At 38.7% G+C, this 72089-nt stretch overlaps 3 protein-coding genes and 1 long non-coding RNA gene across 5 annotated transcripts; 3 read left to right on the plus strand and 1 right to left on the minus strand.

Moving 5' to 3' along the window:
- The first annotated feature begins 3513 nt into the window (after positions 1 to 3513).
- On the plus strand, positions 3514 to 22790 carry LOC140103699 (calcium-activated chloride channel regulator 1-like). The gene is made up of 14 exons (XM_072126892.1): positions 3514 to 3714; positions 5571 to 5708; positions 7264 to 7414; positions 8165 to 8273; positions 10249 to 10426; positions 10510 to 10734; positions 11387 to 11611; positions 14453 to 14633; positions 14854 to 14960; positions 16564 to 16785; positions 17920 to 18190; positions 20015 to 20182; positions 21117 to 21347; positions 21477 to 22790. Exons 1-14 carry the CDS (start codon positions 3532 to 3534, stop codon positions 21962 to 21964), a joined length of 2877 nt encoding a protein of 958 aa, XP_071982993.1. The 5' UTR covers positions 3514 to 3531; the 3' UTR covers positions 21965 to 22790.
- Positions 7288 to 10571, minus strand: LOC140103700 (uncharacterized). Its single transcript, XR_011850163.1, has 3 exons — positions 10474 to 10571; positions 8068 to 8110; positions 7288 to 7458 (listed from the first exon to the last, which is right to left on the minus strand). It is a non-coding gene; the product is annotated as an uncharacterized lncRNA (long non-coding RNA).
- A 1183-nt stretch (positions 22791 to 23973) lies between the features above and the next one.
- On the plus strand, positions 23974 to 35145 carry LOC140105259 (calcium-activated chloride channel regulator 1-like). Its single transcript, XM_072129204.1, has 14 exons — positions 23974 to 24229; positions 25159 to 25296; positions 25411 to 25561; positions 27192 to 27300; positions 27672 to 27849; positions 27938 to 28162; positions 28440 to 28664; positions 29736 to 29916; positions 30292 to 30398; positions 31337 to 31558; positions 32671 to 32941; positions 33614 to 33781; positions 34180 to 34416; positions 34693 to 35145. The coding sequence occupies exons 1-14, from the start codon at positions 24071 to 24073 to the stop codon at positions 34965 to 34967; spliced, it is 2646 nt and encodes an 881-aa protein (XP_071985305.1). The 5' UTR covers positions 23974 to 24070; the 3' UTR covers positions 34968 to 35145.
- A 1858-nt stretch (positions 35146 to 37003) lies between these two features.
- Positions 37004 to 57969, plus strand: LOC140104241 (calcium-activated chloride channel regulator 1-like). Of its 2 annotated transcripts, XM_072127676.1 has the most exons (14): positions 37007 to 37426; positions 42166 to 42306; positions 42802 to 42952; positions 44775 to 44883; positions 45343 to 45520; positions 45792 to 46016; positions 46672 to 46896; positions 47856 to 48036; positions 48255 to 48361; positions 48795 to 49016; positions 53009 to 53279; positions 55478 to 55642; positions 56091 to 56327; positions 57491 to 57969. In XM_072127676.1, exons 1-14 carry the CDS (start codon positions 37268 to 37270, stop codon positions 57961 to 57963), a joined length of 2844 nt encoding a protein of 947 aa, XP_071983777.1. In that variant the 5' UTR covers positions 37007 to 37267; the 3' UTR covers positions 57964 to 57969. The 2 variants fall into 2 exon arrangements, with proteins under 2 accessions (XP_071983778.1, XP_071983777.1); XM_072127677.1 differs by lacking the exon at positions 42166 to 42306 and having other exon boundaries at positions 37004 to 37426.
- The last annotated feature ends 14120 nt before the right edge of the window (positions 57970 to 72089 follow it).

Below are 72089 nucleotides of genomic sequence, written 5' to 3' on the forward strand. Positions count from 1 at the left end.
TTAGATAGATTATTTCTAAATCTATGTTTGGATACCTTATATTTTATTATGTCTCTTATAATGAATTGCATTAAATGCTTCAGAATACTCATTAACAGGTGCATTTTTTACAGGCTCATGTGCACAAATTCTGATTTATCCATCTCTGTTGAGATAAGGTAACAGATACGCAATCTTGGATAATTTAGAAGATACAGGGGAGCAAACAAATGTAGACATTCATAAAGAGGGTAACTTGAGGGAGAAAACAGTTTACCAGTACTAATCAGGAAAAAAGAGAGGAAAGGGGGAAATTAGAGAATTTTTTAGCAAAATTAATAACAGTTATTTTTATCTGAATTTTACAACTACATATAGAAATAAAGAGATACATTTTTTAGACCTAACAATTTATATTGAGAATAATAAGCAAAGTCATTTAATAAGCCAACATATAGCAATTACTACATTCGGTTAACCAGTTGTCACTACCCAATCTGGTTAAATAATATTTCAAAGGGGCAATTCATAATAATAAGGGGGGGCACTGTATAATAAAATTATTCTCTCTATATTTGAGTGTAATGACATATGCAAATGATTACAATATCAGAGAGAATATTGTACTGTGCAACTGAAAACAAGTTCTAGTGCAGACAAAAATCTTAATGATTATGACAACCGTATGAACATGAACAATTAATATTGTTTCCTCATTTACAACATTTCCATAGACTTATGCCTTTTAAAATATGTATGGACTTAATACCTGACATATTCACATTCCTGTCCTGAGTATTTTGATATGTGTCAGTTATTTAGCTGATAACAGGGACAAAGGTTTCCTTATTTGTCTTCTTGAGTAAATATAGTTTTTTTACATTGTGTATTAGTAACATACTTTCTGGAAAAAAAATAAACTACCCATCCAACTAGGGCTCTTTGCAAAAATAATAATAATAATAATAATAATAATAATAATGTAGTGATTCCACTGGATTAATATTTCAGGATAATAGTCTGGGCAGGATTGGTAGATTCCTATTGTCAGACTCACTATGTTAATATCAGTAAGTGCTGTAAAATACTGAACTTTCAATTTCTCAAGACGGCAAAATAAGGAAACAATTTATGATTGTTCAAGAGATTATTAATTAAGAATGTCAAAAAATTATCATATGCAAATTCATATTAAAAGAAGAATGGGAGCATAAAATTGTGGTAAAAGAGGAAGTATTGTCAGGTCAGATGTAAGGTAACCAGGGCGTGCCAGCTATTAGGTGAGTCGAGATTTTCTCCTTGGGCTGCACCTTTTGCTGGTTGACAGGAGGTTGGCATTTTCAGGGAGTTCCTACTGAAGGTAAAACAGCGAGGACATGTCTCTGTAAAGTCATGGCAGGTCCTGGGACTTCAGGAGTCAGGTTCAGGTTCCATTAGAGGTCTCCACCATCCTGCCTCACTCCTCCTATACCCTCCTAGTATACTTTCACAGCTGGGACATAATGCTAGAGAGAGGGGGAGAAGTATCTCTGTCTTATCCCCACTCTGCTAACAATCAGAGCGAGAAACCCCTGGAAGAAATGTGCTGGAACTTGACGAGAAGCAGGGGCACTGGCCTACAGTAATAGAAGAAGATATTGTGCTCCACCTCTTATTGTTTCTCCTTTCTCTGCTCCCCTTCCTTATTATGTGCATCTCTCTGCTCTCCTTTTTATTGTGCTCCGCCTCTTTGTGCCACCCTTCCTGCTCCCCTTCTTATTGTGCCCCCCTTTCTGTTCCCATTCCTTATTATGCCACCCTTTCAGCTCTCCTTTTATTGTGGCCACCTCTCTGCTTCCCTTACTTATAATGCCCCCTCTCTACACCCCTTCTTATTCTGCTTCCCCTTTCTGCCCGCCTTTCTTATTATGCCCCCTCTCAGCTCCCCTTCTAATTGAGCTCCCCTCTTATTGTACCCCTTCTCTGCTCCCCTTCCTTATTGCCCCCCCTCTCTGGACCCCTTTTTATTGTGCTCCACCTTTCTGTTCTCCTTACTTGTTATGCCTCTCCTTCTGCTCCCCCTCTTATGGCCCCTCTTTTGATGAATAAAAATAAATTATCTGTATAAATAATCTGTCACCCACTAGATAAATAATTTATAAAACGAAAAACATACTGTATATATACTATACGTTACAAATAAATCTTTTTCTCCATTTATTAGCAGTGATAACAGCTCGAATTAAACTGGCACAACTGGGTTTTTGTTGTTAGTTGTACTACACAAAGACCTTATTTCCACCTTCCAAGTACATAGCTTGGAATATTAAATGCTGCCACTAAGGAGTACAATTTCTCCTGAAAATATGGCTGGGTTCACACAGCGGGTTACCCTTATGCTGTGAAGGGGATTCTAGATGTATCCTTACAAGGAAGGGCTAGGTTTTATACATTCACCCATTTCTCCCCCTCCCCATGAAACCTGGAGGAAAGCTACTCCTATTGATTATCTTCAATCAACATAATAATTAACTATGATACCATGGGGGGATGTCATATTTTAATAGTTCAACTTAGGGTGCAGATAGGTACCTTGAGTGTAAGAGTAGCTGATCCCTGCCTACTCAATTATTGTCCTAAATAATGACACACAACTCCCTACAAATAATAAATTGATGGATAGGGAAGACAAAACAGTAGTCAAAAAACTAAGCCAAAAAGGGGAAAGGGTGTAGGGTTAAAATCACCATCCAGAGAATAATCAAAGTATGCACTGAAGTCACAGCAAAATGCAGAGCAGTACAAAATCAGAATGCAAAGTAGAGTCACAGTTAAGCAGATGTCAGTAAACTAGAATCCAGATCAGGGAGAAATCCCACAAAGAAAGGTCAATCAATTACTGGCAGTGGACTCTAGTTTCAAGGAGACTTTATAGTTAGTTAAAGCGCTGATAGGTTAGGGTGGACCCCCTCTATTGTACATATATACATGAGCAATTTTGAGCATACATAACACAGTAACTTAACCAACAACAACAACAAATGGGCACATTAGGTAGTACTTAATCTCACTTCTCTCACAAGCAAGAAAGATATTACAGAATGAAATAGCACAAGTTTATACAATTCTTAATCAATGGCAATGACGGCCAACAGAATAATAAAGTTTCTTTTCGTTTTTACAGTTTTCCCCAACTTATGCTTTCACTATATATAAACTTTTATTCGATTTGAACAATTCTTTCTTGGTTCTCTATCCTTTTTTGTCAATGCAGTAATATATATATGAAGTGCCACATCATCATTGCAGTTGGACGGTAGATGTATTTTTTTAGACTCTCCGACTATGTTATTATTAGTATAGGCAGTAAAGCTGCACTTTTAATCTGTCAGCAGGTGTAATAAGGAAACACATTTTTCTTCTCTTTGTTAAACAAATGACTCATGTAATCAAATTACAAATTGACTTAAATTGTAAAGGGATTATGAGTTTCTGAAGAATTTCTCGTGAATCACATCCATCAGGTATAAGTGTATATAAATGTCGTAAGTGAGGAAGTAAAATTCATTTAGCATGTTCATACAGATGTCATTGACAATGACGGCAAGAAATATTCTAGCATTGGTTTTGGTTTTTCACTTCTTGGCCAAAAGTGAAAGTTCCATGGTTAAACTCAATAATGGAGGATATGAAGATATAGTTATTGCTATCAATCCTAATCTTAGAGAAGATCTTAAGATCATTGACAAAATTAAGGTAAGATTTATTTATTATCCTGTTAATTTTGTAAAAATCCATTGGCGTTCATTATGTAAGAACACAAAAATGTTATATTTTTAAAAAATTATTATTAAAACAGATTTATGTTTTTCAAGTTGTTTTTAATGATTTTTTTTGTAATTATACTGTAGTTTGCCTGGACAAATAAAATTAACATATACAAGACTGGGAGCAATTACTATCAATTATAAAAGGAAATCTACCATCAAAATAAAGCATGATAAACCAGGGAAAGTTACTCAAAGATCCAGGCACCATGACAATGGTAATCTTCTTATATATGTTATCCATGGCCTCCTTTTTTAATCATCTTTCCATCTTTTAAAATTATACAAATGAAACCGTGGGCTACCCTGGACCCTCTATGATCTGACTTTCCAGGCTGTTACATTATATCATCCTCCCTGCTCCCACAGCACTTGTGCTCACAGCAGGAACTGAGGGAGCAAGGGGAGGGTGAGACAGTGGAACAGTCTGTAAGGGCAGATCACAGATTGGCTATGGTAGCCCCTCAGGATAATCTTTTTTAAAAGTTGATTTTAGAAGGAAGGAGGCAATGGATAACAAATATAAGAAGATACCAGTCACAGTCCATGGATCTAGGAGTAAGTTCCCCTGATTTATTGTGCTTGATTTTGATGGCAAATCTCCATTAAACAAAATGACCTCAGGTGATAATATTACCAAATGTATGTAAAGTACATTAATGCAAAAATAAAAATGTCAGATAGATTACAAAATATACTAGATTTGGTAAATGTAGACATGCAAGATAAATGCAACAAAATATATGTGTATGAGGCTTCACAAGTATATGGATTGTAGCCTAAAGTTCATAAGGAACTATAGATACCTTTCTGGGAACCCCTAGTGACTAGTACCATCCCAAGCAATAGCCATCACAGTCAACATAGCAGGAGTGAGTACAGCATGAGCTATAACTTTGCACCAGAAGAAGATGACATTGTTGAGTAGAGGGATGCATTAGGAATATGATTAGGAATATCAAGGAATGAGATGAGACTGTATGATGGAGCTACCCGACCCGCTGACACCAATACACTATATAAAAACATTAAAGAAGAATTACAAAGTGTGTTGTTAGGTACTGTTTGGAGTTTATGGAGACTGTATGTGGTGACAGGTTCCCTCACCGGTGCTAAGAAGTTCCGGCACAACAATGGAAGAAAATCTATGCCAGATTCATCCTAGTGTAGTTTTCATCTATAACTTGTAAAAGTATTCTGATACAGGCTATGTGAAAGATAGGTTCTGTAGGTTTGTTCTTAAGTTGAATCTGTATTTAAGTCGGAACAGTATATTTTATCATTGTGACTCAAGAAAGATTTTTTGTCCCAGTGATGATTGGGTTTTCAACAATTTCTTTGATGGGAAGAAAGATTATCAATAAACCTTCATTACAGGCACTTTACAGCTGATCATTGCAGCCTGGGACTAAAGTAACCAGAGGTCACAGTGGGCAGAGTGGTCCATGTGTAACTAGGATTCTTCTGTAAGTCAGATGTCCTTAAGTCAGGGACTGCCTGTAGTAAATTTCATGGGCCAGGGCATCTAAGAAAAGGTTATTACCTAAACAATAACATAACACAATATACAATGTACAGCATTACCTTAGTTTTAGATTTCCAATTCTGAGAGCTGTATAAATGTGGTAGATACGTAGCTTATATTTATTATAAATCCAGGTTACTTTCACTTAAAAACTTTAGTCATGTCAGTGAAGTGTTAAAAGCAAAATAAAAATAAAGTGTTCAATGGTGAACTTTAAACAAAATTAGTAATCCTGTTTTATTGCATTATTTTTTCCAAAGGAAATGGTCAAAGAAGCTACAAGTTTTTTATTTGACGCCACAGACAAGAGGCTTTTCATACGAAGTGTGAAGATTTTGGTTCCTAATTCCTGGTCTGCAAATAACTATTTAAAACCAAAAACAGAAACATATGATAAGGTACAGAAAATGTAAGATGTGTGGAAGGGAATTACTCAGATATTTCATATTAGTTTAGTTAACTAAGGTGTCTTCAGAAATGATTGTTACATTGAATTTTATATCAATAATTTTATACTTAGAAAAGAAACGTGAAGGTAATCTACATTTTATTTTTATGCATTGTGAACTAAACATACCTTGAGAATGCTGTAGCTACACTGATGCGGAAACATATTTTGTTTAATCCCTGGAATAAGTGGTTTTGCTCAAAGAACAATGATAAAATTCAGGACCTTGGTAAAGCTGGGTGCAGGCTGGCTGCCATACATAAATACATTACTTCCACATACTCAGGAACTGCCTGAACTGTCCAGACAGGACTATTTAACCTGTGCTACACAGCAGCTTAGGTATAGTGCAGCAATTGATTGCTTTTGCCTGTCAGGGACAACACAGTGATTACTACTCTTGGCATATTCTGGGCAGGACAAAGCTGAATCAGTGTCTAATTAGGGTAGCAGCAAAGGTTAACCTGCATTCTTTTATTTATTCCCTTCTCTTTCCTTTTAGCTGGGCTTAATGAGGTATGTGACATGGAATATTAAACATTTGATGACAATATTATTTTGTGGTATTATAATACAATGTAATTCTATAATATATTCCACATTATGGTATATGTGTCTGAGAGGGGTTGCCCATAGTTTTTTTTACATTGTGGCCTTTCAGGAGTTTTATTAGCTTCATTAGATCCAGAGATTAACAGATCGGGTTGGTTAAACATAATAACAATAAGACTGACTTAAATACTTGAGAATTCAAAAGTAAAAGACTAACTTGTGCTCTAACTAATGGGTAATAATTATTAAGCTCCATGATACTTATATAGTTGTCCTATCTTGGGTTTCTTTCTTTTCTCCTTTTCTCCATTTTGCAATTTAGAGGTTGATTTCACAATCCTCCACTTAATGTGCATGTATGTATAATTACAAAAATAAATTAAAGAGTTTTATTAGAAGGTTATAAAATTGTGTAAAAGTGATTTAATAAGAAATTGTTGTCCTTAACGAAATTTTAGCTGGGTTTGGGGAGGACAAATCTGTAATGCAAAGTTATTTAAAAAAAATAATAAGTAAATGTTCCATAGGGCCGACAGGTTACATAAGTAATGAATAATCTGAGGATACAAAGGTTCCAAACCTCAGAGGTCTCGATGTGCTGCTAGTAATGAGACACGTTCATGTAGCATTTTAAGAGTAAAAACCATTTGGATAAAAAGCACATTAATAAAAATAATAAGCCATATTTGGCATTGGGTGATTTCATATACATAGTATTCCTTATCAGTAAGGAAGATTCCTTGTTCCTTTAATTGGACATGCAATTCACAACATGCTCAATACAAGATTTAGCAGGGTCTGAGTAAAGTATTCAATTATAATTGTTATGCTAAGTAATAGGAATTAGTATATGTGGGTTTGTATATATTGTAAAATAAGCAAACTGTATAATAATTTTTCTAACAATAGTTTCATTTTATAATGATAATTTCTTTCTGTTTTTATCATATTAGGCAGATATTATCATTGCCAACCCTACTGTGCAGCATGCAAATGACCCATACACACAACAATATGGACGATGTGGAGATCCAGGCCAATTCATTCACCTTACCCCAAAGTTCATAACTGATGATGGAGTCATCCAAACATATGGACCTCGAGGTAAGAATTTGGGATGTGTAAAGCCAAATGTGCAAATAAGTCATCTACAATAAAAGGCAAGAATATTAAAAACTCAAAATGACAAGTTTTCACCACTGATTCAATTAGTTTCAGTTAGTTATTTTAAAGCACTGGTAGGTCTCTGTAAGTCTCTGAAACATGCAGATGCTAGTCCTGGTGGTAAAACAGTCACACAGCCCAAAGCAGGTAAAAGTCCCTTAGACTCTAGAAGCCATTAGTCACATTGCCCTCAGTAGCCAACAGTCACAGTGCACCCAGTGGCCAATAGCCCTAACAAGAAATAGTCACAGTGCCCCCTACCATTACTATTGGCTTACAGCAGCCGTGTGATAGGGGCAACTTCACTATTGTATACCAAGGGATGGGTTACTATTGGCTACTGGGAGCAACATGACTATTTGCTACTGGGGGCCTGGAGGAGACAAATTAGCAATTCAAATACAATTCAAACGCAGCACTTAAAAGCAGCCTAAGGGAACAGTAAGGATTCATGGCAACTGTGTGTACTATCTTCCCAGCTACTGGTATTAGTCACTCATTACATTACATTGATACTCATGCTATCATTGATTTTGCTGACTTGCTGCTGTTACCCCATTACAAAAAGCTTTATCTTAGTTTTATAATCTAACCTTTGCTGATTTTAATTTTTGCCTTCTGATTCACATTTTCCTGCTGTAATGAAAGATAAAAGATTTATAGTGTAAAATAATTGCTTTGTAATTTTAGGTCGAGTATTTGTTCATGAATGGGCTCATCTCCGATGGGGTGTATTTGATGAGTACAACTCAGATACACCTTATTACATTTCAGGGAATCGTAAAGTGGAGGCCACAAGGTGAGACATTTTAATTACCGTAATACCTGGCACACACAACACATACTTAGGGATTGATGTATAACTCATCAATATCCTCTCAGTCCGCAGCTGGGTAGTTTTCCCTTTATTACAAACATTTTTTAATCATACTACCTAGCCTTACTGCTAGAAGTTGTCACGATGGGGCTTATTTACTAAGGGTCGCTGATCGCACTTTCGTCTGACTTTGCACCGTTTTCGGGACTTGCACGGCTTGGGCAGGTATTTAACAAGTTTATCTTCTGAGATTGTGTTGGACGCAATCGGATTTTAGCACGGCTGCGCTGGTCTCCATGTGACACAAATTGGGGGCGTGCCGTTGGATGATCTGACTGATTAATTGGACTGAGTGCAGGATTTAACTTTAAAATTGTGTCGCAAGACCAAGCACTTACATGCACCAAGAAGAAGAAGGTAAACTTTGGCGGACCTGAGCGGGGAAGCGACACATGCAGGACATCGGGCGCACGATCGCAGTGAATTGCGGCACAGTGCTTTATCATCGGACAATGCACTTTCGGTGAACTCCATGGGACTGGGTAAGTATTGTGTTCAGCCCTAGTTTGATGAAACCTATTAGGCTTATTCCTTGCATCTTTTAGAAAGAGGTGCAAAACTTGCCAACAATTTGTCTGCAAAAAATTATTCTCCTTTCACATAGCAATAATGGCATTTATCTGAGGACTTATTATGATTGGAGCATTCAGTTCAGGAAAATCCTACAATTCCCCATTGCCCTGCAATGACTCCACAGTAGACTAGTAGTAATATGACTAGTATTTGTATGCTGTTCTGATTTTTATTGCACCTAATAAAAGTTATATTGTTTAATCTTCTGGTGTTTTATAAGGTTATATATCTTGCTGTGGTTGGATAAACAATCGTACAATCTGTCCTCACCTCTGCTGCACTTAAACCCACTCCTTATGGTCTACATTCATCTCCTTCCAGTTAATCTGTAGATTGCCACTTGTTGCAAAATAAACTCAGTTAAGAACTGCTTTGCTTGATATTCAATACTCTTAAGCCTTAAATACACTACTGTGTGTGCATTGTGAGCCATTAGTAATGGGTCAGGTGCCTCGTCTTGCAGCCCTTCTGACACTGCCGATATCCATACAAAGTTACTACCGGTGCTTCAAAGACAGGGAGTAATGGGACCTGCTGTATTTTTTTTTGGCACATTCCCAGTGAAGTGAGGCACAGTCATGACACGGTGCATGATCCGTAGTCCATTTAAAAAAAATTAATGACAGTCCTATTTTTTTTCATGCTTGCGGTTCACAAAAGGCAATAGAAATAGAAATCTATAGGTCCCAAAAAAACAGATGACCATCCATTGTTTTTACAGATGAAGGTGCGGAACTAGTTGTTATACTTCTAACCAATGTTGAATCTTTAGTCTTTTTTTGCGCATGGGAAAAAAAAATCTCTGCTGACATAAGACGGTAGTAAAATGGAAACAAATAGTCCATTGATCTGATCTGCAACACCCCTGGCAATGCATAGGCAGGCTGCTAGTTGTGAATATCGCCCTTTCCAGGTCAGGAATTCTTAAGGGGAGAACTACGGTATATCTTTTTAGCCTTACTTTTTTGAGATCCTGCCAATAAACTTGGTTACCAGCCGTACATGAATGGGTCATGTGAGCGGCTGAAATGTACTCTTGAGCACATGAAAGAGCTGACTGCGGACCCTGTGAGTCTTTAGTTAGACTTAGTTAGACTCTAGATAAGCAGTATTCACTATTGACAGAGCCCAATAAGTCTATAGTTGTTACAATACTGTCATTGTTATTTAGGCACATGCTGTATGGTTATAATGAGCCAATATAAAGGAAGGGGGGCAGCACCAACAGCAGGTACCATACAAAATAAGCAGCTATGCTAATATCTACAAGGAATAATAAGTATGAATACTGTTCCTTTATTATTTTATTATCATTATTTTTTAGGTGCTCTGCAGATATTGTGGGCGAGTACAAGATTCAAAGATGTCAAGGAATTAACTGTAAGGTTGATAATTGTAGTATTGACCCTACAACTAATCTGTATGAAAAAGGCTGTGTTTTTGTGCCTGACCAATGGACGCCTGCCACAACATCCTTAATGTACATGCAGGCTCTGCCCCCTGTAAGTATAAGTCTGATATTATCTCATAATAAAGTAGAAGCTCTTACTTTTGGAAGAAATTAACTCTGTGATGACTCTTGTAGGTCACCAAGTTCTGTGATGCAAGTAACCACAACACCGAAGCTCCAAACCTGCAAAATAAAATGTGTAACTATCGTAGTACCTGGGATGTGATCCAGAGCACTGCTGATATCCAGTCCACTCCTCCAAACCCAGCACTCACTATTCCTGACCCTACCTTCACACTGTTACAGTATTCAGAGCGAGTGGTGACTTTAGTGCTTGATACCTCAGGAAGCATGGGGACTGTAAGTGATCTTTATGGCATTTAAAGGGAACCTGTCATCAGAAGCCCTTTTTTGCTTTCCCATGTCCCTATAGATAATAATATTGTACACATTGCTGAAACATTTTTATAGTAAAACTGTCTTTTTAAAAAAAAAGATCAGTTAAATCAAAGTTTACCTTTTTTCTATGCAGAGCTGTGACCCTAGTCATATGGGAGTGGCCCCAAGACGTCATATATGTCTGCCCTACTCCTTACTGGCCACTCCCATAATAATTATAATAGTCTTAATTATTAAGACACAAGAGGTATTAGAGCTTATATAATGGTCCACCCATTCAATGGACCTCGGGACACTGCTCTACATACAGAAAGGTAAACTTTGCTCTAACTTAACTTTTTTTTTTTTTTTGGAAAAAGCCAATTTTACAATAAAAACTTTGGCAATGTTTACAGTATTTTCTATGGGACATGGGGGTGTCAGAAAAGAGGCTCCTGATGACAGGTCCCCTTTAATGTTTTAGTGATTATAAAATAAAGTAAAATAAAGTTCTGATGTTAAACTGTATGTTACTTTCTATCATTCCATGAGCTCTGCTTGATCATAGCCAACATCTAACTACTAAATTCAAAGAGGGAATGTTCTGGCATTTGTTTTTGTTTTTTTTTTTCAGTCTAATCGTATTGGACGTTTGTACCAGGCTGCAGAAGTTTTCCTTATGCAAGTTGTCGAGATTGAGTCTTATGTTGGAATGGTGACATTTTCAAGCTCTGCATCTACAAAATCCCAGTTAGTCCTAATAAATGCTGATGCACAACGGGAGCAACTGAAACGACTTCTGCCGACAGTAGCAAGTGGAGGAACAAATATATGTTCTGGACTTCTGGCTGGCATTGAGGTACTGTACAGTTATTTTCTCCAAAGAGACTCTGTTACCAGATTTTACCCCTCATGCAGGATATAAAATATCCTTTCTACAATTCTTTCTTTTATGTGAAATCTTGTTTATCCATATCAAAATAATCTCTGAAATCATGGGATAATGAGCAGAGAAGAGTCACTTTTAGAGACTGCAGGGGTAGTGTCATTTCAGATCCCCCTATCTTTGGTTCTGTAGATCATAAAAACAGGGTGTGATGTTAAAGATATGAATCTCATCTTATAGATCACATCCTGTTTGTGTTTCTCTGAGCCTACAAAACCTGAGATAGGCCCGAACTGGATCTTTTCCAACTGTAGCTATCTTTTATAGAGATGAGCAGTTTGGTTGAAGTTCAGGTATAACGGGTTTGTCCAAATCTTTGGGGAATATTCAGTTTGGGACTTTAGCACAAATTTTCCCTTAAACACAAACCCAATTGAAATCAAAGCGGGCGCAAATTTTACACAAAAAAACCCCAGTAAAATCTGGGTAGATGGCTGAAAGATTGGGGAAAATAACAGGGCAGTTGCCTGCACAAAGTGGGCTATGGAAAGTATGTAAATTATTAACATAACATAAAAAAAGAAAGAAATTATTTAAAAAAGGGAATTATCAAAAAGTAAAATGCTGTTTATGTCACTGTGCTAAAAGATGTTATAACTAGTGATCCAGTGAACATGGACATGGCGATTAATCCCTTAACGACATGTGACCTAATGGTATGCCACATGTCGGCTGGCAATGTTTGGAAAGGGCTCGAGGCTGAGCTCTCTCTCTATACCCAAAGGGTGTTTGCTGCATATTGCAGCAAAGACCCACTGTTAACATCTGTGATTGGTGCTAGCTATCTGAATTTAAGTATTTCACATTTGCACATTGTAATGAATGATGAGGAAATTCCCCATATACTGCCATACATTAGGTATGGATTTTTATGGTAATATCATAAAAAAAGACAACCTAGGGTTAAAGTACCCTAGGGAGCCTGAAAAATAGTAAAATAAAAAAGGTTTTTTTTAAAATTCTAAATACCTAAAAATTTGGGGCACAAAGTGAAGCCGTAAAATCCAAGACCTCCCAAAAAATAGCACAAACGCATTTCTTGTGGCATTAATAACTTTTTCATACTTCAGTGTACGGAGCTGTGTGTGGTGTCATTTTATGCAACCTTTGATGATGTTTTCAATGATAGCATTTTAAGGACTGTACGACCTTTTGATCACTTTTTGTTGAACATTTTCTCAACACCCAAAACAGTGCAATTTCCGACTTTGGTCGCTATTTTCTGCTACGGGGTTAAACACCAGGAAAAAATCTAAAAAATTTTTTGATAGATCAGACATTTTGGGACGTGGCAATACCTAATATGTTTATGATTTTTACAATTTATTTATATTTATATCGGTTCTAGGGAGAGGGGGGATTAGAATTTTTAGGTGTTTTAATTTAATTTTTTTTACTATTTTTCAGAATCACTAGGTTGTCTGATTGATCCTACCATATACTACAATATGGCACAAGATGGGGATGTTACACATCATCTATTACAATGTGCAAAATCAGACAGGCTTGGTTCTTCGTAAGACCCGAGGCTGTTATAATAACTGATCACCGCCGATCGATAACTTCACGGGTGGAGGGGGGGGGAGTTCAGGGCGATGAGGTAAGGGTGTGTAACTATAATAAATGCAATAGAACTGGTCAGTTTTTTTTTTTTAAAGTACATATAGTGACTGGAGGTAAGGGAAGTACTACACACTATTCACTGACAGGGCCTTTGAGATAAGGAAAGTACTACACACTATTCACTGACAGGGCATTTGAGATAAGGGAAGTACTACACACTATTCACTGACAGGGTCTTTGATATGTAGGTATTACGTTTACATTATTCACTGACAACTTTTAGAGGTTTTTATACATGTTCCACTGATGTCTCTATCCATGGGATTAGAGGCAGCGTTCTTCTAAAAAAGATATTTATAGACGTCCTCTGTTCCAGCCATAGTGGCGGGGAGCTGCAGGATTCACTTACTATGACTGGACTCACATAAGGTGAGTTGTATATTAGTATAAAAACTTATTTTATTACATTGCAGTCATTGAAAGGAACCATTTTAGACAATGATTTTTTAATAATAATCATTTACAAAGTATTTATTTTTCGCGGTCTAATTTAATTTGCAGGTTCCCTTTAAAATCACACAATGTTTGCTGTTTTAGGTGCCACAGGCAGGGAGCCAATAACTCTCTTTGTGGCACCGAGATACACAATCCATGTGTGAAATTAAAAGGCAGATTCTCCTCCATGTGTCACATTGCAAAAGCTATAGAAAATACAGGTTATTATGTCTGGAGTAGAGATTATATTTCAGAGCTACTCGAAAAAATCTGAGAAATCATGCTGAGACTTATTTTTAGGTAACCATGTAAAAGAAAGACGTTGTCCACGGCACTTCAATAAGATCACAAATCCTTTATTTCATCTTAGATAATAAAAGCATAACTTGTGTAGTAAAGTCTACGCGTTTGGAGTGTCTCCGCTCTTAGTCATAGCATGCATAGCCTTTTGTACACCGGTTATGCTTTTATTATCTAAGATGAAATAAAGGATTCGTGATCTTATTGAGGTGCCGTGGACAACGTGACTGCTGGTCCGCAGTAAATCGTATGCACCTGGGGCTTGCGCTGATTTTGGTTGCCGTCGTGAAGTTATTTCGCGTGGTGATAGAGGTATCGTCTGATTGGTGAGCGGCTACCTTGCAACTATACATGTTTCGTGTAATATTTATATCTATATGTTGTGTTACTGCACAGGTAAATAAGGGCAAGTCTGGCTCATCTGATGGGACTGAAGTCATATTACTGTCTGATGGTGAAGACAATTTAGATACCAATCTTTGTGTCCCCCAAATTATGGCAAGTGGTGCAATAATCCATGTCATATTCCTTGGAGCTGCTGAAGAACCAAAACTTAAGGAAATAGCAAAAAATACAGGTCAGCACAATTTTGAATACTGGATTGGTGGCCAAACAGCCAATCCAGCAAATCGGGGCGTCAATTTGCCAGATTGACTGTTTGCTGCCCCTAGCAATGAGCCTTGGTTATGATTGGGCAGGGGTATGCAATGGAAAATTGATCCTGTGTGTTCCCGGCCTTAAACAGAACCCTTATTGATAAATAGTTTGCCCATAGTGAAATGTTTTTTATTTTTCAGGTGGAAAGACAATTTTATCAACAGATAAAGTGGATGCACAAGGATTAATTGATGCCTTCAGTTCAATTTCATCTAGTAATGGAGACATCACTAAACAATCTATACAGGTAAAAGTTGGTTGAATTTTATGTTTTTATGCTTTTTCTTTCAGTAAAAGGTCAGATTTAATTTAAGTTATATTCACATGAACAAACCAATTCTCTTCCATGAAAACTGGATGGAACAGTCATCCCTATGTTGTATCTGTTTCCCCTTATATTTTTATAATATAGTCAGTGAGTGATCATTTAAAAAATTACTAAGGCAAGTTCTACTTTTAACAGGTGGGACACAGGCATGTAAGTTGATTTATTAAAAATATAATGTGTTTCATGTAGCTCTGTGCTGTCCATTTTGTGGGCTTGTGACCTGGGTGCAATGTGTGAAAGAGAGAAAAATGGACCTCTCAATGGACAATGCAATCAAAACAGCATAAACAATGATTACAAAAATATATTAAAGAGTTTTCCCATGAAAGAAAGTTCTCAAACTGTATTCTCCTAGTGATGTTTACACAATTAAGATAATTTTTTAACACCTTACTTTACAATTTTACTCTCTAAGCACACACTTCATGATCCATCTATGCTATGAGATGCTGTGTGCTGATAATGTGCTTAGATTATCAGGGTACAGGGTATATCTACACTTTTATTTAGCTTCTGAGCATTCTTCAAGAAAAAAGAGACATAGAAAAAGAGAGATGAAACAGATCAGAGATGATGAGATCCATGAGATGCATATAACACACAATGACACACTTCAGCTATGCTACATTTGAGTTATAACAAACATTGTCATCTTTGCTACATGTGACATATGACACACTCAGAGTTCCCCCCTCCCCTGGATAAAGACCTTATCTTATCTTCAGCTTGTAGAGTAAGTCTGTGCATACTGCTGCTTGCAAGCAGGAAGTGTATATGTGTGAGTTGGTCTTGTAATGGAGGGGAGGGGGCAGAGAGAACACTGCATCCTGCAGACAGGAGAAGATATTCATGACAAAAATTTGCCCTGTCTGACCATAAAATTCAGAAGATTTACGTTCCAATCCGGGGCAACAGAAATTGTATACACCCAGGAGACAGGTTGGAATTCTGTATTTTTGTTAATAACAGTTTAGAGAATGTGTTATTTTGTTATCCTGAGTATATTTAAGAATCTTGTCTTTGTAGGAATACCCCTTTAAGGCTACAAAAAAGACACCTTAAAAAACTGGGGCTCACCATGCAGGAGATGATTGCCGAATAATGGCATGGAGGCATGGAGTGTTATCAGGCACACAATATCTAGTTTCAGCATGTTATTTGCATGCTTGAGATGTTGGGAGAATAAAGTGTTTTTCGAAACTCCCCATGACCTAAACAGAATGGAGTACAGGGGCGTGTGTTTAGCCTGTGCTCTGTTCACTTCTATGGGATAGTTTACAGTACAACATCCAAGGGAATAGGGTTGTTCAGTTTTTGGCAACAATAGTTAGTAACCTATCCCTTATCCTGTGTCTTTCATGGAAAGTGCAAACTCACATGACCATATTCAAGCTAAGAAACATGAAACTGTTGGTTGGTCACATGCTGTAGCTCATTTGAAATTATGAGAATTCCTTTAAACTACATTACATATACAGATAGTATTAGAACTCAGTTACATTGAATCTCCTTATTTTTACAGCTGGAGAGCACTGCAGCGAGTCTTCCACCATCTCAGTGTTTGACTGGCACAGTTTACATTGACAGCACCGTGGGGAATGAAACATTCTTTCTAGTCACTTGGCAAACTGCAGTACCGAGTATTAATTTGCAAAATCCAAAGGGGATCGTGTATACCTCAGCACAATTCATCACTGACAACACTGCTAAATCATCAAGGCTTGCTATCCCAGGAACCGCAGAGGTAACATTTCCCATTGTTCAAAATCATTAATTCCAGTGAATGGAAGCAGAGCTGCAGTTCTCGGTGGCAGCAGTTACGCAGAGAACAGAGTTGTATTTTTTGTGGGAAACAGCTGACTGGCAAATAGGTCATTGAAGGGGTCTAACTCCTTCCGTAGATACTCGAGTATAAGCCGACCGAGTATAAGTCGAAGTACTTAATTTTAACACAAAAAAACTGGCAAACCTATTGACTCGAGTCTAAGCCGAGGGTGGGAAATGCATTGGTCACAGCCTCCCAGTATATAGCCAGCCAGCCCCCTGTAGTATATAGCCAGCCAGCCCGCCTATAGTATATAGCCAGCCAGCCTCTATGTAGTATATATTGCCAGCCAGTCTGCCGGCCCCCTAGTATTACATAGCCTGCCACTCCCCCTGTATTATATAGCCTGCCACTCCCCCTGTATTATATAGGCTGCTAGCCCCCCTGTAGTATATAGCCTGCCAGCCCCTGTAGTATATAGCCTGCCAGCCCCTGTAGTATATAGCTTGCCACACCACAGTAGTATACAGCCAGCCAGCCCCCTGTAGTATATAGCCTGCCAGCCACTAGTATACAGCCAGCCCTGTAGTTTACAGACTGCTACCCCCTGTAGCATATAGCCTGCCAGCACCCAGTAGTATACAGCCAGCCAGCCCCCTGTAGTATACAGCCTGCCAGCGCCTGCAGTAAAAATGAAAAACAAAACACTGGACTCACCTTTCCGATGGCCTCCGTAGGCCTTCTGCTTCCAATGCGCCAGTGCCAAATCGGGTCCTTTGGATCCTCTTCGGGTTCTTCCGCTCCTCTTCGACTTCTCTTCGGGACGTTCCGCTCCTCTACGGGTCTTCGTGCTCGGCCGGCACACAGAATGACGTCAGTCGCTTACCGATGTTATTGTTTGTGAGCCGCCGGCATCACATGGGGACCCGTAGAGGAGCGGAAACAACCTGAAGAGGATCTGAAAGACCCGAGGTGACACCAGAGCATCGCAAGCAGAAGAGGACCTACGGGGGAGTTCGGAAAGGTGAGTACAGTGATAATTTTTTTGTGCTGAAAAACTCGGCTTATACTATTATAGGGTAATAATAATTAGGATTTCTCTTTTTGTTTCAGAGAGGACCCTGGCGTTACAGCATATGCAATTCACACAGTTCAGTTGAAGCTTTAGGTTTAGTTGTGAACTCTAAGGCTTCAGATGCAAACATTTCTCCAATTACTGTTAATGGCCACATGAACCAAGACGCAAACCAATATCCCAACCCCATGGTTATCTATGCCACAGTAAGTCAAGGACTGACGCCGGTCATTGGAGCAAAGGTCACTGCAATAATTGAATCTGTCAATGGACCAACAGTAACCCTAGAACTTCTGGACAATGGAGCAGGTAGTTATTACACAGTTTTTTACCTGTGCTGTTAGGATGGGGCTTGTAGGGATTCCCAGAGCAAAAGACTTTAAGGGCCCAACTTGCTATCTTTTACACATGTAAAGGGAGGCTTACTGCAGGGCTGCCTTCCATAAGGTTACAAATAAAGCACAAATTCACGAGCACCCCAGGTAAGCCTTCACCTATCAGTGTGGGTTATGGGTATTATCCCCACCAGAGCTACCTTAGGGAAATTCTATGCCATCCATTTTTGTCTTCTACCTGATGGATGCTTATAGACTTTCATTATTATTGCAAACATAAAAGAGTATTAAAGGGGTATTCCGGGAATACAAAAACCCATAATGCTATAAATAAATGAATGAAACAGAACTTAATGTCATTAGTCACAAAATGGAGCTTAAACAGTTTGATTTTATGATTCATAACATTTTATGGCCTCTCTAAAGTTATCACCAAGATGGCTGCCACTGGAAACTACAAGTCCCAAGATCCTTTAGTTCTCAGTAACTCTTCCTCCCTCTTATGCTCTGCTCCCAGTGATGATGTAACAGACTTTCTTGCTCTGTTACCATTGTAATGAAGTGTAACTGCCATCACCAAAACACTGGCCATACTGGCTGCAATACAACCAACCGACTACAGCCAAACATAGTGGTGATCACATGATCTGCCCAGGGTGCAGGACATGTGATGTGGACATGTGACCAGCGGCCATCTTCTGTCCTGTGTATTCTCTGCAACGGACCGCGCGGAGGAAATTAACGGACTGATTAAAGGGCCAGAAGCATTTTAATCCTTCATTACTGTGTATGTCACCAGCATTTTCTGCTAACGGGAGCAAAATTTTAAATAACAACTAATTACACATTAGCTTATATTTTACTGACTCATTTGTATATGAATTATGCTGATTCCTGGAATACCCCTTTAATTCAGCCTATAAGGTTATTTGCCTAGGAGACAGGAGTGTCCACCTGAGGTTGAAATATTAGCCAAAAAATGGATAAAGATACATAACGTCCCTGCAGTTTGTCCTAAACGGGAGACGTGGGGACAAGGTAATCACTTGGGTACTGCCAGTGCACCTCCATAATCGCTGGCAGGAAGCGGATGTATCACATAGCCTTGCTCCTGCTAAAATGGTGACTGTGGTGTCTTAGGAGATAGACAAAGGGAACAAAGTTCTGTTAAATACCCCCCTCCCCCCATATTGTGATCATGTGGTACCATGGGGATGCCATGACAGTCAGAGCCGGATAATGCTCTCTGGGTATCCGTACAGAAACCTATTAGGCCCAGGCAGAGACATATTGTCAAACATAGCAATTCTAAAGTATTGCTGTGTATTGTATAAGCAATTATTGTATTGTCCCTAAGTGGTAAATTTAAAAAATGTTAGTGTATAATAAAATAAAATAATATATGAAAATCTAAAATAAAAAAGTTAAATAAAACTGAGCTATTTATTGCATAAAAATTAAAAAAAAAATTAAAAAAGAAGCAAAAGACTGGATTAAAATCAAATCAGCTTTTCCCTCTGAAAAGATTTTTTTATGAAAATGTAGGGAAAATATTGTCACATTTGGTATCTTTGTAATTCTAATAACCTACAGAAAAGTGTTAGCATGTTAATAATATGGTTCACTCATTGGCACAATTATTTGTACGGTAAGTTTCATTCTCTGTCCATAATGGTCAGAACCGCTGTAGATATTATTTGTCTTTTACATTAAGATTTAATGATATTACTGGATATAGAAAGGTAAAGTTCAACTTATAAACAAATGTAAGTACTTATCTTGATGAAAATGTTTACAGGCCCTGATAATGTGAAGAATGATGGAACATATTCCAGATACTTCACCCAGTTCTCAGCAAATGGAAGATACGGTTTAAATGTACGAGTAGAAAACAATAATAGCACTGCAAGTCGCTTGGTCCTTCCCAAGAACCGCGCCCTCTACGTTCCAGGATATATTGTAAATGGTAAGAGATGTTTAAGGCAACTAACTAAGTAGAGATCAACTTCTAAATGTTCAGTGCACAGCACATAGTAAGGAAATATACCACGGGTAAGGGTGCATGCAGACAAACTTATGCTCGAAATAGGAGAGACAGGGCCTGAATGGTTTCTGAATGGCCCCCTGACACAACAGGGCCCATAGCAGCTGCTATAGCTGCTACCACTGTAGTTCCGCCCCTGCTTTAACATCTGGTGGTCCTTGCAGCGCTTTGGTCATTTCAGATGATTTTTATATATTTCATGGGGGGGGGGGGGAATGTAGTGAACATTTTTTTATATACTTTAGTAAGAAATTTTGCTTAGTTTGTAAAGAAACTGAATGCAAAGTGTCCCTTAGTTGCCCCAATGCTGTTTTTATGTGCTATGGTAAATCTGTCTACCATATTGAAAATGAGTCTCTCTCTCCCCTCTGGTCTGTTACACAGCTGTGAGTGTTAACCCTTCCTGCTCTTCTCCTGGTTGTAGTATGCTATGATCACTACATTCAAACATCAAGCTGAAAGTGGAGGGGTTAATCATCCCATCTCAAAGCTGTTTAAACACACATGCAGGACATGCAGCTTCCATAGACACACACTGTAGAGGCTGGAAGACACATCTCTGTGGGAGCGAGTAGCTTGATTTATTTTTACAAATGAAGCAGAATTTAATTATATTAGAAAAATGTTCTCTACACTCCCCCCCCCCCACAAACACACAATATTAAAAATTATTTCCAGTAATGGTTACGCTTTAATGTCACATATATGTCACAATTCTATAATTGTCTATAGTTTTATCAAAGCACATATTAGTATCTAAATGATATAAACTATTAGCACATCACACGGGACAGGTAGGAGGTCAAACTGCACATCCATCAAACTTTTTGTATTATTTAAGATAATCTCTTTGTAGGTTCTGTAATCATGAATCCTCCACGCCCCGAAATTCCAGATGAAGATCTTAATGTCGGAGAATTTAGCAGGACAGCATCAGGAGGTTCTTTTGTGGTATCTAATGTGCCTTCAGGTCCTCAACCAGATATCTATAAACCCGAGAAAATAACCGATATACAGGCAGAGATTGTGGATGATATGATAACATTGTCATGGACGGCCACTGGGGATGACCTGGACCAGGGGAATGGTGAGAAATATATTGCATTTTTATTTCTGACTTAGAGTGTAGAATAAAAGAAAATAAAATAATTAAAGTTGTGTATAAAACAGATATGTTTGTAGGTTCCTCTGTGATATTCAACTTTTATTTCTCCAGCTTCAAGCTACGACCTAAGAATGAACATCAATCCCACTGACCTTAGGAACAATTTTAATGGATCAACACCAATCAACGTTTCTGCTCTTACTCCCCTGCCAGCTGGATCCAGCGAAACATTCTCATTCAAGCCGGAAAATATTGTTATACAAAATGGCACCATCCTTTACTTTGCCTTGGTTGCTATTGATAAAGTCTCTCAACGTTCAGATGTGTCAAATATAGCTCAGGCCGCTCTCCTCATTGCACCAACACCAGCGCCCACAACTGAACCCATAACGACTACAACTGAACCCATAACGACTACAACTGAACCGACTACAACTGAACCCATAACGACTACAACTGCATCCTCTACAACTGCATCTACTACAAATACAACTAACACATCTGCATCTACTACAACTGCATCCATTGCTTCTAAATCCAATTCTGCTGTAACTGTAATGATAGTGTGTGCAGTATTGTGGATATTTGTATCATTATAAGTATTACTATCTGTATTATCAGCTGTCAAAAGAGGAGAAGTAATTCACAAATCAGAGTGTGAAATGTTAAATTATTGTTTCTTTGTATAAAAGTAACCATGTCATAATGTATAAGTATATATTTCTTAAATAAATATTGTATGTGGTTACATTTACGGAGCAGAGTATTGGCATGTCTCCACTATCTGTGGCCTAGAGCAAGGGGGCGGGGGCATTTAATTTTGCCATGGAGTCACATGAGACCTTGGAATTGTATTAGAAGGCTTGACTAATATACTTACCTCAGTTCTACCCAATGCCTATATACAGTATTCAGTATATAGCCTATCCCTACATTAAAAAAAACAGTAAATAAAATATTACAATGGTTCAATTAAAGTATGGAGGACGTAATAGCATAATTTTTTAATGATAGGGAGGGGAGCTAAAATTTTTATAGATATCAGGTGGGCAGGTCAGAGATAGTTAGAGAGTCTACGGGCTGTGCAATTCCCAGTCTGGGACAGCACCTGCTGGTGCTTCATAAAGTGAAAGTGAACTCTATTCACTTCTATGTGGCTTTAGAATTTCAATGTCCTGCAGCCTCATATAAGCATCTCTAATGGTGCAACCTGAAAAAAGAAAAAAACTAATACATCTCATTAGAGGAAGTATCATTACTCCCAGCATTATCTCTGCATTTGCTCATTAAGTGATAACATTTTTGTATGTTGTAAATTTCTCAATAAAAATATTGTTGCATTACGTAAATGGCATGACTAGACATTATGTCAGATGGAAGAAGCTACTAAAGTCTTAATATCACAAATAAAAATATCTGCTAGAATTGTCTCTCTGGTAAGTTGTTGGCAGGAGAATTCTGGGAGCAGAAAATATAAGTCTACGAAATGGAAATCTTGAAGTACAGACCTGAACATATAAGGAGCCATCACAAATTAATACAAGACAAAACCAAAAGGAGACATTCTTAGGAAGAAAACAATAGGGCAAATGCAAATGGAGATGGAGCTCAGAGGAATTAGAATTAGCAAAATGGAGCAGTAAGTGTTCCAGTGATTTGTATCACTAAAACTTAGCATTGATTAGGACATAAACTCCTATGACATTTATTGTGGAAGCTTAGACATGTACCTTTAAAAACTCAGGGGTCACCAATAATAATGTAGCCCCAAAATATACAAAAACAGGCAAATAGGGTAAAGTGTGTGAATATAACCAGTATTAATATTGGGTATTTTGCCATAGTGATGGTGTTTCATGCTGTGTTAATCCCCTACATATTTGTCTTCCAATGGCAAGGACTGAGAGCATACTGTTTTCTCTTGCATTGGGAACACTGACCAAACAGTCACACAGAAGGGCCCGGCTTTAGCGCTGGGCATACCTGGGCAAGTCTTGGGGCCCAGAGCTTCTGGGGGCCCACATAAGGCTGTACATAAGGAATCCATGGGGTTGGGGGGACTGTATCTAATGAATCCATAACGGGTGAGGAGAGCTTATATAAAATACCCATTAGGGTGACCCTATTTGGGTACTGTATTAACCCTGGTAAAGTTTAGTGGCCAAACCTCTATAATGGAATTTGTATTGTTATGTATGTGAACTATATAAAATTGTGTAATGTACTGTAGAACATTGTAATGAATAATGAAGCTTGTTAGAATAATAAAAATTGGTACTAAATTTTAAGCAAGTTACAAAACAAAACAAAAAAAACTGTACAACTTCACGATAGAAAATGTCACAGCATAGAACTGAGAAAAATAAGAAGTAACATTTATCCACCAGGTGTCAGTATAAGCATTTATCTGTAGGGTATCTCTCCGGGATACAGGGATATGTCCTGGATAGTGCCATAGTTTCTGATGGAATGTTTCACAGGGTCTTTTTTCTACCAAAAAGCTACTATTGCATGTAATATCAAATAGTTAACAAAGTTTATATCAGAAGAATTTGCATTACTTTGCTTTTTATCAGTAATGACTCATCTTGATTTTCAGAAAGTCATAAACAAAGTCTTGGCAAGAATATTAATAAGGTACGGGAGAATATAAATGCTGTACATAAGGAAGCATTGTTCTTTCAGAGCATTCAGAATCGTGGGCAATGACACCAAGAAATATTCTTGCACTAGTTTTAGTTTCTTACATCTTCGCCAAAAGTCAGAGTTCCCTGGTTAAACTCAATAATGGAGGATATGAAGATATAGTTATTGCTATCAATCCTAATGTCAAGGAAGATCTCAGGATCATCGAAAATATTAAGGTAAGAATTCAAAATATTTCATCTTTAGTGTTAGGTAATTATGATATTTAATAACTTGAAGATGTGACTCCTCCTCCCCCTGCTCTTTCAGTACTTACTGTAATATCAGCAGCAGTGGGCACCCCGAGGGTGGGGGAACTGATCTTTCAGATTAGAGCAGCCTGTGCAGCTACAACATGGAAGGCTTCTCATAACATATTTATAGCCTGTATGTCTCATTAGCATAATTATAAAAGTTGATTTTAGAAGGAAGGAAGCGATGAATAACAAATATAAGAAGATTACCAGAGTCATGGTGTCTGGATCTATGAGTAGGGGCCCCTGGTTTATCATGATCGATTTTGATGGTAGATTCCCTTTAACTTGGTGACTCTTATTGTAGTTGGCTCAGGCTTATGGGCTGTGATCACTGAATATCATTGCTTTAAGACAAAGAAAAATAACAACATGTACCAGTACCTCAGCTACCTAGCCGGCACAACTGACTATGCAGCTCTGTAATAAAGACATTTAATACACCATTACACCAATACATGGGGGCACATTTACTTACGCGGTCCTGTTGCAATCCCCGATCCGAACTGTCCAACGAGGATGTAGTCCGGCGTGATTCACCAAGATTGTGCGTCCGATATCCTGCATGTGTTGCTTCCCCGCTGAGGTCCACTGGAGTTTACCTTCTTCTTCCCGGAGTATGTGAGTGCTTGTCTTGTGAGACAATTTGACATGTTAAGTCCCGCACGTTGTCTGAATCCATCGGATCGTCCGGTGGCCCGCCCCCCCCCCAATTTGTGTCACGTGAAAGCCAGCGCCAAAATCCGATCGTGTCTGATAAAAAGCCCTTCTAAATACGGCGCCATGAGCCCCATGGTGTTCCAATGTTCTGGTCCTACGTTAGTAATCCCATTTCATTTTCTTTTTTATTGAAGGATATGGTAAGAGAAGCTACAAGATTTCTATTTGAGGCCACAGGCAAAAGAATATACATAAAAAGTGTGAAGATTCTGGTTCCCACTTCCTGGTCTGCAAATAATTATATAAGACCCAAAGCAGAAACATATGACAAGGTAGAGTAATGCAAGGAAGGGAGGGGACTACAAGGATGACCATTATACATGAGCCCCAAAATACTTATTTGAAAACTTTCTTAGATTTTTTGTGATCTATGTTTGTAACATTAGGCAGATATTATAATCACCAACCCTACCCTGCCACATGCAAACGACCCTTATACACAACAGTATGGACGCTGTGGAGAACCGGGGCAATACATTCACCTCACTCCAGATTTCATGACAGATGATGGACTCATCTCAGTGTACGGACCCCGAGGTAAGAGAAAAAGCTTTTATTTCTCTGTAAACTTTTGAGTGGTACTTCAATGGAATGTCCATATCTGAGGCTCCATTTGTTTGAAATTATGTAGAAAGAGTCCGGTGTGCAAGACATTTTTGTCCAGCAAAATGAAAGGCAAGACAATAGATATCAAACGCAATGTTAACACAATGTAATAAGGTAAATCTCCTCTCCTCGGTTGTTATGTTGCATTTCAAAACACAAACATGTGAACGCATCCTTAAAGGGTTTGGCCACTCTTTTAAATAAATTGGCCATTTGACTTTACTGCCTTAATAATAATCTCTGAATGTTCATCAATTGATTCATCATCCCTGATGCTTCTTTTAGTGCACCTCACCATTAGGACGGAAGGAGTAAGAACAGGAAGTTATGTATATATGCAGAGGGAAGCATGGGGAGAACAGGGAAAGACTGAAGTTCTCAGTATATACATGCAGAGATACGTCTAATGGAACAGATTTATTGAAAAGTGACCAACCCCTTTAAGCGGTTTGTGTTAATCAGCTTTCTGTCACGTATCCACCAACAGCTGAGAGATAAAAAACCTGACAGGTGTCTAATGGCTTGAAGGGGTTGTCCACTTTCAGAAAATTCCAGCAAATAATTGATATTTGAGACTTGTACAATATTTCAATATACTTTATCTATCAATTTCTTATGGTTGTCTAGAGCTTAACTTGCTGTCTTTTAACAGGATAAGCCTGTGGATAAACACCAGTCCATGGTCATGTGATGTTATACAGGTGCACCTGTGTCTAACATCACATGACCATAGACCGGTATTTATCCAAAAAAAATAAACAATGAAGTTTCCTATAGCATGACAGCAAACAGAGATCTAGAAAACCTTGAGGAATTTAGACAAAAGATACGGTATATTGAAAAATTGTATAACTCTTAATTACACAAACAATATATTATCATAGTATATAAGGCTGGAAAAAAACATAAGTCCATTAAGTCCAACCTTTAAGAATTAAATACATTTTTGTTCCCCATAAACCGTGATGTATTTGCTCTCCAGAAAGGTGTCCAGGCCTCTCTTGAACAGAGTCCACCATAACAGAGAGTTCCATAGTCTCACTGCTCTTACAGTAAAGAACCTTTGTCTATGTTGATGGTAGAATCTAATCTCCTCTAGGCGTAGAGGATGCCCCCTTGTCCTGGTCACAGCCCTAGGGATAAAAAGATCTTTGGAGAGATCCTTGTACTGTCCGTTCAGGTATTTGTACATTGTAATGAGGTCTCCCCTCAGTCGTCTTTTTTCTAAACTTTTTTATAATCTGTCATTGTACTCTAATCCCCCCATTCCCCTAATAATCCTGGTTGCTCTCCTCTGCACCTGTTCCAGATCTACTATATCCTTTTATACTCTGGTGCCCAAAACTGTACACAATATTCCATGTGTATAGTATCACAATATATAATCATATCAGTTATTTGCTGGAATTTACTAAAAGTGGAAAACCATTTAACTCTTTACACTAGATCTCTGGATAGTCTAAACTCCTCAGAGAGATGAATCATCGAGAGAAATATTCCCTAATGCTTTATTTATTTTTGCTGGAATGAAAAAAATATACTGTATTTTTTTTATTTTCAGGTAAAGTGTTTGTTCATGAATGGGCTCATCTCCGATGGGGTGTATTTGATGAGTACAACTCAGATACTCCTTACTACATTTCAGGGAATCGTAAAGTGGAGGCCACGAGGTGAGATCGTATTAAGCTTCTGCATCACAGGCCAGTAATGTCACATTAGGCAGGTTCTTTCAACTCAGTCTCATTCAAGTGCTATGTGTAGTGATAGAAAGGAGTAAATCACATCACAGCACCATCAAATAGTTAATATTACCTTTGGATTTAGTGCAGATTTCCCTAAGTTAAAATGGAAACGTAAAAAAAAGAGTGGAAAAAATTCCAAAATTTTACAAAAAATTATAAAATATTTACGCTAACCTTGTACTGTAATATTCCAGCATCAGCCTTAGCCTCGAAAATTTATGGATAGTGTTCTTATTACGGTATATGTATTAAATTTGTTTTTATCATATATATTAAATGTCTAAATGTGTCATTTCCAGGTGCTCTGTAGATATTTTTGGTGAGAATGTAATTCAAAAATGTCAGGGAAACTTGTGTTATGTTTCTCCATGTAATATTGACCCTACAACTAATCTGTATGAAAAAGGCTGTGTTTTTGTGCCTGACCAATGGACCCCCGTCACAACATCCTTAATGTACATGCAGGCTCTGCCTCCTGTAAGTATAAGTCTGACATTCTCTCATATAAATGTAAAGTGGAAACTTGTACTTTTGGAAGAAATTAACTCTGTGATAACTATTGTAGGTCACTAAATTCTGTGATGCAAGTAACCACAACACCGAAGCTCCAAACCTGCAAAATAAAATGTGCAACTATCGTAGTACCTGGGATGTGATCCAGAGCTCTGCTGATATCCAGTCCACTCCTCCAAACCCGGCACTCACTATTCCTGACCCTACCTTCACACTGTTACAGTATTCAGAGCGAGTGGTGACTTTAGTGCTGGATGTCTCTGACAATATGAGCATTGTAAGTTCACATGTCCCACAGTGACCAGTGGACCTGTGCCAAAAATGATAAATGCCCCGCATTGTGTTCCCTCTATAGTATATAGCCTGGCAGTGCTGCCACAAATCAGTTATTAGGATCTTTTCTCTTTGGCATGTGAGAATAATTTTAGAGTTGTTGGGTTTACTACCTGACTCATTCTGTAAAAGGGTATTCCATTTTCCTTGTAATAAAGGTTATTAAAAAATTACTAATAAAAATATAATTTTTATATATTTGTGATTCATTATGTTCCCAGAATAATCGTATTGGACGTTTGTACCAGGCAGCAGAGGTGTTTCTTATGCAAGTCATTGAGATTGAGTCTTATGTTGGATTGGTGACCTATTCAAGTTCTGCAACCATAAGATCCCAATTAGTCCAAATAAAAAGTGATGTGGAGCGTCAACGCCTGAAGCGACTTCTGCCAACGGAAGCTGGAGGTGGAACAAATATTTGCTCTGGACTTTTGGCTGGAATTCAGGTACCGTATTCTCTCTGTAGTTTATAATGTATTACTTTTACACAGTAGGGATTCACAGGGAAAAGGAGTTTCCCTCATTCTCCAAATATGAATTAAGATGAAGTGACAGTCTTGATATCTTGAGAGTGCCAGCGAATTGTGACCGGAACTGTGCCAGGATATAGGGGAAATGTAGGTTGGGTCCTTCATCAGATCATTTTCGAACTGGAGCGCTACTACTGTGGAAAGCTTGGTGTAAAATTCAGCTATAGTCTGTGTCAGTATTCCCTATATGTGTATCACCATTTGGCACCTCGCCTAAGCCACTGGAAACACCCGTCTTCTGCAAAAATTTCTATATGCCCTCAGATTGCCTGATGGTAGCTGACTATTACTTACTTCCCTGTCCTGTCGGAGAGGTAAATTATAGTCATCTACCATGAGGTAATCTGATGGTAGATGTCCTTTAAATAGTTTGCACATGTCTGTACAGTTGGGCCTCATTGACCTCTAGGGAAGCCTCAACAGCTCAACATGGACATTTAAAGGGAACCTACCACTGCGATTTTACCTATAAAGGTAGAATGGGTGGTAGTTGGATGTATGTGATGTGAGGATAGCTCTTTTAAGAGCTAATCCTCTAATCTTTTAGAAAACTTTATTAGGCTAATGTGTAAATTTTGTTAAGCGGCTACTGGGGCATGGAGTAGCCGGACATGAGGCTACACGTCGCGGCTACAGTAGCCTCTTTTCTTTTCCTACCCTTACATTTTTGGCGCACAGCTACGAGGAGCGGGAGTTCTGCGCATGCCTCTTGCACCTTCATTTATGAAATGTCAGTGCCATAATATTGGTGACTCTCCCGCACAAAATTAGAACAGCTAAAAGCAAGTCTAGGGAGTTTGAAACCCTTTAGTCCATGCGCCAATTCATTAATCCTTTGCACCACAAACTAACATCCCACAGAAAAATATAGCACGGTTCTAGCGCCAGAGAAACAGGTTTTCTTGAAAAATTATATGTTTTATATAGAATGGCAAGAAGGGAAATGAATGTTTATTATGCATATTGATATGTTGTATTACTGACAAGGTAAATCAAGGAACTTCTGTTTCATCTGCTGGAACTGAAATCATATTAGTATCAGCTGGAGAGGATGAATATGATACCAGCCTTTGTTTTCCACAAATCATAGAGAGTGGTGCCATTATCCATGTCATTTTCCTTGGACCTTCTGAAGAACCAAAGCTTATAGAGATTGCAAAAATTACAGGTGAGAACAAATGACTGTTTGAAACATATCTGGGTATAAGCCCTAATTCACACCACTTTATTACACTATTCAGTTCAGCTGCAGCCATAATTCTATGGGCCTTACTGTAACATCGGAGGCCTATCATGTGATATTTAATCAAGCCAACAGAAAAGATAGCTCCATCAGAAGCCATATAATTAATGATTTTATATAAGTGCACTGTAACATGGCAGGCCTACAGGTACACAGCCACAGAATTGGCGTCTCTATAGCCTCTAGCAGATTACTGTACTATGTGCACAGAATATTTTACCTTATAATAGTGAGTGTATGGAGTAATTGACTGTAATCTGTGCACCGATAAAAAAAATGACTAGTTTTTATTATTTTCAGGTGGAAAAACAATTATATCCACAGACAGAGTGGATGCACAAGGATTAATCGATGCCTTCAGTTCAATTTCAGCCAGTGACGGAGACATCACTAAAAAGTCTTTACAGGTGAATGTTTTTTCATTTCCCCAGTATATTAGATTTTAGATGTTTTATTGTGATTTAAATAGTTTTTCAACAATCTTTGGATACATGTAGAGTAAAAAATACTTATTTTTTAAAGTGTCATGCTCCTATCCTTCTTTCCTACACTAGAATTCACTATAAAATCTCTATGGAATCCATCTTGCTAGAGCTTTAGGGGACTGCAGCTCAGTAGATCTACGTAGATCAGATAACATATAAGTTATAGGAGAGAAGGAGTGAGAGATGCTGAGTGAGATAGGAGATACTGCATTTTTTGGTAGAATCTGCTGTAACTACATGTAACTGCTGTATGTTTTCTATCTAACCCCAAAGGCTTTATTCAAATCAGTACAGGCCAGTAGTTCTTTGTAATGGCATATATGACCTCCCTAATGCTTCCTATTGAGTCAAAGTAATTGAAATGAATCTCTAACACCAACAGGTATGTGCACCTTTCGGTAGACATCATAGCAATGAGTTTCACACAACAGCGCTATGATAAGTGCAATAGTTTTATTTCTTATGGATACCCATTAAATTAATAAATAAATAAATAAATAAATTAATAAAACAATTTATTTTGTTTGTTTAGATTTCCTGTTCATTTATTTCTTGTGCCACTAGGGTACCCTAGCTGCTATGATAACCATTGCCACCCTATACTTGCATTGTGGGATGCTGATGCTTTGACCATCCTGTAAGAAATAACTTTCCGGTAGATGCCACAGTGTCCATTAAGATTGACATCCAAGGGGTTAATCCATTGACTACATAAATCATTCCTGTTACAAATTACAGTATGTACAGTATAGTACAGCAGCATTAAAAGTGTCCAGCAGCACCATGTGTCAAAAAGATTTGACTCTAAGGGATATAAAACTGCTTAATAATATCATTTACATGAAATCTTATCTCTACAGCTGGAGAGCAGTGCATTATGTCTTCAGCCAACTCAATGTTTAAATGGCACCGTGTACATTGATAATACAGTGGGCAGTGACACTTCCTTTCTAATTACTTGGCAAACTGTGATACCACAAATTTATTTACAAGATCCACATGGGATTGTGTATACTTCAACACAATTCATCAGTGACCCCGCTTCTAAATCATCAAGACTTGCTATTGGAGGAACAGTGGAGGTAAAACCTTTTTTTTTTCCTGATTTTTAATATTGATACAATTTTGAAGGCAGGCTTTGACTGTAACCCATGGAGGTTGCCCAGATCCAGAATCCTGATTAATACCCTACACACAGCTACCAATAGTAAGCTGGTAATACTTTATCAGTGAGCTGGTAATTCTAAAATTACACAGACATGCCTTGTTTGTGCTCTATAAGTACTGTTTTCCCCGAAAATAATAAAAAATTGGAAAACATTCCAAAAGCTTTATTTCAAAAATAAATCCTAGTTTCATGGGAAACACGCCAAATGGCTACGCTTTTGCACCTGTGACACCTAGAAACAAAGTTCTGATGTTATTTTAAAGAGGAGAAGCTCACCTTAAATTTTTGTTTCTGTGTACGACTGGAACAAAAATATTCACCTTTAAAGCTACATTCAGGATTGCAATTTTCAAATAAAGTACCCACCTCTTATAGTACTTTTGTACTTTTATAGTACTGTTTGTAACATCTAGAAACACAAGCCTCCTAACAATGAAACCAGAACCATATTTTAGCTGTTTGAAAAGTGCCCCCTCCAGCCTGTCACCTAAAGGCCTCATGAAGAAAGAGGAGGAGGGAGCTGCAGAGAGGAGGGAGCAGACAGATGCAATGGCTACAAGCTGATGTACAAGACAGTCTGTGACGTCGTACGGCTGTCTGCTAGGCTCGTGCATGCACGAGAAGTCTATCCAGCACAGGTTATTGGTGAAGTTGCGCTGGAAAGACTTCTCATACGTATGTAAGTTTTCCAGACAGCCGGCCGACATCACTGTCTGTCTGTAATAAGTGGGAGGGAAAACCGGTTGCATATAGAGTAGGTGGAGGCGTGAATATTTTAGGAGACGGTGGAGCCATGAGGCGCCTTAGGCTCATATACGTGTTTTTCTAAACCTAATTTCACATTGAAGTAAAACTGTTCAAAACCAATGTAATAGATTCTTCTTTGTAGTATTATTATCAACATTATTATTATTATTTATAATAAATAATATAAATCAGCACAAAACAATAAAAAGCATTCAATAATTTTAAAGCTGGTATCTTGTGCTAAACTGAATGATCATGAAGGTTTTCTTTCTGTTTTAGAGAGGACCCTGGACTTACAGTTTATGCAATACTCGCACTTCAGTTGAAGCTTTAGGTTTAGTTGTGAACTCTAAGGCTTCAGATGAAAACATTCCTCCAATTACTGTAAGTGCCCACATGAACCAAGACGCAAACCAATATCCCAACCCCATGGTTATCTATGCCACAGTAAGTCAAGGACTGACACCGATCACTGGAGCAAAAGTCACTGCAATAATCGAACCTGTCACTGGACCAATAGTGACCCTAGAACTTCTGGACAATGGAACAGGTAGTTATATGTGTTTATCATTCACCAGTGATAAAACATGTTCCTTTATTCCTTCTTTATTAAAAACATCCAGTACACCATGGGAGAAAGAGGTTAATAGCATCAACAATAATGATCATTTAGTATGTGTTTATGTGTTCTGTTATAATTACCCATCTTAGATGTGTTCTGGCTAGGTTCACATCATGATGCCAGTTCCTGACATAGACATATCTGTCATATTCTTTGGATAATACGGGACAGAAAGCTGCGGCAAGCTGAATCCAGCTGGCTTCCATCCTACTCTCTTTTGCTGAGCGACGTATACTCTTAGCGGAGGCCAACGGAGCTAAAGTGAACTGGATGCAACATATTGCATCCCTCCTATGGACTTCACTAAACATATGCTCAAAGTGGTCCCCCACTGGTTGTGTGCTTTAAGTTTGGGCTGGGGGGTGACTAGAGGACATGCTGAGGGGCACATCGAAAATACACCTGATGTATCCTTACAACAGAGACAAAATCTGTGATGTAAATATATCCTATAGCCTAAGTCATCCATGTGAAGTCTAGCCTGTTTGTAAAATATTCTCTAGTGGAGGGTGCTTCTCCACTTCAGCTGAAAAGGAGGTTGATTGAATCCACAATGTAAACTGAATTAAATATACTGTAATGATGAGATGCTGTTTTCAGGTGCTGATATTATAAAGAATGATGGAATATATTCAAGATATTTCACACAGTTCTCACAAAATGGAAGATACAATTTGAGAGTACATGTCACAAACAATAATAAGGGTCAAAGCCACTTGACCCTCCCCAAGAACCGTGCTCTTGGTGTTCAAGGATCTATCAAAGATGGTAAGAGACATACAGTGGTTAATTGACAGATAAGAGATTTTTAGTCGGAATATCACCTTTCTTAAAGCTGTTGGCTAGTTTCTTTTTATTGTAAAGGGAACCTGTCACCAACAAATAGTATATAGATCCACAACTCCTCATCAGTTCTTAATCCTACCTTAACTTATTTCTACCACAAGTTATAGCTCAGCATGTAAATAGTCAACTTTGAAGAACCCTATTCACTTCCGGAATAAGGTCACAAGTGGGGTGACTATATAAGTACATTGTATTTATCCTGGTAAACGTTCTTATTAGTGGAATACCTTTTTAACCAATATGTGTGTTTTCTGCAAAACATTTCCTAAAGTTTCTTTATAACTTAAAATAATGCAAGATTTTTGGAAATCTATTTGTAGGTACTGTGACCATGAATCTTCCCAACTTTAAAATTCCAGATGAAGATCTTAATGTAGGAGAATTCAGCAGGACAGCATCAGGAGGTTCATTTGTTGTGTTTGATGTGCACACAGTAAGGGGTCCTAAACTAGATATCTATAAACCTGAGAGAATAACAGATTTACAGGCAGAGATTGTGGAGGATCGGATCACATTATCGTGGACAGCCACTGGGGATGATCTGGACCAGGGAAAAGGTGAGAAATTGATTAAATGTTTGACATTTTTGTGTCTATAATTATTTATAAAAAATTATATAATATTATAAAAATGTAATTGAAAAAGGTTCTCTGCTCCGCTTGCAATTATTGAGATTGGAAGGACCCCACAGGTCTGTAACTGATGAACTATTCTAGGGGTAGGTCATCAATATCAACAGACAGACAAGTCACCAGGCAACCCCTTTAATATATAGATGGGATGTAGATGGCTTTTGTATTTTTTAAATATTTGTTTACCTTTTATTTCCACAGCTTCCAGCTATGACCTAAGAATGAACATCAACCACAGGGATATAAGAACCAACTTTTATGGCTCAACAACAATCAACATTTCCTCTCTTACTCCCCTGCCAGCTGGATCCAGGGAAACATTCTCATTCAAGCCAGAAAAAAATGTTATAAAAAATGGCACCATCCTGTACTTTGCCTTGGTTGCTATTGATAAAGTCTCTCATCAATCAGATGTGTCAAATATAGCTCAGGCCGCTTTCATTATTCCTCCAACACTAGTGAGTGGGTCCAAATGACAAAAGAGGATCAAATTTCTCTATTAGAGATTTTGAGGATACACTCCTAGTTTTGATTCCAAATACTGATGAGGGAAGGACCAATATTCTTTATTTAGTATAATGCAAAGAAAGGCTAGGAGTGTTCATAAGAGGTGAAGGTAAATATAGGGAAAACAGTTAAAATGCAACTAAAAGTGAAAATGAGAAGCTAGTACATCTGTTCACTTTTTGTAAAATGATAAATAAAGTGTAATAAAAAGTAATTTTGTGGAACTCAGCCTTGTTCATGAATCATTTCAATAGGAAACCTACCCAGCATTAAATACATAATACAGACGAGGGATTCAAAGGAAGATGGATAGCATTGCTAGAGGTATGGTTGTATTTATTAAATCGGTACAACCTGCTTTGACTAAGGTCCTGAGCCTTCACCGAAGGCTCAACCTCTTCCAAAGGAACCACATATAAATCCAAAGAACAAAAATAATCAAGCTTCAGGTCCGATGTAAATAAAAAAAAACTTGTGTATTTATTTCCAATTCATTAAATGCAGTTCATAGAAAATCTAGCAGGAAGAGGATACAAAGGTCTGCAGGCAAAGTCTACGTGTTTCAATAAAATATCTTAATCATCAAACCATGATTAAGATATTTTATTGAGACTTGTATATTGAAATAGATACACACGTTTTATTATTTACATTCGAACCTGAAGCTGGATCATTTTTATTCTTTGGATTTATCTGAGCCTTCATTAGGCACAATAAATGTAAGTAAAGAGGATAGATAATGTATATACATCTCTAGAACAAGGGCACTTCCCCAAAAATCCTGGGAAGGCATAGTGGCAGAAGACACACACATTAGACTTGATAAGAGCTACATGGCCTGAGCACACCTGTCCCTGCCTACTTGCTCAAACTTCTCTAACCCATAGGGGACAACTGGGGAGACAGTCCCTACTCTGAGTATGTGTTCAGAACAGATGACAAATGAACAGAGACAAACAGATAGATAATTGCTAAAGAAAAAGGGTTCAACCCTAGTGTAAAATGTCGAAGACCCATGGAATATAGGTGCAGGTGTTTATATTCTGCTCACCTGGTTGAGTTGCGTGAGTAGGCGCGTAGACTGAGATCATTGAGGCCAATAGCCATATCTGGTCTTCAAATCTTGATGGATAAGGGATCCGATCAACAAAAAAATCCTTAAAATGTCATACAATAACTTTTCCTTTGTATGTATGAACACTCTCAGTGGCTTTTGTAGCCCACCTTTTAGCTGTTCAGATTATGATAGCAGCATTTACGAGAAAAATTTAAAAGAATTTTTATTCATCTTAAAAAATAAAATTGATTGCGCTTATGAAAGACGCTTTGTCTGTGCTAAGAGTTTTTACCTTTCCTTCATGATTGGTTTCTGGAAATTGTCATCTTTAGCTCCAGTATAGTAGAAACATTTTTTAGCACCGTAGCCACTTTGTTAGGGATATGTCTCATGATACAATATAAAATACAGCTCTAAAATTCAATATAAATTGTAACTCAACATGATAAAGGATAAGCAACGTTCTGTATTTACAAAGTAACTCTTTATCCCAATTTTTCAATACATAACCTCTAAAACAGTGTTCAACACATCAAGTGATCAAAAGAGATTTCGTACAGACAGAAGTGAAAAAAAAGCATAGAGGATGAGAAGACAAACTTTGGCCTATGCTGAAGCAACACTCGTTTTTGCTGTTTATCCTAAAATACAATGCCTAAAATTAGGTGACAGTAATATTTTCTTTACTAAGCAAATAATGGCTAGTAACATCATTTAGCCACATATGGTGTAAGATGGTAAGAAGGTTAATGAGAAATGTGCAGGTATTGTTTCCTGGTTTTTATAAGGTAAATTCTACAAACATACATTTACATTTTTATGCAATTAAACATTTTTTGAGAATACAACAAAATCCTTGAGTTTTCAAGGTTTTCGTCAATCATTGCAATAGTCTTTGTCATGATATATTGCCAATAAATGATGCAATAAGTGACAGAATCTTTTATGGTCTGGCACCACAATTCCTGCTGTGATTTCCTTATTGTGGCGGTCTATCTTCTCATGCATGCACCGTCCTTACCTGTTTCATAATACTGAGATAATAAATTAAGATTATTCCAGTCATTTCCTTTAGAGACATTTGGTCTTCTGTGTAACGGAAATCTTTTATAGTACATGTATGTCATTAACACATCACATGGTACAAAGTTCACCAGATAAAACACTCATATAGTTCTGAAGAAACTTTTTTAGCTTCTAAGAACATGTAAGATGTTTCTCCGTAATGTGCTGGTGTTACTATTCATCTGTGATTTGTTTCATAAATGTCCAGGATCTATGGTAAAAGTGAACAATGGAGGGTATGAGGATATCGTGTTTGCAATCAATCCAGAAGTCAAAGAAGATTTTGGAATTATTCATAACATTCAGGTAGGAAAATAATGCTTAGAACTTCATGGTACCAAATATCTTATTATGTTTATAGCAAAACCCACAGATTCAACACTGATCCAAACAATTGGGATGTTAATTCACCAAAAGTGAAAGAGAATACAATGTTTCAGGTCCTCAATGGAGTCAATTTCATGAAAAATGGCTCTATATGTTATCTTTCACTTCTGATGAGTAAACATCTCCATTCTTTGGAGTGAGGCTTCTGTGGAGTTTTACTATTCAACATATTTAAGTCGTGGAGTCTGGTTTGTGGGAGGCATGGACCCTTTATATCACATTGCTGCCCTACGATTTCAATTGCTACTTGACGCACTAATGGATGCACTGGATATTTCTGAACTTCTTTAACTCTTTTAACAACTATACAGCACATGTACACCAAAAGAAAATAGGGACAATATTAGTGTGAAAAATGCTCTACTTACACTACAGAAAGTATAATAGCATCAACAATGCATGAAAATTAAAATATGTCCTTAATTAGATGTGCATTAAAATGTACCCACATGGGGACACAAACACCATACAGAGCGCATTGCTCAATTCAGTAGAAAAACACTAGGAAATAGATTGCTCACACTAATCAGCAGTTTGTCTGATAACAACAGCGCCCACAGGCCATCATATAAGAAAGTAGTATACATGGATACATGACACTTCCCCTTTGAGGGGCATTAATCTTAGGTCCATAAATGGTCCCTTATCTTCAATCTTAGAGGGGTCCCCCAACAATCTCACATCTTTAAGCTTCTATGTAGGGAAACCCAGTTCACGGATTTCCTTTCGTCCTGTCTCATGAAATGTTACGCCAATGCAGGTGTCTAGCGAACAAATGAAGATCTTTAATCCATTCAAATGCTTTAAAATCAGAAATAGGAATGAATAATAGACCTTTTTGGAAGACCATAATATGTTCAGAAGTTAGAATTTTAGTAGAGAGGTTTAGAGGTTGGGAGTGTAGTTTTTCCGGATGTAGCGGTTTTGCAGAAGATAATTGTTTTCTAAAAAGGAACGATAGTGTGTGGTAAGGAACATATGGTTCGAACCAAACCTTCCATCTTCCCTCTTTTTCCTCCTACTTTTAGTATTACCCCCACATTTTTTGTAAGTTTTTCAGATGTAGTTGATGATCTGTTTTCTTGTGTCTCTAGTCATATGGACATAGAAACTCACTATCACATTGTTCTCTGTATGGTGTTTGTACCCATGTGGGTACTTTATAATGCATTTCTAATAAAGGACAGATTTTAATTTTCATGCATTGTTGATGGTGTTATAACTTTTATTCTTTGGGTCAATTGGATTATTGTGATAATTAAAAGAGTAACCGTCATTTCAAAAAACTTTTGAAATGGGCAGACAATTCTACCCTTTTGCAATTGGATTAGTTACCCAAATCTTGCTCCTTCCTCTTGTATTCTACAACTTTCCCCCTGTTGTCAGTGACTCCTTAGATTGCTGTTGCTAGGCACATACTGTCTTCACTGAGGAGATGACTACTGAGGGAGACACACAACCTTCTCTCTCCTCTCTCCCTGCTCACAGCTGATTATCTCATAGCTCAATGCTCCAACACTCTGCTGCCAGGAGCCCTAACTAATGTAGTAACCAAACACCTACACTCTTATCTCTCCCTCAGCTTTCCCTACACTTGTATATAAACAAATAATCCACACAGACACAAACTGCAGATCGATCACAAACCCCCCTCCCCAGTAACCTCACACTCCGCAGCAGGAAATGGCAGGAGAGACTCTCCAAGTCTACATGCTGTCCCCTCATGCGCTGTGCTGAAGTTTTACTTAGATGGGTACATAGATAGATAGGAGATAGATAGAATATACATAGATAGATATGACTAGATAATAGATATGTAGATATATTAATATGAGATACATAGGAGATAGATAGATAGATAGATAGATATGGTCTAATTGGTCAGCAGTGCATGCTTGTGATGAGGTGAAAAATGACAGGTCCTGTCCCTCCTTCTTGCTGATTGTAGATCTTTTGAGAGCTGGAAACCCTGGTTGCTATCGGACAAAAAAAGTACAAAATTTGGACCGAGTGGCAAAATACTTTGAGGAATGATTCCCAGGGACACCTGGAGCAGAATTATGTTTTTTAGGGGTTTTTTGCTCAGAATGACGGTTACACTTTAAAGCTTTGTTATATTTCAATAATTTTTTTAAGTTTTACCTTTTACACCTGTTCCACCCGTAACTTTTTCACACCTGACTAGACAGGGCTGTGTAACTTTTCTGCAGAAGATGATATTTTCATTGAAACCACTTTGAGAAGTGTATGACCTTTGATCTTTTTTATTCAAATGTATTTACAAATGTATGAGGGTGAAATGGCTAAAAAATGACAATTTGAACATTTATTTTGGTTATGGCTTTCACCATTTGGATAATCATTTTTATATTTTGATAGTTTAGGCACTTTGGGACACCAATTGAGACTGAGATATAAAATACAGACAGAGATATAAAATAACCTATGGCTTGCATAGGTTATTTAATAATAATTCCTTTATATACTGCAATTTCAGGCTATAATGCACACAAAAAATCCTTTGATTTTCTCAGAAATCAAAGGTGTGCCTTATAGTCCAGTGCGCCTTATATATGAACTGTTCTTACAGACAACAGCTGCCTTGAACTGTGCACAGGTCTGCCACCTGCTGGTCATATATCCTTATAATCTGTTGGGCCTTATATATGAACTTAAATGTTTATTATAAGGCATTTGTTGATAGTGCGCCTTATAATCTGGTGTGCCTTATAGTCCAAAAAATACGGTAGATCTCACAGATTACTCAGCGCTACACAAAGCTTGCCAAATAAGTCCCTGTCCCTATGGGGCTCACAATCTAATCAACCTACCAGGTTCGAAATTGAAAGCTCCCTTGCACACCAACTCCTTTATACATACAAAACACTAAGACCATTAGCTACATTGCAGCCAATGGCCTTTGCTACTGACAGAAGAATGCACACAGCCCATAGGACCGAAACGACCAAATCGCCTCCCGTCACCGGCATTAGAGTACCTCAGAGAAAAAGTGGGAAAGTTAGTGATAAAAATACAGGTTTAAATTTCATTACCTCAGCTCTACACAGTAAATGGATGGGAGAATAATACCATGCGGATCCCTTCATATAACATTGCAGTTTCCTTACATTATGCTACCTGGGAAAGATTAATTTGCTTAGGGTCACAGAGTTATCACAGTGGTGGGATGCCGTTCATTCACTCATCCAAGATGTTAAAAAACAAATGTTCAACAGATGTAATGCCGGCCTATATTTTCACTGGATACTTGAGACTGTCCCCAAAAAACCAATACAGTTTCAAGCTCCAGCAGAGGAGATAACTATAAATTAATTGCTCTCGCATTCAGAGTGGAGCTGTGCATTTTGGGGATCCCCAGATATAACTATGCTTGGGGCCCCAGAAATACCAAATCCATCCAAGTAAAATTATGGTTAGAGTTGACTTATTTCCAGCAACACAAAGGTTACTGCTTACTGCTACCACCCTCCTTCTCTAATCCTGCCCAGAAATGATATTTCACATGCCTATAAGTGCAACATCCCCTACTGAGGCATAGCCTTTCTTATGCACCCTTGGGCACGCTGTGGTCACAGTGCTTGGTATTCGGACCAGGGGACAGGCCTACAGCCTGGCAGGTCTCCAGATGGGGAGCCTGTGATGGTGACAACCTGATCCAGGGATTACACAGAAGCATGTTGTGCAAATCAACTTACAGTTCTTTATTCAACTTCAAACGGCCTTAACAGTAGCAGCAGATTCAACAGGCTGGAAAGCTGGCAGGAGACACCTGGTCCATAGGAAGGATAGCTTGCAGCCTGGTAGTATCTTTAGGCTGGGCTGGTAGATGGAGCCATGTCCAGATGGTGGATGTCTGCTCTAGGGCTTAGTGTCCTGACTTGCCCAGGGTATCAGACAATGGCCTGAAGTACCTCTACTTCCTGATATTAAGACACTTGCTTCGCTGACTAAACTGCAGGACCCCATGCTCCAGCCCACCAGGGTTTTTTATACTCCATTGGTCAGATGACCAATCAGCTTCCAGCTTGCTTTACAATAGTATAAAGATTCTTATTGCATAACAACATTTCACAGTGTTAACTTAAGCCTTACCAGGCAGGGGCTACAGCTGCAATCACAAGGTTCTCCACTATTTATAGACCTCCTAGAGAGGTTATCAGTCTCCCTAATGTGATCAGTGATCATGTGAGGTTATTAGTCTCCCTATCATGGAGAGGGTGCTCTTCGCAACAACCACACAGTGGCTGAGTGGGTAGAACTTCTGCCTTGCAGCACTGGGGTCTTGGGTTCAAATCCCACCCTGGTCAACATCTGCAAAGAGTTTGTATGTTCTCTCCGTGTTTGTGTGGGTTTCCTCCCACACTCCAAAAACATACTGTTGGGTTGTGATCCCCATTGGGACAGGGACCAATTTGCTTTGCGCAGTGCTGCATAATCTGTGTGTGCTATATAAATAAAGAATTATTATTATATTATTAACCACCTTACCTATGCGGTGGCAGGGGTGTTTCATAAGCACAGGGGTGACATAAGTGTTGTCAGAGTGTTTCCTTCCCATTGCGTCATAACGCTATTTGACAAATGTGCCTTGGTGGTAATATGTGACATGTACTTTACCATGTTCTCTTCTGTTTTAGGAAATGGTAAAAGAAGCAACAAGTTATTTATTTCATGCAACCAAGAAAAGACTTTTCATAAAAAGTGTTAAAATTCTCATCCCATCTACATGGACACCAAGAAGTAATTATACAAAACCAGCAACAGAATCCTACAACACTGTAAGTATCTATGGAACTAGTATCTCTATACTTATCTGGAATATATTCTATGACTATAACCTGTGTCATTTCCTTCATACAGTGGCAGGTAGGGAGGTCAGGAGTCAGTCTTCCCTGATTTATTTCCTTGGGATATACTGACCTGGGTATACCTTCAATTCTGAAAGAAAATCACATTTCCCTGAAAGCAAATATTTTTGCTTGTCTTTGTTTTCTTTTTAATTATTGCAAATAATAGGTAAATTCTTGAAACAATATTTCAAATAAACAGAGAGGAGCAATGAATTCCATTCAGTCCACACAGCGCCGATAGGGAAGTAGTTCTCCAAGTGTTAATTGAATATCTCAAAAATGTCCCAGTCCCAAAGAATAAAGAGTATATCAATAGGGTATTGTGGGTAGATACAGCTATGGTCATCTGTAAACATCCTGATTCTGTCATTTCTGAAAATAAATATATTTGTTCTAAAGAAATATTTATGCTTTATATTTCAGGCAGATATAATTATTGCGAATCCATACTTGAAATCTGGAGATGATCCATATACTTTACAGTATGGGCGTTGTGGGGAGCCAGGAAGATATATCCATTTGACTCCAAACTTCTTACTAGATGACAATCTACTGTTAGCGTATGGACCAAGAGGTGAATGTCTTACCAGTTATTTAACATAATTAAAGGAAATCTACTGTACTGTAAGCTGGAGTTTGATTGTAGAGGTGATACCACCTGACCACGGGGGAGTATAAAACCCCTGTGAAGGGGGAACACATGGTCTTTGCCTGTCAGCAGCCTAACCTTATGGTCTGAGTAAAGAGAGAGATACAGCGTGCAGCACACTTTCAGTGCTATCACAGAAACCAATTCCAGGAACTGAGTCAGGAGACTCTAACCAAAGCTGCAGCTTCCACAGTTTGGACTCAAATCCATCTAAATTCTCCCAGCCTACATCTACTACCAGGCTGGTGCCTTATCCTGCGGACCACTCTCCACAATCACTCCAGTACCAGAATCCGAATCTGCAGTTTGATCGCTTTGGCCCCTTGGATGCTACTTGTTGTTCAATAAAGAACCGTGAGTTGATTTGCACAACGTCGCCTCCGTCTGATCCCTGGATACGGCTGTCTACCACCACTGGCTCCCCATACATTAACCAGGGACTTATCTTACAGACACTCAGGGGTTGCCCCAGGGAGAAATAAGTACTTCAGCCTCCTCCTCCATATTTCTTGCACACAACACCTGCTGGAGACCTGGCAGGCTGTAAGACAGCCCTCTGGTCCCCTTACAAAGCACCGTGGCATCAATGTGCCCTAGGTTACAATCGCCGGCCACTCCGGTATTCTGGGCCCCGGCTACCTCCAGACCCCAAGAAAAGGCTAGGCCCCGTAATAAAATGTCTTTAAAAGTATCTCTTTCGCTATTCTGGCATTTGGCAAATATAAATAATATGCATATGTGTCATTTTATATCATGTAAAACTTCTGGTTTCAGTTGTATGACTTGTGCCATGTCTCTGTTAATTATTTTCGATGGCCAATATGGAGATGAGGTAGGTTGTTCTGTCACATATAGAATACAAAAAATTCAAAAAGTCACAGTGCAATAATAATCTACTCACTAATGTTACAGTAATAATAACAACCATGCCAAAGGAAAATACATACCATAATTTTATAGTTTAGGTATAATCCAAAAAAACTCTAAAGAAATAACACTGCAGTAAAAGTAGATTATAATGTAGATAGTTTGGATGCCTTCTAGAGCGTCCATGGCCACCCAAACCACTGTCCAAATTTTAAAATGAGAAGGATCTTCACCCATTAAACACTTGTACATCTGTTCATGCTCTCATAACATATGTACACAGGAAGCATTTCAGGACCTTTGAAGGTCCTCCAAAGGTACTGAAACTGCAGATTGAATGCAGGAAGAAGGGACACATCCACCAATCCTCAAGAAGCTGATTCCAGTACAATATGTAGGAAGTGATTCCAGACTTGTAAGGGCTATAATATTCATAAACCCAGGACCCGTGGCAGTCTTATTCTGTCTCTGTTGCCCATTGTTCTGCTGCTACTAGTAACAACACACAAAGGTATGGTTACATAGCTCTCTGTGGGCTGATACTAAACACTGTCTATAGTTTCTGTCGTCAAAACAGCTAACAGGCCAAAAACCACAGCACAAGGCTAATCTAGATAATTAAAAGGATTATTTTGTGATCTGTGTGACTAGCACATTAAAATAGGATTTTATTGTTTTTAAAAATGTAGAAAAGTACCTACATGTCTAACACAGTTGTAGGGACTTTCCTACATTTTTGCAAAACTCTACAAATTACAGCAATTCAAGGAAGTCCCATTTGTTTTCTATTATCTGCAAAAGAAATTCATCATTCACTTCTGCTTATTAAACACATGTATGCAAATAAATAATGTATGCAGCTTTCATCCATTTTTTTTAGGAAGAGTATTTGTCCATGAGTGGGCACATCTACGATGGGGAGTATATGATGAGTACAATGATGAAAAGCCATATTATCTAGCAGGACACAGCAAGGTAGAAGCTACAAGGTATGCACACAGTACCATTATGTATAAGTCATAGTTTACTACTCCAAATACAGTATTCAGACTGTATTTTTTATTTAGTAAATCATGAGTATAATACAATTCAAACACTTATTTTAAGAAATTGACCACTACCAGTAAACCTCACCCTAATAGGGTCACCCATATCCTACTGGTAAAGTTTGTGTAATGCTGCCAGGACTTAATGTGACTACTGTTATCTTGCTGCCTTCCAGTAAATAATGGTGACCATGCCCCCACCATCATTACTGTCTGAATGCCCATTATAATCACCCTCATATCAGTGGTAGGAGGGGCATACCAACTAAATCCGCACACCCCTCCAACTACTGATATGGGTTCTGAGTGTTAATTCCACATCCCTGCTTAACTGGGGCAAGTGCCTACCCTGATAAAGTTTCGTAAAAGTGATCGACACCTTTAATGTTTATTCTTTTTTAGGTGCTCCGTGGATTTTTTTGGCACTAACATAATGAAAACAAGTGAATGCCATGGAGGAAGTTGTCCAATAAAGGCTTGCAACTTTGATACATCAACCGGACTTTATGAAGAAGGATGTGTATTTGTGCCAGACAAATTCCAGTTTTCCCAGGCATCTATCATGTATTCACAGGCAATGGTAAGTATAGGTTTAACAAAGGACAATGATCTTTTAAGGACAATTCCACCTTACCTAAAATTAACCAACTGAGTGCTAAAATATTATACTAAGTTGCATTGGTTTAGTGATTAAATCTCCATTAGTGTTCTGTGAACTCCTTTTATCTTGCTGGAGATTTTTTAAGTCCTTCTTATGCCTTCACTATTGTTGCTGTGGAAAATTGTGGAGCCAACATGGGTGTTTACATCATCACATTTACAATAACTAACAATTTTCCATACAATTTCAGGTAACTGAGTTCTGTGACTCTAATACTCACAACAAAGAAGCTCCAAATCTACAAAACCGAATGTGCAATCTTCGCAGTACTTGGGATGTCATCAAGGACTCAACCGATATGAATTCCAGTCCTCCACGACCTGACATGAGTCTTCCAGTCCCATCCTTCACCCTCCTACAGTACAAAGAAAGAGTGATAACTTTGGTCCTGGATGTATCTGGGAGCATGATGCTGGTATGTTCTATTACAATACAGCTCTAGGACGGAGGGATAAGCACGCTAATATATAATGGGCCTTTGCAAAAAATTACCATATAATTCTTGGATTCTTGGATATTCAGGCCTCACCACTAAACTGTAAAGTACATTTCTCTAATTAGTTAAACGGTTATTTTATTTAATAATTAAAGTCTAGTCCACTTTGTAGTATATATATATAAACCACCACTTTCCTGTGAAAAGAGATATCACTGTATATACACTGTGCTGTGTGTGCAGGATCTGTTAACCGTTCATTAGAATTGATGGGGAGCCTGATCTCTGTCTTTATTTGTGCACTCAAACTATCCTACGTATACATTTCTACTATAAAATTACAGTTGTACTTTAAGGGGACTGCCTTACAAAGTAGCTAAACGAGGCATTGCTTTCCTTGTTCCATTCTGGAAAAAGTATTTGCACATTTCCCAGAATCCACTAGTGGGGCATCAATGGCTATAAGTCTCCACATGCCTACAAGGCAGCCTTAATTAGCAAAGTCTCCATAAGGAGAACTCTTACTTCCTGACCCATGTACATGATAATAATATGACATTTCAAAAAAAAAAAATACTTTTTAAAAAAATTCAACTTCCAATTTATTCAATGGATATGTTTTTGTTAATTTCAGAATGATCGTATGAGACGACTACACCAGGCTGTGGATATATTCCTCACCCAGATTGTTGAAACCTCAGCTTATGTTGGGGTCATCCAGTTCTCCAGGTTTACATCTGTCATTTCTCCACTAGAGAGAATTAATGATGAACAAAGGGAAAAGCTAAAATCACTAATTCCATTATCAGCAACTGAAGAAGGGACAGACCTTTGTTCTGGAATTCTTGCTGGGCTAGAGGTAGTGTACTAGCATTCCTAAATCTTAACAAAAACCTCTGGGGGGTTGTAGCAGAAGGGATGGTAAAAAAATACTTACTTTGCTCTGGCTCATGAGGATCATGTGACCACTGTGGCCAATCAATGGCCTTAGCAGTTATAGGAGGAGGAGAAAACACCTCCAAAAATTCATTATGCAGCTTGAGAATTCCACTAAGTAGAAGAAAGCTTGGTATAAAAAAGAGAATCAGCACCCAAGGGGAGACAAACTGGATAGGATCCTGACACTTAATGGCCGACATATATCAAAATTAGTGTACCATGTGCAGTTTGCCTCGCTAATGTGCAGAGTATGACAGATTATTCAATACTGATGCGCAGTCTTCATTAATCTGGCGCCCCCTGCAGGGCGTGAGAAGTCTGCACCACCTTTTTTTTTGTTGCACCTTTAACATACAGCGTGCATTACATACAGCGTTAATACATTAGAAATGTCAGCCAATCACATTGAATTTTGGTTTTAACCAACATTTATGCAATGTCTATAGATAAATTCTTGAAGTTTTGAAATTTGAACATCCTGTGTGTCTGAATGTTCACAGGCAGTTATCAAGTGCGTAGGAGCAAGGCCGGTACAACCTGTGCCAGTCCACTCCGCCATTGCCCGTGCCCCTTTATACCCCATTCACGTCCACATGGTGTGAAGGTGGTGTAGTCACAGGAATAATTGCCATTTCTTTCAGTACACAAGAAATTGTGATTATTTCAGTATTGTATGCCAGAAAACTGAAGCGCTGATTAATGTCCCCCTACTTCTGTGTGTGTATGTTTTTCTTGTTCGGTAATATTGTAAAGTTGTGTCTATGTGATCCATAAATTGCACGCTAGCCCTTATGGGGCATGTTGGATGTGCCTTCTGAAAATTAAAATAATTTTATATGGATAACTACACTTTTGTTGATTGCTTTCTCCCAATTCCAGGAGAATAGAAAGCGAGATGGTTCAACACAAGGAACCGAGATTGTGCTGTTGACGGATGGAGAAGACAATTATGACACCAGAAGTTGTTTCCCAAATATAACATCAAGTGGTGCCATCATACATGTCATCGCCCTTGGACCTTATTCAGAAAAAGAACTAGAAATGGTTACATCAATGACTGGTAATACATTACACAGTAAAAGCAACAAGGGGTTTATGTTGGACAATATTTATAATATGTAGTATGCACCACATTAGTGGAGTGGAGAGTCTATCGCAGGGAAACTGATCTGTATAAAGGGTTGTTGTTCTCAGAGGTAGTACTGTATCTCAAATAGATAGATAAAGTTAGTATGATCTATATTCAGAGATATGACTAAATCTGTTATTTTTTTTCAGGAGGACAACACTTTGCTGTTTTGGATGATTTGGCCTCTAATGGTATAATTGAAGCCTACAATAGAATTTTACCTCTAGATGGACAAGACCTACATATGACTATTCAGGTAATTCTATTCTGGTCTCATTCTATGGAGACCTTTTAAAGCAAGGACTTGTCCATAAAATGCATTAGAGGGAAACACTCTTTCGAACCTTTTGGCCAACACCTCTATTATATTCATTTGCCTAAACAAGAGTTACTGTATCTCCTCAAATTCAACCACTTAAGACATTAATCAGTGCAAAATATTGATGTTAAAAGGTTGACATTCACTTTTAGTAACAAAACCAGAAAATGGCATATTTGTTTTACCTATATATAACAGTAGGGAGGTTCCTTGGGTCAAATGGAGATTTTGGGTTTCCTGTAACATAAGGCATCAGTATATTTATATATTCTATACATAAATATCTTATTCAAAGCCCAATCAATTTAAAGAGTTATGTATTTTCGTGATTGTTAATCTATATCCATTATGTATTTCTTTACTCTAATAGCTGGAGAGTAGAGCTCTAGACCTTCCACCAAAGACCTGTCTGAATGGTACCATCTTCATTGACAGCACAGTGGGGAACGACACTTCATTTGTGGTCACCTGGCAAACAGATATTCCAAATATTCATTTACAGAATCGAAAAGGAATCTTATATACCCAAGTAGAATTCAGCAGCAATACTACTTCACATCTATCTAGACTACAGCTGTCAGGGACAGCAGAGGTAACGTTACAAAATTGATGGTTTTTACCTATCTAATCCAACATAAAAAATATATCTAAACCAAAATGGTACTCTTGTAAAGTACAACATGTTCCACAAAAAAAACAAGCTCTCAGCCAGCTTTATAGACCAAAAATAAGTCTTATGCTACTTGGAAAATGACGATTTTCCCCACATTAGTTTTTATTCCACAAAATTTGTAACACATAAGAAAAAATAAAGAAATTTGGTATTGCCATAATTTTACTGGCCTGTAGGATAAAAATAACATGTGACTTAGGGTATACAGTAGACACCAAAAAAATGTAAACAAATCTATTACAGAATTAATGTTTCATCTACTACCCCCCACACACACCAAAAATTTTACAATTTGTCGTTAATAGGGCATAGCCACACCAAAATACTTTGACTTAAAAATTCATCTCATCCAGCAAAAAATAAGCCCTTGAATGGCTACATTAAGAGAAAAACTAATATTTTATTGCTCACAAAATTGCACCAATGAACTGACTAAAAACTGCTTAATCCTGCTTAAACCTAACCTAACTAAGTAAAAGCTGTTATTAATAGTACGTGAAAAGGGGGTGATTCATAGGAGGATTTCTAATATGTTTGATGTATTTCAAGGCTCATTAAAAACAAAAATGATCACGAAAACATAATTTCTAAAATCTCATTGAAAATATAGAAAACCTATTTTCAATTTGTAAGCTGCATGACATCAAAATAAAATATCTAAACATTTTAAAAATGATGAAAACATAAAGCAGACCTATGGGAAATGCTTGATAGTAACGAAATTGGTGTTAAAACTATTGGTCTGAAAATTTTAAAAATGGCAAATTTTTCTAAAATTTCTCCAATTTTTTTTTTATAAATAAATGCAAAAATCCACCACAATTTACCACTAAAAGGAAGTAAAACATGTGATGAAGGAACTGCCCCAAATTAATCTAGGTAAGTTAAAATAGTTATAACCATATAAAGTGACACAAAAAATTTGGCTGAGCCTTAAGCTACAAAATGACTGCGTACTTAACTGGTTAAAAGTCTCTTTAAAATGTAAGTCTGCTGTAAGATTTGAAGCCTGAATGCAGCCATGGTCTAGGAGTCAGGCCATAACTAGACTTTTTATGTACATTTTGCAATCCATGTACGGTAAAATAGTGTCTAAAGCTAAATATATCATTAATAGTCCCGCATAATATGGACCAATGTTTAATATAGTAAAGTTATCTTGGCAATCTGAAGCAAGATTATTCCCCTGGGAATACTGTAAGTGGTTTGACTCATGTTAAACAAATACTGCTATACACAAATCTCATAGTCTCATAAACCACAAAGTGAATGTAAATACTAAGCCCGAAAATTACAGATAGCCACTGCTCTATGGAGAGTACAAATCCTAGTCAACAACCCTCAGGATCCTCAACTGTAAAACTATCACAACATTGGCCGGTAAACAAGATGCAGAGTAGTGTACTCTTTCCCAAAAGCTACAGATATTCAGCTTTTCCTGAGAGCTACAGAAATAAGGTCTAAAAGGGCGATTTTACTCATAATAGACAAAAGGCTTTTTCAGATACTGCTGAGTATTGTACTGATACAGGCCAAGGCACAAAGTGAACAGAAAGAAATAGGAATATTATGTTCCTGCATATTATACATAATGAAATCATCTGTAGCTTTATATGAAAGCCTTGTCTAAAGGGGCATAACTACAGTGGTAGCAGTCATAGTGTCTGCCTTAGGGCTCACAGTGTCAGGGGGCCACGGAATCCAATGTGACACAGTAAAGAATGGACGATGTGCATTATTATATACATATCGTACAGCATTGTATATAACAGTTCACAAGTGCCCCAGTACACAGCATGAATCGGCAGCTCAGAGAAGAAATGTTGGGAGAGGGGGAGAGGACAGCAGAATGACAAAACTAGGGATTTCTCATCTGTATTTCCTGACATGTTCTTTCTCATGCGGTCATCATCTACTGGGTCATATCTGTGTAAGTGTATAAATGTATACATCAGTGCATAAATGTGTGTGCACAGGAGTCTAAATGTGTGTAAGAGTGTATAAATGTGTGAGTATCCAAATATGTCTATTTTATGATGGTAAAGGGGGGCCCCATTCACAAGTCTCTCCACCCCCGATGCTTGTCTACTATCACACAGTTTAATTCTGCTTTATATATTGTTCTCAGTAACATGGACATATACTCAGTAACATACATAAAATTTACCCAACAATTCATCCAGCAACCCAGTTCTCCACATGGTAACTGTCAGCAAATGGTCCATTTTTTACTTTACAACACAAAAACCAGAGGAACAAGGGCAGCGGCGCAGAAGGGGGGTGGTATGTTTTGTGGGAAATTTGTAGACTTTAAAAATCTGAATAAAAACTATTTAACAAAAAAAGTTCTAAAATGATGAAATATGGATTTTAATTAAATCTGGCGATTTTTCAGGAACAGTCTAACATATCCATTAAAATGTCCATTAATTTCAATGGATTTTCAAAGCTTTTCATCATTGTCTGGCAATACCATGTCGGTATTGTCATTTGGTGAAAAATTAAAGTTTTCAAAATTTCTAAAAATTGAACAAAACAAGATAGGACTTTTCCACTAAAAAAAGAAGAGAAAATAAACAATAATTAAAAGTTTTTGAACACTAGGCCTGGGGGATGGGATTACATACCAATTTACAATCGTGGATTTGGACAAATATAAGATCTTACTAAAAAGATGCTAATGATTTGCACTGACTTCCGCAGCCAAATCCAAGGAAGGTTACACGAAACCAAAATCCAGCCCCAGACTTCCAATGCAGTGTAGGGTCGGGTCCAAAGGACCGTAACCCACTACATTTAGTATGAACCCCAACTTTGCGGCTCAGGTCCGCTCAACACTACTTTTAATAGAGTGGTACAGTTTTGAGCGTTTCAAGCTGTCACCTTTTTCTGAAAATTCAGATAGACAATTGTGTTTTGTACCAATGGTCACCTAAAACTAAAATAATAATAATAATATTGCTATGAATGATTTTTTTTTAACCCTATAGTTATGCAGAGGATTTATTAACACAGTTTTTTAAACACATGGTGCAAGGTTAACAGGTTTATTCATTTTGAGAACAAAATATGTTCAAATAAAAAACCTCTTGAAAAACACAGAATAATTTAAAAGGAACCTCTCACTTGGTTTTTACCCCACATTTTTACATGAGATGGGTCTGGTTTAGTGGTTGCATAGAGGACTGTCACTTCAGACACCCTTCTGTTCTATAGTAAAAAACATGATTTTTTTAACCACATAATAGATGAGAATCTGTTCTAGCAGATCTCATCAGGTTTATGGTTCTGTGAGCTATAGATCTGGATATACAGCTGGTTAAAATAGGCAGGAACTGGATCTGCCAATATTCCACTTGCATTTCCAACAATGGGGCACATTTACTTACTGGGTCTTGTGGAGTTCACGAAAGTGCATTGTCCGATGATAATGCACTCTGCCACGACTCACTAAGATCGTACGCCCGATATTTTGCATGTGTCTCTTCCCCGCTCAGGTCGGACAGAGTTCACTATCTTCTCCCTGGGGCATGTAAGTGCTTTGTCTTGCGACACAATTTGAAAGTTAAATCCCATCGCTCAGTCCAAATCAGTCGGATTGTCAGACGGCCTGCCCAACGATTTCTGTCACACGGAAGCCAGCGCAGCTGCGCCACAATCCAATCATGCGCGACACAATCCCCTGTTAAATACCTGTCACAGCCGGGCAAAGTCCAAAAACGTTAGAAAGTTAGACGAAAGTGCGTCCATGGACCCTAAGTTAATAACCCTCAGTGTCTTTACCCGCCGGATCTTCCATTCTGTAGTTCACATGGACATAATATTGTTGAAACATGTAGACAAGAACTAACCTGTATTCATATTTTATACTTTAATTTCAAAAATTACAGTCAAGTGTTGTTATTTTTCAGAGAGGACCATGGGATTACATGCTTTGTAACCCTCTTACATCAAACCAAGCCATAGGAATTACTGTGACCTCTAAAGCAGCAGATGAAGATGTGCCACCTGTTATCGCCAGCTGCCATATGAACAGTAATACAAATACTTATCCAAACCCAATGGTTATCTATGCATCTGTAAGCCAGGGTTTGCTACCTGTGACGGGAGCCAAAGTGACTGCTACACTTGAATCAGAGAGCGGGAGTTTGGTTACTACAGAGCTTTTGGATAACGGAGCTGGTACGGACTGACTTGTATGTTTATTGTTTATGTTCTTTTAGAGCAGGAGGAGCTGAGCAGCCCCTCAAATATCACATGATCATAAATATTCAGACCCTATGCTTTGACACTCATATTTAATTCACATGTTGTCAATTTCTTTTTGATCCTCCTTGAGATGATTCTACTCCTTCATTGTCCAGCTGTGTTAAATTAAAATGATTGGACTTGATTAGGAAAGGCACACACCTTTCTTTATAGCACCTCACAGCTCACAGTGCATGTCAGAGCACATGACCATCATGTGGTCTAAGGAACTGCCCAAGGAGCTCAGAGACAAGATTGTGGCAAGGTACAGATCTGGTTAAAGTTTCTTCAGCACTCAAGGGACCTAAGAGTGGCCTCCATAATCCTTAAATGGAAGCAGTTTGGGACGACCACAACTCTTCCTCGACCTGGATGTCCAGCCAAACAAAGCAATCATGGGAGAAGAACCTTGGTGAGAGAGGTAAAGGAGAACCCCAAGATCACTGTGGATGAGCTCCAGAGATGCAGTAGGGAGATGGAAGTAGGGAGGTGGGAAAAGGTTCCACAAAGTCAACTATCACTGCTGCCCTCAACCAGTCAGGAGTTTATCTTCTCAATGCAAGACATATGAAAGCCGCATACAGTGTGCAAACAAAACACATGAAGGACTCCCAGACTTTGAGAATTAAGAATCTGTGGTCTAATGAGACAAAGATTTAACTTTTTGTTGTTAATTGTTAGTGATATGTGTGGAGAAAACCAGGAACTGGTCATCACCTGCCAAATACAATCCCAACAGTGACACATGGTAAATGTAGCCTCATGCTTTTGGGGGTGTTTTTTATATCCCGGGACGATTGTTTGCAATTGACGGAAAGATGAATGTTGCCAAGTACAGAGATATCCTGGATGAAAACCTCTTCCAAAGTGGTCTGGACCTCAGACTAGGCTGAAGGTTCACCATCCAACAATGACCCTAAGAACACAGCTAAAATAACAAAGCAAAGGCTTCAGAACAACTATGTGACCATTCCTGACTGGCCCAACCGAAATCCTGACCTAAACCCAATTGAGCATGGTGTGAAAAAGTTTTAGCATTATTTCCAAGAAGACTCATGTACTAGCTCAAAAGGTGCTTATACTCAATACTGAGCAAAGGGTCTGAATACTTATGACCATGTGATATTTCAGTTTTTCTTGTTTAATAAATTAGCAAAATTATCTACATTTTTGGTTTTCTGTCAACTTTTTTGATCTTACCAATTTGCTGCAATGAAACAAAGAGTGAAAAATTTAAAGGGGTCTGAATACTGTCCTACCTGTAAGTAGTATGTTATAGAGCAGGTGGAGCTGTGCAGATTGTACATAGTGGCCCACATTTACTAAAGTATCAGTTTTCGGTCTGACTTTGCACTGAAAAGAATGTGCACACATGTATTTAAGAGAAGACTGTACACAGTGGGGGGTATTTAATAATGTGATGCAGCCTCCGACAGTGCAGAGATGGACAACGCTAGTCTAGTGCCCTGCCATTCATCGTTGTGATAATGGATCTGTTACGGTATAAGTTCTGCAGTTCTACTTTTAGACCTTCTTTTTTAGACCCGGCCCCTTTGTGGTAAAGAGTCGAAAAATGGTCTGAAATCCTTTCTAAATATGCAGGAAGGCATTTTTGAGGTGAAAATCTGTCATTTTCTGGATCAATTATAAATGCCCCCAGTATTTTATCTGCAGTCATGTTATAGAGAGAAAGAAGCTGAGCAAATAGATATAATGAGGGAAATGTCTAAATGTGAAGTGGATTGGTCCAGTGCAGAGTATGACTAGACAGTCTTCTGCTCTGCCACATTGATAGACGATGATAGATGATGATGTATGATAGACGATGATAAATCTGTTGATTTCACACGCCTTTTTGTACCGGTACTAGTAGGAAAAGTGACTAAATACTGAGTAAAACCCTTAATAAATGTGGTGTAAGGCAATTGTTTTTTGCTGCAGAATTCTGGCACATACAATTTGATAATGATGCCAGTAAATAAATCAACACTGGCAATCTTAAAGGGATTTTCCAGGGAATTTGAGACAGGCAGAGAGATGGGTGTGCTGTAGAAAAAAAAAAACACTATAAGATTTTGTATGTTTTTGAGAATTCTTTTTGAGAAGTCTGACATTTTTTGTGTTTTTGTAAGGTGCCGATATAGGAAAAGATGATGGAATTTACTCTAGATACTTCACCTCTTTTAGTGTAAATGGAATATACAACTTGAAAGTGCGAGTCACTGGTGAAGAAAACAAAAGTCAACTGAGATTGCCGAAGAGTCGTGCTCTATATATACCAGGTTACGTTGAGAATGGTAAGAATCAATTTCACTAATATCACATTACACCATCTTTTGCATTGGAAGTGATGGTGAAAACAGGAAAAGCTGATTAAATATATGGACAAATGATATCATTTTATGGGGCAGCACACATAGGGATGTATAGAGAGGGCTAGCAGCTTAAACCCTTCTAGAAAGCAGGTGTGGCTATCATTTAACACTTTTTCCAATTCAAATGGGTGCATTGGGATTGTGATAAATATATCTAATTATTTAAGATTCTATAACCTATAAAAGTAAACCATGTTGATCCAGCTGGGAGAGAACCATTTGCATCTCTCATTCAATGTGGGTTAAGTTGACAGTTGAAAGTTTTTGAGGCCAAAATGATTATCAGTGGGTTATTGGATTGTATAAATGTTTTTACATTTTTAATAGACTATGAAGTAAATTTATAGAGCTTTCTTCGTTTATCTTTCAGGCAAAATCACTTTAAATCCACCAAGACCTAATATCAGTGATGACAATCTTCAGCTTCATTTTGGAGCATTTAGCAGGACATCATCTGGTGGTTCTTTTGTGGTGTCCAATGTACCAGCTGAAGTACAGCCAGATATTTACAAACCAGAGAAAATATCCGACTTGGAAGCAAGCTTGGTACAGTCCAGGACTGTGTTGGCTTGGACAGCAACTGGGGATGACCTGGACAAAGGACAAGGTACTATACAATGTGTAAGGCTATATGTGCTCTTCTCAGATCCCAAACAATGGATCTTTTGCCCTTGTGTCATCAGTTTGAAAGCCATTTTTGAGCCATGAGTATTTGAAAACGATCCGTTTGTCATTCGTACAAAAAGTATCCCGATGATTTCCGATTTGCGCCAAATTCTGCTTGGATTTCGGTGCACGTGGCGGAAATCGGGGGCGTGGCCGTCAGAAAACCTGACAGATTCGGAAAAACCGCGGTATTTTAAAAAAAGTGTCGCTTGACACGCACTTACCTGCACCAAGAAATAGAAGGTGAACTCCGGTGAACTCCAGCGGACCTCAGTGCAGCAGCGACACCTAGTGGATATCGGCGCACGGACCTTAGTGAATCCCGGCCGGACCCGAATCAGCGTCGGAGAACCCAGCGCTGGATCGCGACTGGACTGGGTAAGTAAATGTGCCACAGTGTATCATACGTATGATAGACGGCACACCCCAAGACCGGGCAGCCACACAGTTGATATAGTTTTGTGTAAAAATTTGCCAACCAATGGTCCACTCTGCCAACGGCCATACTCCTCCATGTCCACGTGGCGTGGAAATGGCACAGCAGCAAAAATAATTGCAATTTCTGGCAGTGCATAAGAAATTGCAAGTATTCCAGTGCTTCTATGCCAGAAACTGATAAAACTCATAAATGCCCCCTAGTGATTTAGTTTGGGGTTTTGCCCAATTGGGAGCTGTTATTTATTCATCAAGTAGGTATTTATATTTTGGGGGAGTTTAGTATTAGGGCTCACTATCAAGTACAAATCATATATTATGTCTTGTAGAGCAAATGGTTATCAAAAGATCAGGCTTGTGTGCTCGACCTCGTAAAACTTGCTGATTCAGAGGTTACTACAGTGAGATTGATTCTGGCTCCGGCTCAACTTGTGCAGACTTTCATGCTGTCATCATGTTTCCATGGTCTTCCTGCAGGTGTTCCAATTTCCCCATGAGCCTGAATATATTTTAGTAGAATAAATGGCTTTTGATAGAATTATACCGAGCTGGGTTAACCAGTCACAGCCACAGTGTCTCCTAAAAAGTTTTGAATAAAGTATAAGGTATGAGAACAGACATGCTGAACTCTCCGTACTGTAATAACATGTTGTTCTAACTTTTCATCAGCTTCAAAATATGAACTCAGAATGAACACCGACCCGCGGGAAATCAGAGAGCACTTTGAGAGTAGCACACTGGTGAATACTGCCAGTCTCATCCCTCGGCCAGCTGGCTTCAAGGAAAACTTTATATTTGCACCTGAAAACACAAACATAGCAAACGGCACTGTCCTTTACTTTGCAATAGTTGCTATAGACAAAGCTGGGCAGAAATCGGACATGTCTAACATTGCACAAACTGTATTCTATAATGTTCCACTGCCGTCAACTTCTACCACAACTGAGCGGCATGAAGATACAACTAGGCGAGATCTCACTAGTCCAAACACTTCGACATATAATACACCAGCATCTAGTGGGAAAGTAAGCACAAGAGTGATAACATTTATTGTGTGTTCTGTAGTCATTTTATTATGTCTTCTTGTATGTATAGTCATTTGCATTGTTTCCTGCAAAAAAAATAAAAGACACCATGTGTAGAACTAATGTGGATTGGTAATATAGGTTTACTTTTATGTATATAGTGTTTTCCAGGATGGACACGACTTGTCACAGTAACATCCGTAAAAGGTCATGTGTAGGTCGGGAGCGCTAACAAAGTGATAGCATCTCTCAGAGTTTTGTGTTGAACACTTAAAAATAATGGGTCCAACACATGGGTGCAACAGTCACTTAATATGGGCAGGTGTAGAATTTAGTTGTAACCTCCTTCAGTTTACTGACACAGATTACAGTAAATTTGGCTGGTGATGAAAGCATGCTCCCAATTGGCCCCTACTGACAGTTTGGAGCCTCATGAGCAAAGTTTCAGGGTAATTTCAGTACATACTATCCTATTAAGGCTTGGGTGGTCCTGTGCTGAAGCAGATGTGCGGTCCTGTGCTGAAGCAGATGTGTGGTCCTGTGCTGAAGCAGATGTGTGGTCCTGTGCTGAAGCAGATGTGTGGTCCTGTGCTGAAGCAGATGTGTTGTCCTGTGCTGAAGCAGATGTGTGATCCTGTGCTGAAGCACATGTGTGGTCCTGTGCTGAAGCAGATGTGTGGTCCTGTGCTGAAGCATATGTGTGGCCCTGTGCTGAAGCAGATGTGTGGCCCTGTGCTGAAGCAGATGTGTAGTCCTGTGCTGAAGCAGATGTGTGGTCGTCTGCTGAAGCAGATGTGTGGTCGTCTGCTGAAGCAGATGTGTGGTCCTGTGCTGAAGCAGATGTGTGGTCCTGTGCTGAAGCAGATGTATGGTCCTGTGCTGAAGCATATGTGTGGCCCTGTGCTGAAGCAGATGTGTGGCCCTGTGCTGAAGCAGATGTGTGGTCCTGTGCTGAAGCAGATGTGTGGTCCTGTGCTGAAGCAGATGTGTGGTCCTGTGCTGAAGCATATGTGTGGCCCTGTGCTGAAGCAGATGTGTGGCCCTGTGCTGAAGCAGATGTGTGGTCCTGTGCTGAAGCAGATGTGTGGTCCTGTGCTGAAGCAGATGTATGGTCCTGTGCTGAAGCATATGTGTGGCCCTGTGCTGAAGCAGATGTGTGGTCCTGTGCTGAAGCAGATGTGTGGCCCTGTGCTGACAGTCTGGAACTGCCAACCTGATTTTAATGATGTAGTTTACTCAGTATCTGAATGAAAATTCCAGTGGAATCAGTGGATCGACACATATTAAAGTATTCAAGAAGTTAATGTTGAAGCCTGCAATATATTTTAGTGAAGAAATAAAGTAATTGGAGATTACAGATGTTCATCCTTTTATATAATAATCTTTTTTTCTGCAGCTTTCTGACAGTATTTCAGATAGTTGGTAAAATGTGTGCAATAAACTGAATGCTGTAGCTCATTTGGCTCCCTGCCCGTGATATCCAGTAAACTGTGTATTTAATAGACTGAGTGATTTATGTGACTGTTGCATGTGTTAGTTTATGAACAAACAGGAAATGTTGAAGTCTACAAAGTTCTAATCAAAAAGCACCCACTGGGGACTATAGACAATACTACACATAAAAGAGCTCTATCAGCAAAGCTTGGCAGTAAAACTACAAAAAACTAAAATGGATATAATAGTTTCAGCAAGGATAAATGTGTTAAGTTTGCAGTTTTTAATACTGTACATATTGGCCCAGCGATTGTGCCAGTTTTCTATTTGACTTTCCACTGAAAAGAAGATACAAACGGCTTGCATATGTATTTCTAAAGTGTTTGCACCAGTTTTGTGTCGTGGCTGCACTGTGTCCGACAAGACAGAAAAAATGTGCACCTAAAGAGGCGTGTTAGTGCTTAGTCGCAATTTGCGCCACATTTATCACTGACGTGCACCGCAATTCTGCAGCATGAACAAAGCTCACCCAAATAAAAATAGTGCACACTCCCAGAGCACTGCAGGGGGCGCCAGATTCATGAAAAACGTTCATCAGTATTGATAACTCTGGCACACCCTTTACACTGCACAGGTAAACTGCACATGCACAGGTAAACTGTATATCAGTTTGTCATATTTTTCAGGATCTCTGCTTTAATTCATTGATAGCAACTCTTTACTAGTCATATATAAAATATTTATACAGTTATACATACACCTTCCCTTTTCCATCCTGACACAGAAGACGGGATGGATGAGAAGAGAAAGGAAAAAAAACAAAAAATATAAACTGGATTAAGTGGAAAAAAGGTGTGTACCTATATAGGTGACATGAAAAACTAATGAAAACAAATAATTATTTTGCACATTATTTGTGCAGTTTCAGGTTGGCCCACCGGTGTACCAGTGGTCCAGCGGTGGGTGCTGATGCGTGTTGACTCCGCCTCCCTACTTTGTCCCCAAAATTCAACTCTATCTGTGTCCTCTGGACACAGATAGAGTTGAACAAAATGAAGAAGCAGGGAGCTGTCAGGTCATCACATCATCACTGTGCTTCTGCAGGTGCGACTGAGGACTAAGGCTACATGTATACTACCGTTGTTCACCGCACCGTACCACGGCAGTGTGCAGGGAGAGGGGGAGGAGGTGAGCGCAGCTCACCCCTGCCCCTCTCCATAGGATCATATGGGCCACGGCGCCGTAATACGGGTAAAGATCAGACATATCCTATCTTTTCCCTGGCTACGGAGCGGTACGATGCCGTGAGCCCATACACGTGTATGGGGGACGTATATCGGCCGTATATATGTCGGCCGTATATAAGGCCCCCTATACATGTGTGTGAATGCAGCCTAAGTTGTTCTATAAAATAAATCCTAGTTCTGAACTATGAGTTAGCTCAAATATTGACTTTAAAAAATGTTTCTTCATAAAATGATTCTGTACGTGCAATGTCACTCCACCAAGACCTGACCGCAGTTTAGGGGCAAATGGATCTCCGGGGACCTGAGTGGCTGGCTTGTTGTGTGGCTTAGTGTGAGAAATATGGCATGTGGCTTGCTCCAAGAGCCATCAGGAAGATGCCAGGATAGGCCGCAGTATGGTGAAGGGTTCCCCCTGGGGAACTCCTGGTGTGTGTGGTTATAGATCCCTGGGCAGGTGGTAAAGGGAGACCTGTGTCTGTGACAGGCCAGAGATCACACTTGGGGACAAAAATCTTGAACAAAATGTACAGTCTCTTTAATGGCACAAAGTCCAATGAAGCAGCAGGTACCAGGCTGTAAACATTCCTCTCTGCGAGCACACACAATGCGGTGGAATTGGTTGGATGTAGTTCTCGAATATTGATTCCATGGAGAAGTAGGAATTTGATAGTGCCTCAGCAGTAACTTGGGTATTGGAAATAAGGACCAGATTGGCCTTACTTCCTGAGCAGCAAGCTGGGAGCAGAGCTCACATATCAAAGATTAGAGACTGGAATTCCAGTCAGAGACGGAGTATATAGACTCTCTGGCCTGTACACTGGTCTCCAGAGGAGCTGCAAAGCCTAGCAATGGGTAAGTACAGACAAAGGTAGTAAAACACCACAGGTAATACATGGAGCAGGTACTTATACAAGCATTTAATAATTATATATATGTATACATATAAACTATGGGGCACTATTATTGTAGGGTTGATGGTATAATAAACTATGTGGACACTGCTATGTTTAACCCCACCGCCACCAATATATATTTGTATATAAAATTGGGGGGCATGTTCCACTCCCCCTAGAAAACGAGCACGCCCCCCCCCTAGACAACGAGCATACCCCCCTGGACAACATGCATGTCCCCCCCTAGACAATGAGCATGCCCCCCCCCACCACCACTGTGGCTGTGTGCCCTTTTTTGTGTGCATGCGTGTGTTTTGTGCCCGTGCCTGCTGTGGACTACTTCGGATTTGAAGGATTAAGTTGATGACCAACAGTTCTAACAAATAAAATGGTCAATGAGGGTGTGTCTGCGTTTTTTGTTCAATATTTTTATTTTTTTTTCTGCAACACTCTTCATAGTTTCCCATAGTAGTGGTACTGGCTAGATGACGGTGCTCATAAGGGCTGGCCTTAGTGTTTTCCTTAATTTTTTGCGCAAATTCACAATAAGGCCCATACCAGTACCCACTGCCACAAGGAGTGCCGGGAAGTGCCGGGTACAAACCAGTACCTGTCTTTAGATGGTCAGGTACTGGAGCGGCTGCAGGCTGTTATTGTTGCGCTGGAATAATGTTGCGCTCGGCTATCAAAGCTCACTCATGAGCAGGCTGCTGCTGCTTTTTTGTATTGGCTGATTTGGACCCCCCCCCCCCATTTTTAAAAGGAGGGACCCCACTATTAAAAGGAGGGACCCCACATCTTTTTTCCCATTTTTACCAACAATGGGAGACATAACAGGCCTGTGGCTAAGAGGGGGACATGCACGTGGTCTAGGGGGGGGAGTGGAATATGCCCCCCAATTATGTACATAAATATACATTGGTGGTGGGGTTAAACAACAATATATGTGTATATATATATATATATATACACACATATAATATATACATGCATATATATACATATATATATATATATGCTGTTATATATACATTGGTGGCAGTGGATGCGTTGGAAGTACGAGCAGTGAACAGTTGGGAAAAATCATACTTACCAGCCTTCGGCTACGATGTCGCACACCAGAATACAGTAAACTCCGACCTCTTCTGTTTCACTTGAGCAGCCGCAGTGGTGACCTGCGGGCTGCGGAATAGAAAAGTTCTCCCGCATGTGCAAAATTTCGGGAGAACCGCATGACATCACTGGGGAGCGGGAAATTAAAACTGAGATGCGATATAAATAACAAGTAGCCGGGGCCGTGCATAATTTACTGAGCCGAGGAGCTCAGTGACGTCACCCTGAGCACCTCCAGCACTATTTGGAAAGATTATAAAGTCATTTTTGCCGCGATGCACTAGCAGAAAGAAGCAAGAAGCATCCCCTACAGGTAACAAGCATATGCAGGCAGGTGGGTGGTGTGGTACGTTCCAAACTGAGGATTGGTGCTGTTCATCGGTGGTTTAAGATGGAATAACGAATAAGAAGAATAATATTGGGAGCTCCGGTCATAGTGAAATTATTTTCTTTATTTCTGTGAATATACTATAGTACTTCTCTTCTGCAGTGTTATATAGCCATTCTAGATCCAGCCTCTAATAATAATAATTGGATATACAGGCGGTCCCCTACTTAAGAACACTCGACTTACATACGACCCCTAGTTACAAACGGACCTTTGGATATTGGTAATTTACTGTACTTTAGTCCTAGGCTACAATGATCAGCTGTAACAGTTATCAAATGTGTTAATATTGATTCTTATGACAATCCAGCATTTTTAAAATCCAATTGTCACAGAGACCAAAAAAGTTCTGGCTGGGATTAAAATGATAAAATATACAGTTCCGACTAACATACAAATTCAACTTAAGAACAAACCTACAGACCCTATCTTGTATGCAACCCGGGGACTGCCTGTATATTTATTATTTAATGTAAACATTTGAACATAAAAAAATGATGGAGTATCTTTTATGAAACCGTGGTCTCTTGAAGCTTTTTGCAACCACTGGAAAATGTAAATAGCTTGTACATTATACGGTTGTATAAATAAAACTGAGCTTCCTGTATATATCAGTCAATTCTCACTATACTATTTCCCATTTTTCTATTCCATTAGATTTTGTTTTATTTTGTGAGAATTCCTGCCTTGTTCATCCTGAATTCAGTTTCTATTGAGAATGGAAGTACTGTTTTCTATACACTAGAGGGCATTCTGCCACACTTTTGCCAACCGCAAATTTGGATGATCTAGTACACTGCACACAAGAATGATGCCAGTCCAAAAAGTCTGCAAATAAACATCTTAAAATACCCCTTAGAAAAAGAGTTAGCTAAAACATTATTTACGTTGATAGTTCAGACTCATTTAGAATGTTTCTGGCTTTCTGAAATAAGAACGTATAAAATGGAAAATCAGTAGAAGGTGACAGATACCGTTCTTCTAAATTTGCCAAAATATTGTCATAAATTAGTGGTTTAGGAAAGAGTCTACGCTTGCATTGGATCAGTGATCGTTCATGGTTAAATATTTCGACAACACTTTAGGTGACTCCTAATATAGGCTCAGGGTAATTCTTTGTGTGAATTTTGATTTCTTAGTTACTCCAATCATTTATTGGTCCAAATCCAATTCATTTCTGTATCCACTGGCTGAATACCTGCACTGCTGATGCCATAGGACCAGTATATAAGGCAACATCAATATACAACGCTGAGAACCAAGATGAGATGAGAACCATACCACACTGGCTTAACCCTTACACCACTGGTGCTAAAACGACTCAATTGAATTTGCGTTTTCTCAATGGTCTCTTATTATAGTTACTATTAGCCGATATGATATTCATAATAAGTGGATTAAAACCTATTAGGCAATGTGTAGATGATGCTTGTGATAATGAAAACCCAAAACAGAAATTATAAGGACGTGAAAAGACATTCACAGCATTCTCCCCAGAATTCACTCCTATTCTGTTATCTACACAGGTAGAATAGCACAGGCCATGGCTAAAGGGATATTCAAGGGAATATGACCGTCTAATACAAAGAAACAAAATGTTATGGATTTTCTAAAGAAGGCGGTGTTAACTCGAAATGCTCACCACAGGATACTATAAGTCCCATGATCCCTCGGAGCTCAGTAACAGTTCCTCTGTCTCATGCTCTGCTCCCATTGATGATCTAACTTTCTCCTGCTCTGTTACCATAGTAATGATGTAATGATAGTAATTCCCCACTGAGATAACGTCTCAGCACAACACTAGCCATACTGAATGAAATACAAGCAACCAGCTACAGCCAAACATAATGATGATCACATAACCTGCCCTGACAGGTGCAGGACATGTAATGTGGTCATGTGACTAGCAGTCATCTTCTGTCCTGTGTCTCATCCACAGGAACAAAATCATTGGACTGATTTAAGCATTTTAATTCTTCACTATAGTGTATGTTCACAACGTTTTTCTTCTACGGAGTGCAAAATTTAAATAACAACTAATTACATTTGGACTCCATTTGAATATCAATTATGCTTATCCCTAGAATAGCCCTTTAACTACTTAGGTGCAAAGGTCATAGAAAATATGCAGCTGTCTAATAGTCTCTGGCTATTTAAAAGGGAGTACTGACAGTGTACTAATGAGTCAGAATTGTTCGGGGGAAGGAGGGTTACCAGTGCCCCTCCGTGCTAAAGCTTCAAATGATGTTGCACTGTTCAGGAGCATATCTCACCCTTCAACCTTCCCCCTGCTTCCTTGGTACTTTCCCTCTCTCTGCCTCCTGTATAGATATACTGGTTTTAATCATGCATCATGTCATAAGGCCTCTTGTAGTTCATGTGTGATGTCAAGGGAGCTGCCTTACAAGGTAGCTAAGTGTTTCCCATCCTGGAAAACTTTGCATATTTTCCCAAAATCCCCCTAGTGGAGCATCCATGGCAGTTAACACTCCACACACCTACATGGTAGCCTTAATTGGCAGTCTCTGTAAACAGAACTCTTACTTCCTGACCCTAGTCACAAGCCTCTAACCCAGCCAAACCAGTTCCCTATGCTGCACTGAGAAGATCCAATCGGGTCAGAACAGTGCTGTTTACAATTGGGAGTCTATTCCTTCTGGAATAGATATTCTGGTTTGGTTTTAATCCTGCATCATGTCATAAGGCCTCTTGTAGGTGATGCTTGATGTCCAGGGAGCTGCCTTATAAGGTAGCTAAGAGGCGTGGTTTCCCTTATCCCATCTTGGAAAACTTTGCATATTTTGCTTTAATCTCAAGGCAACAGGGTGCTTTAGCACACAGTGGGAAGGGAAGCCATAACACAGAGGGGATCTGGTTGATTTTAGAAGGAAGAAGGCCATGAATAAAAAATATAAGCATATTACCACAGTCAAGTTGCCTGGTTCTATAAGTAAGTGTCCTGGTTTATTATGTTTGATTTTGATGGCAGATTTCCTTTAAACCAATAGGTATTTCCTGATTTTTAAACCCCAAAAGCCCACAGTGAAAATAGTAAAAAAAGAAACTAAAAATTGTTACTATTACTAATAAAAAAAATACATATGATATTGCAACACAAGCTCAGTTTGCAGAAAACTGTAAAGAGAGTAAATAAAACTGTCGGAACTGCATATAAAAAAAAAAGTCCGTTTATAAGTTCTATGTGCCCCAAATTTATGGTATTAAAAAAATTACAAATGAAAAAGTTATGGATTTAGGAGGGTATGTGAAAAAATACCAAACAATAGTTTGACATTTTTGCCAAATACAGACTGATCAATGAGGTGTTGAGCACAATAGGGGTTGATTGACACGTGGCGCCAGAACTAACCTGTGGTTTCAGGTTGTAAGTAGAGGCGTAGGATTGTCCATCACTGTCCATCTAAATCCTCAAAATTATAGACTTAAAACTTATCCCATCCCTCAGACATGCATTGTATACAGTTATTGGGTGTATTGTTGTGTAACTTATGTCCTTTTCAGAGCACCTAGCCGAGAGTGAAAAGTGTTAACCACTGCTAAGTTGTGTGAACAAGAAAGCATTGTGTTTTAAATCACAGAACAGTCATTTATAATTGAAGGAAGTGGGTGCGTCTAGGATCTCAGGACAGAGGTCCTGGCACCTTACAATAGCCGTCTTCCATCTATGAAAACAAGGTATATTTAGTGCCATTCTTGGTATTATAAGTAAGGCTGGGTTCAAACATTCATGTTTTAGGTGTAGTTTTTGAAGGAATGGGTAAAAAAAGACAATAACCATTTGTTCTTATATGTTCTCAATAGTGATGAGTAGATAAGAGTCTGGAAGAGTCCAAACCTCAAAATTATGTTCAAGGTCCGGTGCAGGGACTGAACCTGAACCCCTGCTAATTAACTGATCACAGGTGCTAAATGGTGTAGGAGGGGGTGAGGGCAACCTCAACTTAGGGGACCCAAACCTGCAATGTTCCACAAGGATCCAAATATCACTAGTTATTTCCCTTTTTCGGCTGCTGTATGTGTAATACCTTGTAATTGCTTTCAAAATCTCCATAAAAAGTCCTTAATACTGACTGAAATTTAAATATCAGCAGCTTTTTTAGCTGACATAATTTCATTTCAGTTATATCACTTTAGTCACCTAACATATCAAGATACCAACCCTTATTGATCATCCCTCTATGAGGTGCTTTCCAACCATTCTAAGCCTTGAAAAGTGAGTGGTTCCTATATAAGGGTTTAGTTTTGAGTATATTTGTACATTTCCTTTACCTGAGGAAGGCACCCAAAACACATCATTGGATATTTTATATATTTCTTTCATATTTTATATTTCTTTCCTTGTTAATATATTTATATATTTTGGTTGTTGGAGTTGAATCAATCAAATTTTTGGCATTGATGTTGATACTCCTAATTTGAGCATTGAGCATCAGCACCCCTGTTTGTCTTCCACTATGGCTATACCAGCCCCTCTGGAGCACGGGAACATTTTTATTTGTCTTGGAAGCTACAATATATTCTGCTCTTTTTTTTAATAAGCTCCCGGACTTCATATTGGATTAGAACTTTATTAAACTACCTTTAAGTGGTTGATTTGCTAAACTCCCAAATGGTTACCAGGTGAGCTCCCCACCTTAGGGGAAGCCTTGGCTTTATTCCTGATTCCCAGAGGTTATCACCCTAGGCGCCATCCACTGTTATTTTGTTTTTTGTTTCTTTATATACCAGTTGCTCATTGCAATCAGTTATTATAAAAAAATTACCTATAGTCACGGCAGGGAATTTTTATTTAATTGAACACAAAACTGCCGTTGGCAGAAAAAAAGTTACCCATATCCGGACAAAATATGTATTTGCTAAATCATAAAACGTCACTTTTATTGTTCATATCATAAAATGACAGTAGCGTTGCAACAGGGTGCTCAATGGAAACATGTTTAAAGACACGCTAGGCCAAGGCTCTCTGAGTCTGGAGTGATAAGTTATTAATCATGTATTTAAGCCATCATTAAGTCCAGCTTGACATTGGTGCTACGATCCATGCACAGTTAAGGGCTATTGTAGCATGCCAACACAATATAAAAAACTAAGCGACAGTCTTCTGTATATAACCGCGATCTGAGCATGATCTCACGCTACATAATCTGATGCATGGGTTTTGATGATAATAATCCAGTACACATGTCATCACAATATTAAAACTGTCAAAATTGGCCATCCAATGTAGCACCCCTAGCCCTTTTGCCCACTGTGACATCAAAAGTTTTCCCCTACTGTGGGAGTACACTTCTCTTAAGCCACACCGGTCTGTTGCTTTACTGGCCATACAAAACATATTTTCCAGAGCTGGACACAATGCGATGGCTTAAATACATGATTAATAACTTAGCACTTAGCAGAATCAGAGTGCCTTGGCCTAGTGTGTTTTTTTTTTTTTTTAAGTTTTAAAAGTTTTTATTAAAGAATTGCGGTTTACAATAATGGAAAAAGTAATTAGTACATATAAATGTGTTACATAGTCTATTCACCAGGTTATATAATTCTTCTGATGTTTCTTAAGTCTACAAGTCCTTTCTATAGACCAAAGATATTGGAGGGTGGTCATTTTTCTTATAGGCTTGCAGTCCATCTTGACTCTCTTATGGTGATAGTCCTTTTTATATATAAGTATTCTTTCCACGAAAGTGGTATGTATATAGTCAACAAGATAAAATAAAAAACCAAAAACATACTTAACAGTACAAAATACATAACATATGTATAAACAGAATTTAACAGGAGTGTGAAAAAAAAAACAGAAACCTGTTATTTCCATTGAGCCCACAGAAGCAACGCTACTGTCATTTTATGATATATGAACAATAAAAGTGACATTTTATGATATAAAAAATGCTATTTTTGTCCAGATATGGGTAAGCTTTTTCTGCCAACTGCAGTTTTGTGTTCAATCATTGCCATCAGAGCTCAGCTTTCATTTTTTAAACTGCTGTTAGAAAATGAAATTTGAGCTCTGATTGGGTTTGTTCTCAGATACTGCTGATAAATCTCCGCCATTGTGCTGGTGTGAGAGAAGTAAATATAAGTTCTGACGTGATGGAAGTACAGTATATAGTGTGTTGGACCGTTCCCAGTTCACTTCAGGCTTCTCTTTTTATACTTCTTCCAGGTGTGCTGGAATTTACTGTAATATAACATGATGTACAATACAGACCTGAACAAACTTGTCTTCCCTATTTAAGAATTCAACAGGAAATGCATGCACGTCACATTAGCTTGTTATATGCTTCTAGGAACTCTAGATATGTGCCAATTACAGTGAAATTAAAATTTATGAGAAAGACATCTCTCTCACCCAGTTCTTTTACCGCCCAACCAGCTGTGGTGAATTAATTTTTACAATGAGCTGTTTACATAACTATGTCCCCCCCACTGTCCGAACCAACATGCATCCGGTGTTAGGATTGAAGCACCATTCCTTTTCCTTAAAGGCCACGTTAACTCATGTATTTTGTAATGTGTGTGTAAGTGTGTGTGTGGAGGGGGGCCGGATATTTGGTGAATTAATATACATCTATTTATAGTTCAGCTCCACTTTCTTGATATGTAAAGCGAAGTGTACTGACATCACCCTGTACTGTAAAATCTCTTCTGGAAAAACAAAGGCAGTTTCTCGTTGGCCTCCTCACACAAAGGTATTTGCCAGTAACCTATTGTAAGATCTAGTGTGGTTATGTATCTCGCATTGCTCATATTCTCAATAAGCTCATCGACTCATCGCAGTGGATAAGCATCAAACTTTGAAATTTCATTCCATTTTTAAAAATAATTACAAAACCTCCAAGTCCCATTGGGCTTTGGTATCAGAACCATTAGACCACTTACTTTAAGACTCCTCAATAACACCTACATCTACATGGTGCTCTATTGTGTGTGTATACCCTGGCAGCTCATGGGACTTATGTCTATTTCTCTGCAGAAACTCTTTTGCCTCTTGATGACAGGGTCTTATTTATACAAACTGGAGGGATTGGTGGCAACAAATCACCCACTTCTGCACTTGAGGACAACAGGCTTCCCCCTGGTTTCAGAGCTTGATTAAATTTACATGGTACTTTTTGCACAATTTCATATGGGCCTTATCACTTTGCTAAGTACTTACTTTCCACAGTAGGCACCGATACAAGGACTCCATCCCCTGGCTTAAAGGGGTATTCTCATCTGGGCATTTACATTCAGTTTGATAAATCTGCCATATATAAACATTTCTTCAATTAGATGTTATTAAAAAAAATGTTCCTGTGTGAAGATAATTTCTCATAAATGTAGTCATTTTGTCCCTTAGAAACTAGATGGCTTCCTCAGATACGGCCACCTCTGCCTGAGAGATTGCACAAATAAACAAAAAGGTTTTGTATATGAAATGTCTGGGAGTTACTGCAGGTCCTACAGCCGTCCTGTGGTAATGATCATTGAATCCAGGAGGTCAGGCAGGACTCTATATAACAACAATTTTGATGCAGTATTATGGAAGGGAACCTCCTTTATTTTAACACTGGCCACAGGATAGTCCTTGGTATCCCCATATAAGCAAAGTACACTCATATGCTTGTCTGGATTAAAGTCCCCAGCTTTGTCAGGCACCAAAGTCACCAGGCTACCAGAATCAAGCAAAGCCTTGACCGGATAGTCATCCAGTGTAATATTGCAGACCTGATGTTCAATTTTTAGTCCTGATGCTGCAGCACAAACAGGCTGTGCAAACAGTGACTGGTACATGCCAGAGTCACACTCCATCGGCTCAGAGGTGAGAGGGCAATGGGTAGGGATATGTCCCCACTCCTGTCATCTCCAGCACTGTACTGGTCCTTTTTTCTCCAGTGAATAGTCCCTTTTGGGGCTAGTGGACTGCTTGGAAGACACCTCTACATGTCTTCTCCCTTTATCTCTGCTCTTAATTCCCATTTTCAATAAATGGAACAGTCTTACCAGGAAATGAACTCCATCAGGTTTACCTGGGGTGATCGAGCTGTAGGGACATCACAGAGTTCCACCTCATTCACTAAAACCCTTTCCATTAGGCTGACAAATTGGTTGGCATCTTTGGGGTCTCCATGTCCAACCCAGTGCTGCAACTCAGGAGGAAGAGCTGTGACAAATGGTCTAGGTCCAACTTCCCCTCAATCTGTGCTATAGTACAGGAGTCTGGTTCCAGCCATTTCTTTACAAGGTGTATAGGGTTATATATAGGGGAACTGGAGGTTTGTCCTTTCATACAAGGTGAGGTAGACCTCTAACTCATCATCTGGGGTCATCTTTTGCTAATTTTTTTGTAGTCCACTTTATATCTCTGAGCTCCACCGGTCTCTTTGATGATGACAATCTGTTCCAACGTTTGAACTCTTGTTGCTGCATATTCGTCTGCACCAGATTCATTCATATGTCCACTGGCACTACCTAGTGGTGGGACTGGCAGCTTCACAGTTATTGTAATTGTCCATGGCTATCTGGGGAAAACTGTTGACAAGGGAGAGGAGTGAATTCACTAGGAATGCAGGATCAGGCACAACCACAGACAAATCATATGATCACCAGTGGTGCCAAGAAGACCTCCTCCTCCAATGAATCAAGCTCTGGCAATATGACATCACATATGTGCCACCTCTGAGTCACTCCTTAAACACAAGTACCAAAGTACTTGCAAAATATTTTATGGAAATTTTTCAATCCAAAGGCTTCCTTTGATATTTTGGATAAATGACCATGTGTTCCACAGTATCAATGACGAAGCCCCTGACGAGTATCCCCTGACGAAGCCCGCGAGACGGGCGATACGCGTGGGGCACTCTCTCCTCCCCAGACCGCAACTACTGAGTTGGTAATGTAATTTTCTATATCTACATTTTTCCACCGTCTACCTTTCTCGGACCATTTATTTATCAGCATCTTTACTTATTTATTGTACAGAGGATCTATTTACCCCTTCTTTTGGTCCTAGACATATGTTGTCCAAACGTATTATTCTTTATCTATATATCTATATAAACATCTTTGTACTGTGGTTTTGTCTGTGATGTATTCATATGACGGGACTGGGGAGTTCTTTTGTGATGTACACCCAATTGGTTTTGGGTTTTTAAGTATGTTTTA

Source organism: Engystomops pustulosus, chromosome 10, assembly GCF_040894005.1.
Source record: "Engystomops pustulosus chromosome 10, aEngPut4.maternal, whole genome shotgun sequence".
Lineage (NCBI taxonomy): Eukaryota > Metazoa > Chordata > Amphibia > Anura > Leptodactylidae > Engystomops > Engystomops pustulosus.

What these genes read in the sequence shown, in the direction of transcription:
- LOC140105259 (XM_072129204.1), top strand. Translation starts at nt 24,071, where the DNA reads ATGACACCAAGAAATATTCTTGCACTAGTTTTAGTTTCTTACATCTTC. An exon ending in GACTTTTGGCTGGAATTCAG is followed by an intron (nt 28,665 to 29,735) that starts GTACCGTATTCT and finishes ATTACTGACAAG; the next exon opens with GTAAATCAAGGAACTTCTGT. An exon ending in TCAAGGATCTATCAAAGATG is followed by an intron (nt 33,782 to 34,179) that starts GTAAGAGACATA and finishes ATCTATTTGTAG; the next exon opens with GTACTGTGACCATGAATCTT.
- LOC140104241 (XM_072127676.1), top strand. Translation starts at nt 37,268, where the DNA reads ATGTTTCTCCGTAATGTGCTGGTGTTACTATTCATCTGTGATTTGTTT. An exon ending in GTTAGCGTATGGACCAAGAG is followed by an intron (nt 42,953 to 44,774) that starts GTGAATGTCTTA and finishes CATTTTTTTTAG; the next exon opens with GAAGAGTATTTGTCCATGAG. An exon ending in GAATTCTTGCTGGGCTAGAG is followed by an intron (nt 46,897 to 47,855) that starts GTAGTGTACTAG and finishes TCCCAATTCCAG; the next exon opens with GAGAATAGAAAGCGAGATGG.
- LOC140103699 (XM_072126892.1), top strand. Translation starts at nt 3,532, where the DNA reads ATGTTCATACAGATGTCATTGACAATGACGGCAAGAAATATTCTAGCA. An exon ending in CGTAAAGTGGAGGCCACAAG is followed by an intron (nt 8,274 to 10,248) that starts GTGAGACATTTT and finishes ATTATTTTTTAG; the next exon opens with GTGCTCTGCAGATATTGTGG. An exon ending in ACATGCAGGCTCTGCCCCCT is followed by an intron (nt 10,427 to 10,509) that starts GTAAGTATAAGT and finishes TGACTCTTGTAG; the next exon opens with GTCACCAAGTTCTGTGATGC.